Raw genomic sequence first — 72,089 nt, 5'->3', positions numbered from 1 at the left:
TATTTCTGTGTTAAAATTTAAGAGTTAAAAACCATTTAACAGACAAACAGAATTTGCAGTTCAGTTAGCAGTCACTGAATGTGAAAAGAGTTCTTAAAATGCTCCTCTTCACAGCCATTCTCGTTCCCATAGAAACCAATGTGAGATCCAGGAAAACAAGGTAAGTTCTAAAATAATCACCATTATAAATACCCATTATATAAATGTAAATACAGGCAATTGAAATGATTTAGATGATTTTGAAATTGCATATCATTTCCCAAACCATAATGATTCCTTCAGAGTGGTTCTTGTCTGTCATATAAATACAGCATTTACAAAATTTTAAAAATTCTTATGATTTACTTGTGAGACCATAATTGCCTTTTCAAACAAGTCTTGGGCATGCAAATATCAATTTTTTAACATGTATTTTGGTGCAGGACGGATCTTTTATTGGCTAGGCCTTTTTCTTTATGGTAGATTAAGTACTTATCATTACCAGCATTTGAATTTTACGTAACCATTTCTCTATTCATTATTAATTGCTCGACAATGAGATCTAGAGATTTTAGAGAGTTATTTTACAACTATGATTTTTCAAGTTTTTATTTGTCCAAGAATTTTGTCATGATAAAAGACTCAAGAAATCTTTCATTGGGATTGTAATTCTTCTCAAAGTCCAGAACCAATCCTTGAGTATAGAGTACTCATAATATTAATGAAGATGCGAATGTGAGCTGTTCACAGAGATATACCTCCCTCTAAGAAGAGCTAAGTCTCCTAGTGTTTAAGCAGCAAGAAAATTTCAGAGGGAAAGTCCCAACAATGAGAAGCAAACACTTGAATTTAGTGTGGCTGTTGAAGGAGTTCTGGACATAACACCGTAAAATATGCTGCTGCTTTGGTATATTGATTGTAAGCTTGAAGTCACATGAAAAATGACAAGACAATGGAGAAGCTTTCTTTGAACTTTACCTGCCTAAAGACAAATCCTCCAAAAGGAATTCAACTGTCATAAATCTTCTCCCTAGGATTGACTCTCATCACCTGGGAAGAGACTAGATGTCCAATTCAAATCCAGACAAATTGTCACAAACTATATCTCCCATCTATTCTTCAAAAGCCCATTTATCATTCTTAAAAATCATTTATTCTCTCCTTGGTTGCCTATGTCCCCCACTTTCCCCTATTATAATAAGACAGTATGCTGCTGCTGCTGCTGCTGCTAAGTCGCTTCAGTCGTGTGTGACCCCATAGACGGCAGCCCACCAGGCTCCCCCATACCTGGGATTCTCCAGGCAAGAACACTGGAGTGTAAGCTCTCAAATCTCAGTGCTTTTTGAGGTGTTCCTTTTTTTCCCTGTGATGCCCTGCTGTGTGTTATAATAAAAAATAATAAATTTGTTTATCTTTAATGCTATTAAGCTGCCTGTCATAAATTTATTTTATAGACCCAGCTATTGAACCTAGGAGAGTAAAGGGAAATTTTTTTCTCTCCTACGAAGTTAAAGACACCAAAACAAGTTATGGACTAGTCACATAGTATTGATAACTGGATCAATTTTCAGAAACTTAGATATTTTCCCTTACATTTCATTGAAACCCTTGATTCTTAAAGGTGGTTCCCAAACCACCAACACTGACATTGCCTGTGAGCTTGTTAAAAATGTAGAATCTCAGGCCATAGGCAGACAAGATTAACATAGCTAGTCCAAGTATTTGCTCCAGAAAAATTTAGTTTTATTCTAGTGGACTGATGGAAGCTACTGAACAGGATGTAAATCTAATAGGAGAAAGACCATGTCTGCAAGTGGCATCTGCACAGCATGTAGCTCAGAGCAGAATCCATAAACAAAATTAAATAAGTTTGATAAAAGAGAGTGGAAATTATCTCCTTAATTTTGAAACTGGCAAAACTCCTTAATTTTGAAAATTTCAAAAAAATTTTCAAGTTTTGTTTTTAAAAGAAAACATTCTCTTATTTTCACCCACTCCCCATAAGCCAAGCCATTAAAATATATTATGCATACAAATCAATTCAAAATGGATTAAAGATTTAAATGTAAGACCTGAAGCTATAAAAAAACTCCTAGAAGAAAACATAGGGAAGAGCATCATGACATTGGTCTAGACAGTTTCTTGGATATCACATCAAAAAACACAGCCAACAAAAGCAAAAATAGACGAGTGGTACTGCATTGAACTAAAAAATTCTGTACAGCAAAATAAAGAGTAGAGTGAAACCACAACCTACAGAATGGGAGAAAATATGTGCAAACTATATATAACTAACAAGGGCTGACTCTCCAAAGCATACAAGGAACTCCTACAACCCAACAGCAAAAAACCCCAAATAACCCAATTTAAAAATGGGCAAATGACTTGAGCAGACATTTCTCCAAAGAAGACATACAAAAGAGTGACAGGTATGTGAAAAGGTACTCAACATAATAAATTATAAAGTAAATTCAAATCAAAACCACAACGAAATATTCTCTCATATCTGTCAAGATGGCTCTTATTTAAAAACCCTCAAAAAGTAACTTGTATTGACAAAGGTGTGAAGAAATTGTAACCCTTATATAATACTGATGGGAATGTAAAAGCTGCATCCACTCGGAAAAACAGAATGGACATTTCTTTAAAAAATTACAAATAGAACTACTATATGATCCAGCAATCCCACCTGTGGACATTTATCTGAAAGAATAAAAAATCAGGATCTGGAAAAGATAGCTGCACTTCCACGTTTACTGCATTAACCACAATAGCCAAGATATGGAAATAACCTAGACGTCTATTGATGAATGCAAGAATAAAGAAAGGGTAGTATATATGCACAATGGAGTATTATTCAGCCTTAAAAAAGAAATTCTGCCATATTTGACAACATGGATGAATCAGGAAGATATTCATGCTAAGTGAAATAAACTAGTCTTAGAAGGACAAACACTGAATGATTCCACTTATATGAGGTACCTAAAATAGTCACACTCATAAAAACAGAGAATAGGTGGTTGCCAGGAGCTGGGAGGAGACGGAAATGAGGAATTGCTTTTCAATCACAAAATTTCAGTTATACAAAATCAGTAAGTTCTAGAGGTCTGCTGAATAACACTGTGGCAATATTTAACAATACTGTATTGTGCATTTAAAATTGTGTTAAGTTAAACAAAAACACCCAACATAGATCACAGCAGGGTTCAGAGCTAGCTGCAAGTGTCCAGTGTTGTAACCCAGAGATATCCTCATCTTTATTTTCTAATACCCCATCTTCCCCTGCTTTATTTCCATGGCTGCAAGTGGTTTGGTTTGACCCACCTCCTTTTATATTTTCGTTTTCTCATAGAGTTACATTTGCATTTATTACCAATGTATGTAAAATTTCATATATTATGAATTTGGTGGAGAGAGGAGGGTCCTGAAGGTGTGCTTCATGGATTTAATCTCATCTAGAACCTGCCTTTTGAAGACAGGGAGAAGCTGCAGCAAACGGCTGTGTTCTGGTGGTTAGAAAAGGCAGGTAAAAAGATAGCTACAAAGCAAAAGTTCATTACTGAACTTTGATGTCAAACATGGATGCTGTTTGAAATAAACTTTTCTTCTAACCTTGAGGAGTTTTATGCATTGATATAAGATGGGAATCAGCATTATTCTCCTTTCTACTTCAAACTATTACTATTTATTGTCTATATACCATATGCCAGGCACTCTTCTGAGTGTTCTGTATGAAACAGATCATTTAATCCTTACCACAACCTTATGGGGAAGGTAATATATTACTCCCACTTCCAAGATGGGTAAACTGAGACTCAAGAAGGAAAGTAATTTTCTAGGACCTCTCAACTGATAAGTAGCAGAGCTTGAGTTTGAACTAAGTTAGGGTGACCTTGGAGCCAAAGCTTTTTGCATACTTTGAACGGACGTCATAGACTTGAAGTATATGTTGGCCTCTTCAGTTCTTCATGGCTGGTCACTTAGCTGTTATTTCCTAAAATCAAAAGGAAAGTGCCTTTGAAATTGGTCCTTCCTTTAAATATTAGCCATTTGATGATCCCTCACCTGGAAGGAAATACAAAAGGACAATCTTGATGATCCATTCTGCCCCTTTACTGGTCAACTCCACAGCAAACTTAAGCATTCAGGTATTTGTGATTTAACTTTTATAATGTGCATCCCATTCGCTTCTCCAGTGGACCACATTTGTTAGAACTCTCCACCATAACCTGTCCATCTTTTGGTGAGACACAGTGAAAACCACAATCACAGAAAACTAACCAATCTTATCACATGGACCACAGCCTTGTCTAACTCAATGAAACTATGAGTCTCATCTCATTCTCCCCAAATTTCCTAAATTGTTGGTCATGTGCTGAATACGTTAGCTTCTTCTGATATTAGTCAATTTCTAGTTCCAAGTGATTTAATCACTGTCTAAGGATCAGTAGGTGTTCCAGTCATACAATGTCATGGTGGAAAGACTATCATTTAAGCCAACTCACACTTATTATGAAATTCCTAAAGACAACATATCCAAGAAGATGAAACATATTATTTTGTACTCATTTCTCAGCACTCACTTCTTTTGAAAGATTTCCTTGGCCTTGTTGAGGTCCCCAGAACAAGCCACCAAGCTGTGTTGCCCTGTCTACCCAACTCGGCCCCATCTCATCCAAACACTGAAGTTTCTCTGGGCATCATCTTCTAACAGCTGAATCAGATTAATACTCGCTGTTGAACTGGAGATAAGTCTGATCTGGCATGACATCATAGACACCATTTCCTTCACAGTATACATGGGCCTTTCCCACACTGGCTGTGCACTCTGGGTCCACCAGAGCTTTGCCCTTTAACAGCAAGCTCTTCAAAGACTCTTGCTTGTCTTCAGTCCTGTCATTACTTGCCTTTCCTTCAGCCACAGGCTCCTTTTTAACTCTGTGACATTTCCGAATTTTCTTTGCAGGAGGGTCTTCTGTAACTGTTTTGCCGTTATTAACACTTTCAGCTTGCGATCTGCCGCCAGCAGTCCCCCTCAGCTGAGCTGCCATGGATTATACAGTGGAAGTAAGAAATAGATTCAAGGGATTAGATCTGATAGACAGAATGCCTGAAGAAGTATGGACAGAGGTTCGTGACATTGTACAGGAGACAGGGATTAAGATCATCCCCAAGAAAAAGAAATACAAAAAAGCAAAATGTCTGTCTGAAGAGGCCTTATAAATAGCTGTGAAAAGAAGAGAAGTGAAAAGCAAAGGAAAAGGAAAGATATACCCATTTGAATGCAGAGTTCCAAAGAATAGCAAGGAGATATAAGAAAGCCTTCCTCAGTGACCAGTGCAAAGAAATAGAGGAAAACAATGGAATGGGAAGGACTAGATATCTCTTCAAGAAAATTAAAGATACCAAGGGAACATTTCGTGCAAAGATGGGCTCAATAAAGGACAGAAATGGTGTGGACCTAACAGAAGCAGAAAATATTAAGAAGAGGTGGCAAGAATACATGGAAGAACTATACAAAAAAGATCTTCATGATCCAGATAATCATGATGGTGTGATCACTCACCTAGAGCCAGACATCTTGGAATGTGAAGTCAAGTGGGCCTTAGAAAGCATCACTATGAACAAAGCTAGTGGAGGTGATGGAATTCCAGTTGAGCTACTTCAAATCCTGAAAGATGATGCTGTGAAAGTGCTGCACTCAATATGCCAGCAAATTTGGAAAACTCAGCAGTGGCCACAGGGTGGGAAAAGGTCAGTTTTCATTCCAATCCCAAAGAAAGGCAATGCCAAAGAATGCTCAAACTACCGCACAATTGCACTCATCTCACACATTGCTGCTGCTGCTAAGTTGCGTCAGTCATGTCCTGACTCTGTGCGACCAGCAGCCCAAAAGATTCCGCCATCCCTGGGATTCTCCAGGCAAGAACACTGGAGTGGGTTGCCATTTCCTTCTCCAGTGCATGAAAGTGAAAAGGGAAAGTGAAGTCACTCAGTCGTGTCTGACCCTCAGCGACCCCATGGACTGCAGCCTTCCAGGTTCCTCCGTCCATAGGATTTTCCAGGCAAGAGTACTGGAGTAGGGTGCCATTGCCTTCTCACACACTAGTAATGCTCAAAATTCTCCAAGCCAGGGCTCAACAGTACGTGAACCGTGAACTTCCAGATGTTCAAGCTAGTTTTAGAAAAGGCAGAAAAACCAAAGATCAAATTGCCAACATCCGCTGGATCATGGAAAAAGCAAGAAAGTTCCGGAAAAACATCTATTTCTGCTTTATTGACTATGCCAAAGCATAGTGTGTGATCCACTGTGTGGAAACTGTGGAAAACTCTTAACGAGATGCGAATACCAGATTACCTGATCTGCCTCTTGAGAAATCTGTATGCAGGTCAGGAAGCAACAATTAGAACTGGACATGGAACAACAGACTGGTTCCACATAGGGAAAAGAGTATGTCAAGGCTGTATGTTGTAGCCCTGCTTATTTAACATATACAGAGCACATCATGAGAAAGGCTGGGCTGGAAGAAGCACAAGCTGGAATCAAGATTGCCAGGAGAAATATCAATAACCTCAGATATGCAGACAACACCACCCTTATGGCAGAAAGAAAAGAAGACCTAAAGAGCCTCTGATGAAAGTGAAAGAGGAAAGTGAAAAAGTTGGCTTAAAGCTCAATATTCAGAAAACTAAGATCATGGCATCTGGTCGCGTCACTTCATGGCAAATAGATGGGGAAACAGTGGAAACAGTGAAAGACTTTGTTTGGGGGGCTCCAAAATCACTACAGATGGTGATCGCAGCCATGAAATTAAAAGACACTTACTCCTTGGAAGGAAAGTTATGACCAACCTAGATGGCATATTAAAAAGCAGAGACATTACTTTACCAACAAAAGTCCATCTAGTCTAGGCTATGATTTTTCTGGTAGTCATGTATGGATGTGAGAGTTGGACTATAAAGTAAGCTGAGGGCTGAATAACTGATGCTTTTGAACTGTGGTGTTGGAGAAGACTCTTGAGAGTCTCTTGGACTGAAAGGAGATCCAACCAGTTCATCCTAAAGGGAATCAGTTGAATATTCATTGGAAGGACTGATGTTGAAGTTGAAACTCCAATACTTTGCCCACCTGATGCGAAGAACTGACTCATTTGAAAAGATCCTGATACTGGGAAAGATTGAGGGGGGGAGGAGAAGGGGACGACAGAGGATGAGATGGTTGGATGGCATCACCGATGCGATGGACGTGAGTCTGAGTAGGCTCTGGGAGGTGGTGATGGACAGGGAGGCCTGGCATGGTGCAGTCCATGCAGAGTAAGACATGACTGAGCAACTGAACTGAACTAACTGAACTGAATGTGCATCCCAAAAGGAACTTTAGGTTTCATTTGCTTGAGATAAATGGAATTATCCACTGTAAAAATCTGCTTCTGACTTGACTTTCTGTGAAGCTTACCAAAATACAAGTCCGTGTGCTTGACACACAGTGAGGCCAAACAATACCTTTAATACTATTAATGGTCTTGCAGTAACATTTGCCTGGCAAGAGCATAGGCAATAACAGCCCACAGTAATGGCCACGTGGAACAGAGAAAGGTGTACTGAAGGCCCTGCAAGGAGATGGGTGGCTCATGCCTTAAAATCCCCAAACTCTCAGAAAGTTCTCAGCAAAGCAGTTTCCTAGGAAAGGTTAGGGAGGGTGTGAGGTTAGGGAGGGAGGTGAGGGAGGTTAGGTGAGTTGCTGCAAACTTCCTGGTGTCAGAACCTGCGTACTTGAGGTCAGGTAATGGTCAGGTAATTTGCATGTTTGCTCAGCTGCTTGGTCATGTCTGAGTCTTTGTGACCCCATGAACTGTAACCCATTAGGCTCCTCTGTCCATGGGATTTCCCAGGAAAGAATACTGGACTGGGTTGCCATTTACTTCTGTAGCAGATGTTCCCAACCCAAGGATCGAACCAGCATCTGGTCAGGTAATATGTTCCTGCCAATCTCCACCAAACAAATGTTATTTTCTGTTCTGACAACAAAGGGCCAGGTCCCCAGACACAACGTTCATCCTCCAAAGTCCATGCCTGGCTGAGAGGAGGCAGATCTCAGCTGGCAGCTCCCTCAGGGCCAAGTCCCCAGGCCCCACCCAGCCATTATTGCTGAGGGAGCCAGGTACCCAGGACCCAACTGGCTCTCGGCCTCCTCAGACTGCCCAGAGGGCAGGGGCTGGGCCCACAAACCAGGTGCCTGGCAGACAGCTCCCTCCATTCGGTTGCAGAGGCGGGGACAGGGAAGAGGTTCACCACTGCCTCAAGGCCTGGGCCTGGCCAGTGGGTGGCCTTGGTGAGGGCTCTGGAGACCTGCAGGACACAGCTTCAGTCTATTCCCTGGGCCCCCCAGGTCAGCTGCCAGCCATAAGCCATGTGAGCTGGGGAGTCCCTGGGAGAAGGCCAGAAGCCACCTCTTACCTCACACTTCCAATCCACCACTCCACCAGCCAAGTGGAACGGCCCCAGTAACGGTTGCGCAGTGACAGTGCTCGTTTGGGGGAGGCACCCACTGTGGTGCCTGACCAATGGCTGAGTGACTGCTATCAGTCTTGTGGGTAACTGTTGCCAGGTAACTGTGAAAGTTGAGAGTGAAAAAGTTGGCTTAAAGCTCAATATTCAGAAAACTAAGATCATGGCATCTGGTCCCATCACTTCATGGCAAATAGATGGGGAAACAGTGGAAACAGTGTCAGACTTTATTTTGGGGGGCTCCAAAATCACTGCAGATGGTGACTGCAGCCATGAAATTAAAAGATGCTTACTCCTTGGAAGAAAAGTTATGACCAACCTAGACAGCATATTGTAAAGCAAGAACATTACTTTGCCAAAAAAGGTCCATTTAATCAAGGCTATGGTTTTTCCAGTGGTCATGTATGGATGTGAGAGTTGGACTGTGAAGAAGGCTGAGCGCCGAAGAATTGATGCTTTAGAACTGTGGTGTTGGAGAAGACTCTTGAGAGTCCCTTGGACTGCAAGGACATCTAACCAGTCCATTCTGAAGGAGATCAGTCCTGGGATTTCTTTGGAAGGAATGATGCTAAAACTGAAACTCCAGTACTTTGGCCACCTCATGCGAAGAGTTGACTCATTGGAAAAGACCCTGATGCTGGGAGGGATTGGGGGCAGGAGGAGAAGGGGACGACAGACGATGAGATGGCTGGATGGCATCACTGACTCAATGGATGTGAGTCTGAGTGAACTCCGGGAGTTGGTGATGGACAGGGAGGCCTGGTGTGCTGCGATTCATGGGGTTGCAAAGAGTCGGACACGACTGAGCGACTGAACTGAACTGTGGCAGACACAGCAACAGCCTGCGCTCACGGCGGCACCTGGCCTTCCTCTATGATAACATCTTCTGATGTGTAGGTAAAGGCATAGTTTTAACTGTTAATACGATGCTTCTCATTAGAGGTGTGAAGGGTTTCCCCTCCAGAGAGCTGAGTCAATGCTGAGGCTTGTTTTCTTCTTCACTCTACTGCTTGCCCTCTGCAAGTCTACTTATATTTTATGTTTCTGCCATTTTCCTACACGTGTCTATGCTTAGTAGCGGTAGAAAGAAATGATTCCAGGGGTTCTTGTATCAACTGTTGACCTCTTCACACATTGAGATAGTCTGTTTCCTATCCTTATGAAAACCCTTTAGCACTTCACCACTTCTTAGCACTGTGAGTTTGGCCACATCACAACCTCTCTGTGCCTCAATTCTTATAAGCATAAAAGGGATTTTTTTCTACTTACTTCATAGGGCAGTTGTGAGGACAATTCAGTAAGTAAATACACAGATAAAGACTTTGCACAGTACTTGATACTTGTTGAAATCTGAAAGTGTCAGTCGCTTAGTCTTGTCTAACTCTTTACAACCCTATGGACTATAGCCCACCAGGCCCCTCTGTCCATGGCATTTCTCAGGCAAGAACACTGGAGTGGGTTGCCATTTCTTTCACCAGGGGATCTTCCTGACCCAGGAATCGAACCCAGGTCTCCCACACTGCAGGCAGATTCTTAACCGTCTGAGCCCACAGGGAATACTTGTTAGCTATTATTATTTTATTACTATCATTATAATTGACTTTTGGAGGACCTGACTTACTTGCAAAATATCACCAAAATATCTAAGAAACAAAACCCACATTCTGAGACTTTTAAGGTTGGTATGGAGAACCTGAGATATTTAAAATGTTCCCTTGTGGCTCAGCTGGTAAAGAATCTGCCTGCAATGCAGGAGGCCTGGGTTTGATTCCTGGGTAGGGAAGATCCCCTGCAGAAGGGAAAGGCTCCCCACTCCAGTATTCTGGCCTGGAGAATTCCATCGATGGTATAGTCCATGGGGTCGCAAAGAGTTGGACACGACTGAGTGACTTTCACTTTCAAAGAAACTAAGTGATTTGACTAAACTCCTGTTTAGTAGGAACTGGTCCATCAAATACATATTCTTATGTGTTCAATTTAACTAAGTAATAATGGTGCTTATACTTTATTAATAGCTACCATTTTCCAAAGTTTTTCCATATGCCATGACCATTAAAATAAGAAGTTGTTCATTGTGCCACGTGCCATGATGACTAAAATGAAAAGTTATTTCAGTGGTTCCAGCATTCTGGATTTAACAAATCAGCAAAATTTTTTAAATTGGAGATTTAACATAGGGTTGTCTTTTAAAAATTAATTCCTTTAAATTGAATATATTCTATTTTAGGAGAGAATCATCATATGTCACTGATTATTTTTTCTCTGGTTCAAAACTGATATAAATGTCGTGATATATCAGATTAAATAATAGGTCCAGGAACTAGAAACTCTTGACTTCTTGGTCAAAAATTTTATAGCACTTCAAAAACAGAGATAGATATACATCCTATAACACAAAATTCACCATTTTAAAGTATACAGTTCAGTACACTTCAGTGGATTTTAGTATATTCACTATACTGCAACCATCATTACTATACAGTGTAGACTTCTATCATTCCACAAAGAAACCTTCCACCTATCAGCAATTAGTCCCAAATCTCCCTTATCCATCTCTTAGTGGTCATTAATGTTTCTATCTCTTCAGATATGTCCTTTGGAATATCTTTTATCTATGCACAAAATGACTGTCTCAGATATGTGATCTGGTTTTCATTCTTTTCTGCCTAAATGAAACCACCTGCCCAAAACTTCACCTTGCTGTGTGGGTTGCCAGGGGCATATGTAATATGTATAACCGAGGGTACAATAGAGAGTATGAAACTCTAAGAGACCTCACTGTCTACATTTACTTCCAATTTTAAATTTTCCTCATCTTTTCTCTCATTAATTTGGTACTTAGTTATATAACATGCCAAATTACATACACTTTCAACTTAATTTGAAGACAACTAATGTTTTCAGTAATCAGTACAAATAAAAACAGTATTATAAGAACCGATTAAAAAAAAATTTACATCTAAGTTCCCAAATTCTGGTCCAAATATGTGCTCTTACTTCATTCCATTGTCTGTATGTGCACACATTCTGTTCATTTCTCAGACAATTTTACTTTAAAATAAAGATTCAAATGTATTACATTTCACTATGATTTACCTGTTTACATGTCTCTGAATGGAATATGAACTCCTTGAAAGAAGGCCTTTGTCTTTGTTTGATTTTCAGCACACTGCCTGGTACATGGTAGAAAATAATGTTGAATGAAGGAATGTGATTTAAATACATTAACAATGTATCAAAACCTACAATAATACCCAATTATTAATTGGGTATTACAAAACAAGTCCTCTATACTACTACCGGTGTCAGTTGCTTAGTTACATCCACTCTTTGCAACCCCATGGACTGTAGCCCACCAGGCTCCCCTGTCCATGGAATTCTCCAGGCACGAATACTGCAGCGGGTAGTTATTCCCTTCTCCAGGGGATCTTCCCAACCCAGGGATAGAACCCAGGTCTCCTGCATTGCAGGCAGATTCTTTACCCTCTGAGCCACCAGGGAAGCCCAATATTGTATACTACATATACACATATCATCATGAAATTTTATGTAGTTCACAACTATATTTAAAATACTCAATATTTGAAAAATTTAAAATGACATATTTAGAACACCATAAAATGTCACATGTATAGAGTTTTACATAGTATTCTAATACCTTGTAAATTAGTTATTACATACACATATACACAGCACACTGTTTAGCAGGGTATTTACCATAGCTTTCGCACAAGACAAGAAAACTGAACAATGAAAAAGCTTGACGATTAAAGGCAGGCAAACAAACTTGCCTTTGGATTGTTTAGCACTACCTGAGTGACGCAGGCTATTCTTTCTGAATCTGAATTTTCTGTGATGTGGAGACATTTCATTTCATGGTTAGGGAACTGGTTTAAGGATGGAGTTAATCTAACTTAAGAACCTGCACTTGGCCGACCTTTGACAAACTTTAGCCGATACTTCATCCCTCAGCCTAAACCAAGTAACGGTGTTTATTTTTTCCACACATTATGAGTCTTTTCCAGTCAGGGAAACCTACCCTGTTTCTCAATTTGTCAAGTCAGAGAATCCTGGTAAAATGGTAAAGGCACAAAACAATCCATCTTTCTAACTCTGAATAAGTGCTAAACCCGCAGGAAGCGCTGGGCGGACCTCCAGTATCCCAGCATTCCTTGCGTTACCCGGTTGCTCTTCTCCGGTATCTCTATGGTAGAGTCAGCATAGAGGCGGCAACGGCGGAGGCGGCTGTGGTGAGGAAGAACGAGGGCTCGAACTTTCCTACTGGCCTGAGAGCTTTTGGGCTCCTGGGGTCACGATGTCAGAGAAAAAACAGCCGGTAGACTTGGGTCTCCTGGAGGAGGACGACGAGTTCGAGGAGTTCCCTGCGGAAGGTAGGCCGCGGCCCCTGGGCCTCGTGTTCCGTGACTCAGGCCTCCGAGTGGAGGCGGTGCGAGTAGAAGGGCCCGGCCGGGGGGCGCCGGTGGGAAGTGAGGACCGTGCCGTTGGGACTCGAGGCTCTCTGCTCGCTCGACCCTTCACGGCTGGCTTCGGGACGGAGTGTCACGGTGGGATTCACCTCAGCAGTGAGGCTAAATGTTCTGTTTCCTCACTGGGAGGAGCCCCAGTGGCTCCCCAGCCCAAATCCGGGGTGGTGTGTCCTATTACGCTTGAGCTCGGTTACCCGCCACCTCGTTGGTATCTACATAATCTCTTTTCCCTTTATTTATTGTTGTCGCTACTGTTATTATTTGTTTTAGCAGTCTTCCTTTGCCTTGAACCCTTCCCCAGTTAAATTGTTCCTAGTTAGACCAGTGCTGCTTGCTTTCAGGATTTCGCACATGAAGTCTGTTGAGTAGAATGGGGGGATCAGGTGTTGGTGCTTAATACCCGTTATTGCCTTTCTCTTGTTCCGCATTCATGTTTGATCACTTAAAAGTTTTAGGATTTATAAAATCCTAAGCCGTCTGCATTTTTGTTAGCTTCTTGGTTGCCAAGAGGAACTTTGGTTATCTCATTGTAGGTAATAGCAAACAGGTAGCAGTGATTGAGTGGTTGCTTGTCTTGAGTGTTTTGCTTGTATTAACAGTTCATTTTCACAAGTCTAGTAAGTAGTAACTGTTATTAACAGTTTTCAGATAAACGAACAGAAGCTTAGAAAAGTTAAGAAACTTGCCCAGTGTTGCATAACTGGCTCGAAAAAATGGACAGCTGGTTCAGTTGACACTAGCACTCTTGAACTCTTTAGCCCTATTGCTTCTGTTTGTTAGATCGTTGTTTCCAGTTAGATTTCCAAAATTAATTGGTTTTTATGGACTAATTGTTAGGCATAGGGTAAATATTTGTCTCCTAATGAAAGGAGTGGCTTTTCTGAAAGTGGTAGAGAATTGGGGTTGATGGTGAACAAATCTGTTACATTAAACAGTTATTGAGTCACCAAAATCTTCCTAAGTTGTACTCCTCCTGTGCATAAAACCACATAGCTGTAACATTTGTTATTTTTATTTATAGTGTGTTCTGTTTAGTGGAAGAAGACATTAGAGCATATACTACACAAACTCATAAACTAAAAAGTACATTTATTTTCAGTTCTGGGATTCAGTTTGTATTGTTTTTTGTTTTGGTAGTGGATTTATCTGTCCCGACATATTTTCTTGATCTCACTTTCAAGTTGGTTCATAATCCTTAACTGTTAGCTGCCTGGTAGAAAATTGGCTTATTGAGATTAGTATCTGCTTATAACTCAAACTTAATATTTGATATAGTTAGCGTTTATTCATTGTTTATCAGATACAAGATAGAATATTAGGCACTTTATCTACATTTTATACTCTTAATTTTCACAACTCTAAGGAAACTGAGGCTCAGAGATTGTAAAAGCATGTCATTAAGTGGTTGTCAGGATCTGAAAGGTCTTTGAGCCCCCAACCCAAGCAAAGTTCAGCCTAAATCTCTAACGTTTAGCAAAGTGCCTGGGACATGGTAGATGGTCACTAAATGCTTGTTGAATGAATGAACCTGTGTTTAAGATAACTACTTGAGAATTGACTGCTTAAAAAGTATGGTGGCTCAGATATTAAAGCATCTGCCTACAGTGCAGGAGACCTGGGTTTAATTCCTGGGTTGAGAAGGAAATGGCAACCCACTCCAGTACTCTTGCCTGGAAAATTCCATGGACAGAGAAGCCTGGTAGGCTGCAGTCCGTGGGGTTGTAGAGAGTCAGACAGGACTGAGTGATTTCACTTTCACTTTTTCAAAGATAATTGTGTACCTGATGATACATATGATGTTTCAGCAACTTTGATCAGTTTTTGCAGAATGTTATTCTTGTACTAAGTTTATGTTGTGAGCATCAATTTATCCAAAATATTGGTAGTTACATATGTTTAAAAAATCTTATTAAAGTTAAAAGGAAAAGCAAAAGAATTTTCCCTCTAAACGGACTGGTTTTCTCTCTCACAATAGACTGGTTTGCTAGCATTAGTAACTCATCATTTATTGGTCGCCTTACAGAAAATTTATCATCTTCAGGTTTGAATATGTAGAACTTAATTCATTCAGTAAACATTCTGTTGAGAATGAGAACATTTGAAATGCCTTTGCACGTTCAGATTTTTGTATGTTCTCCAGCTTATATTTCAAACAGGTAAAGTTAGAGAAGTACTGTTCAAAGCAGTACTTTGAAACTGGCCCGCTTTGAATCTTTCAGTATTTCAGTTTTCAGATCAGCTACTAGTGCCCTGAATTACTTTTCAAGTCTTTTTCTTTCTTTGGAGATTCTTTTCCTTGTGATTGTGTATATGCTAAATATGCCATTGATAAACTTGCTAGCAGATAATGCTTAAAATTGCATATAATCATCTGTGTGGTTTGGAGGAGGTCTTACTTTCAATAGCCTGTTGGGTTCTATGCACCAGAAAGTGGATGATGTCCATTATCTAGGGTAGCTTTCAGTTAAGAGCCTGTTTCATGAAAGCCATTACTGAAACTGTATCTTTGGTTTGACTAAAGGATTGTAGGTCTTTTGAGGGTGGTGGTGTTTCATCTCATTCTGGATAAGAATGTGTTTGGTAGGGTGTCAATTCAATTATAAGGAAAGGGAATTTCTGTTTTAGAAAGGAAACTAAAATAAGGTGTTTTCATGGAGACTTCTTTGTTTCTTCTGAATAGGTCGTCTTCAGGGTGAGATGTAACATGTAGGGTGATTTTCTGAAGGTGCAAGGGAACAGATGCTCCTTTTTATAATTTAGAATGAAAATAAAAATAATCCAATGAGATCTAATTAAACTGAAAAGCTTCTGCAGCAAAGGAAACCATAAACTAAACAAAAAGATTACAGATGAGGAGAAAATATCTATAAATGAAGGGACACACAAGGGATTACTCTCCAGACTATTTTAAACTTTAAAACTGTGGATCTGTATTACATTGTTAGTCCTCAGGATTCTAATTGGTGGATATGTAATCTGGTCATAAACAGGAACTGTTAAAAATCACGTTTAGGATTTTTGTGAGTTCTGCAGCTTCTTGACTATTTAAACTGCTTGAGTATAGGCTTTATTGGAGGACTTTCTACATTTTGAGAATGATCATAATAGTTTTGGAGGCTTGGAATGGTTAGAATTTCAGAACTGGAAAGCAACTTAAAGTCGAGAGAAGCTAGCACTTGTCAAGATCTTATATAGCTAGGTTAGTAGTAGCAGGGTGGCACCTAAAATTGAACTACTCTGTAATATATTTGAAATTCCAAACAATCTTGCAAATCAGACATAAAAGCTATTAAAATATTTTCATTAATCTCATTTCTCTAACAGTGAGAAGTGGGTGTGAATAAAAATGGGAAGAGCAAGTGGGCCTTTAAGTTCTTTTATTCACTTCCTCCTGTGCCAGAATTGAGAGGCTTTTTTCCCCCTTTTTTGAGGGAAAAGAATATTTAAAATGAACCTGATTTTGCCTTCAGAAGCAATGATGTTTACAAGAAAATACTGTTATGCTTAGTAGTCTGTACCTTTTCTGTAAATCAGTGGAACTGCTGTGCTAGCTGAAGCAGACTGTGTGCTAAGTCGATTCTGTCGTGTCCACCTCTCTGCGACCCTATGGACTGTAGCCCGCCAGGCTCCTCTGTCCATGGGATTTACCAGGCAAGACGACTGGAGTGGATTGCCATTTCCTCCTTCAGGGGATCTTCCCAACCCAGGGACTGAACATGCGTCTGGTGGTTCCCTAATACTAGTATTAGCATTGTGGAATAACTGAGGCACTTTGGCCTGTGCCTAACAAAATAGGATATCTTACAGTGTGGTTCTTAACCAGGGGAGTATTTCTGGATATCACATTCACTTGTCTAGTGAGAAAGTAAAATAACTGTTAGCATATAGTGGGTAAAGGTCAAGGATTTTAAACACCTGCTATGCATAGACCAGTCTTGCACAAGGAGGAGTTGTCCTATGAAAAATGTCACTGAGAAATACTTATGTGAACATTGGATACCAACTGAGCTAAATCCTCAACAAGAAGGTTCCTTAAAATCTTAAATGTTGCAAGTAGATACAGCTAGTACCATGCCAGTTACTATACTAGTCAGTTTACCTAGAACCAGAGGGGCTTTGGTATAGCGGACACATAAATTAAATCACATTTAAATTAATTGCATGGTAGTAGCAAGAAACATAGAATTATGTTACCTAAAATCTTCTGAGAAAAAAGATAAATAATAGTGAGGGACTTCCCTGGTGGCCTAGTGGCTAAGACTGAGCTCCCAGTGCAGGGGGTGTGGGTTCCATCACTGGTCAAGCAACTAGATCCCGCATGCCACAACCAAGAGTTCCCATGCTGCAACTAAAGATCCCTCATGCCGCAACCAAGATCCGGCACAGCCAAGGAAATAATAATAATAAAAAGAGTGGGCCATGCCTCAGTCTTATATATATATATATATATATATCTTTTTTTTAAAATATAATACATGCTAAAGTATGTACGTGATTTCTGTACATGGAAGTCATATGCAAGAAGAAAGTTTTTGAGCCCCACGATGGAATCTAGGATCAGACTTAGGTTCAGAATCCACCATTCATCAACTTTTAACTTGTCAACTTGTAGTAGTTACTTAAATTCTTTAAAATATTTTTTCAGCAGAATATATAGGATGATTGTATAAGTAGCTGTTTATTTAAAAGTTAAACCTATAGAAAGGTATAAATTTAAAAGTGAAAGCACTGTTTCTCCTGCTTTCCCCAAAAACAACTCCCATGCTTCAGTATAACCAGTTAAACAGTTCTTTTAATATCCTTCTAGAGCTTATATATGAGATATATGTGTGTGTTTGTGTATTTCCTCACAAAGGACAGAATTTTATAAACTGTTTCTCTACTTGCTTTTACATTATATATTTTGGACATGTGTCACATTAATATAAACATCTATCTCATGCTTTTTAATAGTTGTGTTCTACTAGTCCATTGTATGCACATTAAATCTATAAATATCTATTGATATCTAGTGGTTTTAGGTTTTTTGTATGCTTGTTTTTATGCTTTGTTTTTTTCTGTTACAGGATATATTGAGGTAAATATTCTTACGTCTTTGCTTTTGTTCTTATTTGTAAGATAAATTCTTAGAAGTTGTTAGATCAAATAAAAATTCATTTTTAATTTTGAAATATAATTTTTATTTTAAAAAATTACAAACTTATAGAATAATTGAATGTATAATACAAACAACTCCCCCCGCCCCAGCTACTTGAGAGTAAGTTGCCAACCTGATGTTCATCACCTCTACATATTTTAATGTGTATGTCCTACAAAGACATAACCTCAATACAATATACAAAATTGGAAATTAACACACAGCTGTATAACTATCATCTAATCCACAGGTATCTTTCAGGTTTCTCTAGTTGTTGTAGTAATATTTTGATTAAAATCATGGATTACATTCAGTTGTCTCTTCTTCTGCGTACCTCTTTTTCAGTCTACAGCAGGTGTCTCTTTTGACTTTTATGATTTTGATACTTTTGAAGGTTACAGGCAAGTTATAATATGTTTCTCAACTTAGATTGGGCTCATATTTCTATATGATTAGATTTAGGTTCTATACTGTGGTAGGAGTATCATAGTAGTGATGTTGTGTTTCCATTCCATCCTATCGGGTGGAAAATGATAGTTATTCCAACTAACGTGGAATAGTTGGAATAACTGTCCAACATGATAGTAATCAGTTCTGTTCTACTAGTTCATTGTATGCACATAAAATATTCTATGAGTATTTATTGATATCTAGGTGGTTTTAGATTTTTTGTTTGCTTGTTTTTATGCTTTGTTTTTTCTGTTACAGAATATATTGAGGTGAATATTCTTATATCTTTGCTTTTGTTCTTATTTGTAAGATAAATTCTTAGGATAGTTGGATAGTTATTCCAACTATCATTCCAACTATTAACAGTGGAATAAATTAACATTTATTCCATTGTTGATAATCTCTTTATTAAGTTAGTGTCTGTGATTCTTTTCCATTGTTAGATTACACATTTTTCCTTTGTAATTAATAGATATTTTACCGAGAGGGACTTTGAACCTATGTAAATACAGTTTTCCACTCATTATCAGACTTTCAGTTTATTTGTTTGTGTATTTGAATCAGAACAGATTCATGGATTCTCATTCAGTGGGTTATAATTTGTTGCTATTATTTATTTTGCTCTTTAGATTGTCCCAAATTTGAACATCAGAAATCCCATCAAGCTGTCTTCTGTGACCTTTTGATGTCACCATCATTCTTTGTGTATTTCATAACATTCTGATACAACAAAGTATTTCAAGCTAATCTTATCTTTTCCTGTTCCAGTCCTGGAATCAGCCATTCCTTTAAGCTGCATTCGTTTTGGTGGAGAATGATACTTGGATGGCAAAGTCTTACCTCCAGTTGTGCTAATGACTTTTGAGACACTCTCAATGGAAGGAGCTAGGAAATACACAAATGTGTGTGTGTGTGTGTGTGTGTGTGTATGTATACACACACTCTTTTACATCTATTTGTAAGTATGTGCTTGTATAAAACCAGGAGTTCAGATAGATATCTCTGGTTTACAATTCAACACCATAGAGCTCATTCTAGTTTATTCCCTTTCCACATTTGTAACTTTCTTCCCCAATAGTGAGAAACCTGGCTCCTGTTATCATAAATAATTGTCTATTGGGTGATTATCATTCCTAACCAATGTTTGTTGCCCTCTCCACCCCACAGATCCCCTTGTTATCTCACTTGGGCTTCAACATTTTATGCCAGGCCACTGTCACCTCTCCTTCCTCTAGTCTTAGATGGTTTCTTTTCTCTGTCTTGACTATGACACAGCAACCACACAACACTGCCCCTCCACGGGAATGCACTCCTGGCTCTGCTTGGGCTCTGACACCTTATTCAGAACCAGGTACCTTTTGAATTTTGACAGTCTCAAATTGCCATTTACGAGTGTTAGTTGCTCAGTCGTTTCAGACTCTTTGCAAACCCCCATGGACTGTAACCCACCAGGCTCCTCTGTCCATGGGATTCTCCAGGCAAGAAGACTAGAGTGGATTGCCATTTCCTTCTCCAGCTATAATTCACCTTTTCCCTCAGGTTACCTACACTCCATATTAAACATTTTAGTCTTTACAAAACTGAGGGATGGAAATGGAATTGCATCATTTTGATTTGGGTTTATTTCTTTGAGTGACATTAACCGTTGCATTTTTTCTTGAATTGTTACCTTCTTAGTCCTCAGTTCCTTCATGTAATTTGTGTATAATAATTAGAGTCATGTAAGGATTATATGATTGTATTAGTCTGTTTGAGCTGCCATGACAAAATACTGTAGGTTGAGTGACTTAAACAATAATAATTTATTTTCTTGCAGTTTGGATTGTGGGAAGTCCAAGATTAAGTTCCATACCTGGTCAACCTGGCAGGGGTTCTCCTCCTGGCTTGCAGATTGTTGCCTTCCCACCATATCCTTACAGGATAGAGAGAGAGAGCTCTCTGGGTTCTCTTCTAACAACACTAATTTCATTATGAGGACTCTACTCTCATGATTTCATACTACCCTCATTACCTTCTAAAGTCCCCATCTCCAAATACCATCACAGTGAGAGTGATTAGGGCTTCAACATATAAATTTCGGAGTTTGACACAAGCATTCAGTCCATAAGAATGATATATTTTCTGTACAGCATAGAGTTTGGCACAAAGTTGTTATTCAGTGAACATTAGTCCCCCCTTTTTTTCTCCCTCCTAATCTTAAGGATTTGGATTTTTGCATGTTTGGTATTTATTTAATTTGAACCATTTTTGACAAATATTTTGTAATTTTAGATGTATCCAAAATTAAGCTTGTTGAGTTTGTGGGTTATTTGATTATTTTTTAGTATTAAAAACTTACAAATTAAAAAACATTGTCAAAAGTTTTTCCAAAAGTACTTTAAAAATAGTTGGTTATTTACATAAAATATGAAGATATATACTGGCACACGTTGTTTTAAGAATGTGTACGGGAGATACAAAAAAATGCAGTGGAATGACAAAACCCCAAGTCAAGATATTAGTGCTTGCTAGAGCTTTGTGAGAGGTATGACTCAGGATATTAAACAGTAAAACTACTTGGAAAAACTATTTGCTTATTTATTTAACTTAGTGGAATGAAGAAGTATTAAGCAGTTGTGATTTAAATAGCGTTCAGTGTTACGTAGTAATGTTTTTAAGCATAATCCATTGAAAGATGTGAGGAACAGTGAAAACGAGAAAAAAATAGAAGTTTCAAAAACTATACTTATACTCTGCTGAAGTATTAAAAATTCACCAAATACTTTTTTTTTTTTCCAATTTTCTGTTCTATTATTGATGTAATGCTTGGTAGAAATAGTATTATCTTTATTCTGGACCCAGATTCTCTTTTTTACCTCCATCACCCCTTAAGTTTCCTTGCAATGGTTAGCATGTAATAAATAACTTACTAATTGGATATATGTTTGTAGAGTGCTTCGTATAAATCTGGCACTGAAAGGTGCAGAATGAGAATGATTCTAGCTGCCATTTATCAGTACAAAGTGCTTTAAATAGTCTTGTGTAATCCCTATAGCAGCCTAATGACAGTTTTATAATTGGGGTTCAGCAAAATAACTTAACCAAGGACAAAGTTAACTAGAAGCTGCACGGAGTCAAATTTGACTCTTTAGATAGATATTTGTCTTTGAATTCAGTGATATAAATATCAGTGGAGATACGGATCAGTAAGTTTTCATGCCGGGCTTGCGCTTTTTAGTATTTTGCAGGTGCTTATCCTGTGGGGAGGGCTCCAAGCCTTTCTCTCCCCACCCCCAATTAAACCAGAACACCTTTGCTTTTGACTGTGTTTATCTGTTGTATTTTTTTTTTTTGCTCCCTTTCCTTCCAGTGAAAGGGGAATTACTGGTGGTGTGGGGATTAAGCCATTGATAGTAAAGTGCAGCAGCAGGTTAAAAGAAGGGGAAATTATTTCCAGTTGTGTACACGTGAGGCAGCAGCATTTGAACAGAGCTTTCAAAATGTAGAAATGTAGGAAAGGGATTTCCAGAAAAAAAAAGAGGTGTAGATACTTGGAGGTAGAAAATCAGTGTGTACGTATGTTTTATTTGACTGTGAAGTAATTACACATGCAGGTAGTTTGGGGCCTAATCGTGGAAAGCTTTAAGCCACATGACCAGTGTGGACCTGATCCTTAGGTAGATGAGAAGGGGGGAGGATTGTTTGTTTGATATGTGTAAGCTTCCTTAGGCAATAGGCAGTTTAGGAAAAATTAACCCAGCAGAATGAATTTGAAAGGATAGAAAGAAAGAGTCAGGGAAGCTAATTAGCAAATTGTTCACATAGTTTAGTTAGGACTAAGGGCCTATAGTAGGTTGTTATTAGGAAAGAATGATGCAGAAATAGCAAGGAAGCTTTGGCAACTGGTTAGATACAGAGTGTGGGAATAGGAAAAATCAGGGATTGTGATTTTTCATTTCCATGACTAGTGGAAAGAGTGATAGTGGAAAAGATAAGACTAGTTAATGGCTTTGGGGAATTTTATAGAATTAAAGAGAAGTAAAGCACTAACCAACAAAGAGGACCAAAGTCAGTGTGTTTGTAGTGAACCTGATACACACACACACACACACACACACACACACACACACAACATAGATTGTTGTTGTTCAGTCGCTGTTATGTCTGACTCTGTGATCTCATGAACTGCAGCATGCCAGGCTTCTCTGTCCTTCACTGTCTCCCAGTGTTTGCTCAGACTCACGTCCATTGAGTTGGTGATGCCATCCAACCATCTCATCCTCTGTTGCCCGCTTCTCTTCCTGCCCTCAATCTTGCCCAGCATCAGGGTCTTTTCCAGTGAGTTGGCTCTTCGCATAAGGTGGCCAAAGTATTGGAGCTTCAGCATCAGTCCTTCCAATGAATATTCAGGGTTGATTTCTTTTAGGATTGACTGATTTGAACTCCTTGCTATCCAAGGGACCCTCAGGAGTCTTCTGCAGCTCCATAGTTCAAAAGCATCAGTTCTTCGGTACTTAGCCTTCTTTATGGTCTAACTCGCACATTCATACATGACTACTGGAAAAACCATAGCTTTGACTATACGTACCGTTGTTGGCAAAGTGATGTCCCTGCTTTTTAATATACTGTCTAGGTTTGTCATAGCTTTTCTTCCAAGGAGCCAGCGTCTTTTAATTTCATGACTGCAGTCACAGTCCACAGTCATTTTGGAGCCCAAGAAAATAGTCTGTCACTGTTTTCATTTTTTCCCCATGTATTTGCTATGAAGTGATGGGACTAGATGCCATGATCTTAGTTTTTTGAGTGTTGAGTTTTAAGCCAGATATGTTTAATTATTGATGAAAGGAATTATGTTTGAACTTCCTTTTTTAAAAAATGTAAGAAAAATTACAGATGATTATGTAAGTTATCTTGGGCCTCTGTTTCAGATTCTGAACCACAAACAGCTGAAAGTTCACCAGTAGTCTGGTAGCAACATCGTTTAAGACTTGCTTTTGGTTGTTTGCTCTGAAGTTCTCCACTGACATTTTTGATCCTTGTTGGAGAAAATTTAGGTATAGTACACTGGTACTATGCTGCTTTTGATTTCCTAGCTACTGGGTATGTAGATGTTTTTGTACCATGATAACCTACAGAACTGAAATTTTATTTTAAAAAGTTTGATACATTTTATGCAAGTTAAGCAGGAACATGTGTAAATTTATCTCAGAATGACTAGATATAGTGTGGCTTTATTATCATATTTATGACTGTAATGATGCCATTTGCAACTATTGGTGTCTCACCTGTGGTGGTGAATGTACAATTTAAAACTTTTTTGAACTTTCCTTTGTTTCTTTTATATTTTTCTTCTTGTAATGTTCTGTATATACATGCACATTTTTTATTTGAAGGAACTTTGTTGGAGATTAGTTTGTTTATATTCAGAGTAGTTTTACTGTTAAGGAATAAATGAGAGTTTGATGCTCCTGAAAAGTGCTGTAAAATAGAACATTTGCAACCCTCTTTGGTATAAATAGAATTTCCTCTTTACTTTTCTCCAAAGTGGTATACTTCATACTTTGAAGAAATTTCAGAATGTATGTTGGAGAGTGGGGAGAGTAAATACTTTTAAAAACATTGAGAGAAAAACTTTTTCATACTTAAATGTCAAGGTGATACTTAGATGAAGTATTGGGATCTTTGATAACTATGATTTTTGAAATCTAAAGCTAGTCAAATATATAATTCTCACTGGCAACTGTGAACAAAGCCAAATTTGGGGCAAAGTCTCAAATAATTTAGGATTGCTAGAAACTTAAGTATTAGGCATCTGTTATTGGTTATTTCCAATTCTGACTTCTTAAAATATGGTAATTTTTTACCAGTACACATCTGGAGGTCTGCACACTGAAGTAAACACAGCTGAGGTTATTTAAATGATTAATCACAACCTTGGCAGTGCATTTAGTGTTGAAGATACAGTGTGTACTTTATAGTCATCTGCATATTGAAGGAGGGCATTAGATATAAATCAGGTATCCTCGTTTGATTTTTATTATTTTGCCCTTAAAAAAAAAGTATTTCTGAGTTTAATGCTTTAAAAGTAGTTAAGATTGCTTGGTTATCAATGCAGTGTTATAATGGAAAAGTAAACACAGTTCAGAGATGTTTTGCAAGAGAAGTCTGCCAAATTCAGAGGTTAATCAATCACGTTTTTATGTTGCATACTCATTTAGTTGCATTGACATATATTGTAGTTTATATATATTGTAACATGTATAGTATGGAGGACTTATAAGAGTTGGAAATAAATTTGGGGATATTATACTCTATTTAAACTTTTTATGTAATATAGTTCATTCAGTACATTCCTAGATAATAAAGAAAATCTTTATTTACAGTTTTTGTTTAAAATAGGTTATAGATTCTGGTTTGTCTTTGTATGCTCCCTAGTGTCATAATTATGAAGTACTATATAATAATACCTAAGAAATATAGAGCTATTGTCATGAGTCTTTGTGTGTGTGTGTGTGTGTTCTACCTAAAATCTTGCTGGCAATACTGTTTTTTCTCCATTCGTGAGCCAGTTTCTTTTTCTTGGGCCTTTATTTCTACTTTCTTTCTTTTCCTTTTCTTGCCATTAAAGTTACATGAAAGGGTTGTAACAGAGAAAGAGATGTGTGACTCTTATGCTAAATGATGATCAGACTTCAACTTGATAAAGTGAAATTGTGCTAGTCTTAAAATTTTTTAAAAGACACTGTTCAGGGACTTCCTGGCAGTCCAGGATTTTAGACTCCATGCTTCCACTGCAGAGAGTGTTGGTTTGATCCCTGGTCAGGAAACTAAGATTCCTGCGTGCTGCAGTGACGCTCTCCCCCCAGGAAAGATAGTGTTCAAACTAGTATTTCCCATATTATTAATATGTGAAAGAGTTAAGAATTGGACCTCCTACAAAATAAGTTATCAAATCTTTTATGTTTCTTATTCTAGATTGCTTCTTATCTGAAGCAATAAAGTACAAATTAACAGTATTTTTTTAGTCGCTTAAGGTTAAAAGAATTAAAGCCAACTTGAAGATGTTTTAATGACACAAGTAATAAGAATATTAAAATCAGTGTTTCATTTCTTTTTTTTTTTTTTGGTCACACCTCACAGCTTGTGGAATCCTAGTTCCCCAACCAGGGATTGAACCCAGGCCTTTGGCAATGAAGCATGAAGTCCTAACCACTGGACTTTCAGGGAAATCCCTGAAATCAACATTTTAAATCAACTCATAATTAGATTAAAAGTTCCTGTGGGCCCTGTATTTTAATTGTTCTCGAAAGGGTAAACTTACAAGAGGTTTGGTGTCTTAGAACCTTAAAGATCAGTTGTGACTTGAGCCTATGTCTCTTTTACTCAAGATCATGTATTGTATTCTAATTAATGTATTTATGTATCAAATTAATCAAATCATAATATACTCAAATTAATTTTTGGAATATTAAACTATTAGATATCTTTATAAAGATTCTTTAAAATATTAGTAAAATAGAGGCTTCTTTTGACAATTCCCATTTCTATGCTTAACTCAAATATGTTTAAAATCTGGAATTTGAGGTCATGAAATAATGTTAGAAAAAAAATCAATAAACATTTTCTTGTAAAATAGTCTTCTCTTTCTCTCTCTCTCTCTCTCTCTCTCTTTTTTTTTTGGTAGAGGTAATGGTGGTGGTTTCCAAAGAGGCGTATACTATATAGTGATCTCTAAGGCTTTCTCTGTTTCCAAAATTCTGAAATTTTAAATAATCTTCAGTTATTTTATAAAAACTTCAGGTATAAAGCCAAACTTTGCTATTATGATTTAATGAAATGATTTTGTATGAATTTTTTTATACTGGACGGTGTTAGTGTAATTAAATCAAGAAACAAAAAATCCTAAGCCGTCCATTAGTACTATTAGATAGCTCAGGGCTATAGGTTATAGGAAGACTGGAGGGGATGAGGATGAATAACATTTTATAGTCATTATTCACTTGCTATAAAAAGGATTTTGGTGTTTTTTAGTTGCCAAGTCATGTACAACTGTTCATGACCCCATGGACTGCAGCATGCCAGGCTTCCCTGTCCATCACCAACTCCTGAAAGTGGCTCAACCTGATGTCTATCGAGTCAGTGAAGCCATCCAACCATCTCATCCTCTGTCATCCCCTTCTCCTTCTGTCTTTAATCTTTCCCAGCATCAGGGTCTTTTCCAGTGAGTCAGTTCTTCACATCAGGTGGGCAAATTATTGGAGCTTCAGCATCAGTCCTTCCAATGAATATTCAGGGTTGATTTCTTTAGGAGTGACCGGTTTGAACTCCTTGCAGTCCAAGGGACTCTTAAGAATCTTCTCTAGCACCACAGTTCAAAAGCATCAATACTTTGGCAGTCTGCCTTCTTTATAGTCCAGCTCTCACATTCATACATGCCTCCTGGAAAGACGATAGCCTTGACTAGATGGACCTTTGTTGGCAAAGTGATGTCTTTGCTTTTTAACACACTTGTCTAGGTTTGTCATAAAAGAGATAATGGATTGCATTTTTCCATTATAAGTTCAACATTCAAGAATTTGAATTTCTGTGATTTGAAGTGGCTTATTGAATTTTAATTAAAAGATAAAATCATGAGGTTGACTTTTGGTGATTTAGTATTAGAGAAATATATCTACTCTTGAGCTCCTTTTTAATTTAAAATTTGATCTCAGCCTGCAACCCATACCATCTTAATGTTCCTGTTGTATACTTAATGCTGCAATTTCTGTCCCCTTTATTTTTGCCTTAAAACAGCTCCCTTCTTTCTGAGATTTCTTTGCTCTTAGAAGAACAAAAAGAAAATTTGTATATAACAATTTAGAGAGTAAACAGTTTATTATTGATTGCAATGATAATATGAGAATAACAGTACTCTTTTATCCCTATACCTAACGATTAACTCTTAACTAAGTCAGTTTGCTTGTTTATAAATGTTCAGAAATGTTATTATTTAATCTTTAACCCTGGAAATAGATCATGTTTTGTGTTTTTTTTTTTTTTTTTGGCCAAACTGTGTGGCTCCCAGGACTTTGTCCTCTGGCAAAGCATGGAATCTGTGCCCTCTACAGTGGAAGCACAGGGTCGTAACCACTGGACCTCCCGGGAAGTCCCTCGATACACTTTTTTTTTTTTTCAAATTTGGTTGCATTAGCTTTCTGAGCGCTCTTCCCATAGACTGAAGGAAATCCTGAATGTGATTTTCTTTTCTCTAACTTCTTAATCTGTACTCACTATGAACTATAGGTGGATCCATAAACAGAATAAAAAATTTCAATTTGAAAGGTACTTCTGTAAGAAAGGAGAACATGTAAGGGTATCTCAAGCCCAGTCAACTTAATTTTGAGATGTAGTTAATATTTAGTATTGTTAAATATTACTGTTGTTAAGGACCTCAGAGAATAGTAATAGGATTTGAATTTAGATCATTAAAAATATTTCCTCCTTGAGAATAATAATTATTACTGGAATATACAAAAATATTTATGCAGATAAAAATCAGTATTTTCCATTATTGAAAGTTTACTAATGAATGCCTTATTCACTACCCTATACAGATGATTGAAACACAAGTGAGCACACACATTGCCATTGCCAATACATTTGCCTAAGCTTCCTAGGAACCTGAAATAAATTGCCTGAGAGAAACTTCCATCTTTTCAGGCACTGATATCGTAAAGAAATTTCCCACATGATCTCTCTTCAGGGAGCACTCAGAGATGATCATGTATTCTTACAGTAAATACGGTTGAGAATTTTACATGACACATTCGCAATACATGATATTATTGATCTCTTCTGTGTTGAAATTTATACTCTTGATTCTACTGGAACCACCCGCTGCCCTGAGGTTGACCACTCAAAGGAAGAGAACTTGAGAAACGTAGTTCTACTTACCCAACATTTTTTTGAGTGCCTACTCTGAGTTTTCCTGGTGGCTCAGATGATAAAGAATCTGTCTGCAATGCAGGAAACTCGGGTTCAATCCCTGGGTCAGGAAGGTCCCCTGGAGAAGGGATTGGCAACCCACTCTAGTATTCTTGCCTGCGAAATCGCATGAGCCAGAGGAGCGTGGCGGGCTAGAGCCCATGGGGTCACAAAGAGTCCAACATGACTGAGCGGCTAACACACTATGTGCCCAGTACTCAGCTCTAGATATTAGAGTTCCAAATTTAATAAAATATGCTCCTACCTGAATGTTTTGAGTAGTTGCTTATGGAAATAGTGGTAGTCATTTTGGGCATCAGTGGAAGATAAGTATAGAGTAGGAAGGACAGAAAAAGACCACTAATAATTCATGATAGTAGTTACTTATTAGAAACATAGCTAAGAACATTTTAATCTTAAAAAAAAAATCAGTAAGAAAAGGAATGAGTTAGGCTTTTCTTATAAAGCACATACAGATTTTAAGCTATTCAGCAATGGTTCATATTGGTATTTATTTATCATATTATGTACCTAACAAAATATTTTAAATGCCATTTGTCAACATCATGAAAATCCTTTCATGATGAACAGAATACTTACATTTACCTGGTTTTCCAAACCAGAAACTTGGGAGGCATCTTAGCTATCCCTTCTCCTTCAACTCTCAAAATTATTCATTAAGTCCTTTTCATTTCAACTCAAAAATCTAGTTATTCTCCCCCTCCCTGTTATTACTGCCATTATGTTAAAAGAGATTATTCCCTTCATGAACTATTGAAAAGTGTTACTATGCTGTGTCCAACTCTCTGTGGCCCCATGGACTGTAGCCCACCAGGCTCCTCTGTCCCTGGGATTTCCCAGGCAAGAATACTGGCGTGGGTTGCCATTTCCTTCTCCAGATGTTCCTAACCAGAGATTGAACCCAGGTCTCCCACATGCAGGCAGATTCTTTACCATCTGAGTCACCAAGGAATCCCTACTAGGACATATTTAAGCATGTGACACATGCTTACTGTTTTTGGAGGGGATGGGATCAAACAAAAATATGCAAGATCTGATTTAGTTCTTTTGAATCTTTCACAACCACTTTGCATATGCACAACAGGTATTGTGTAGCTTAAGAGTGTAGAGATAAATAAGTTTTTACTCTTAAGGAGCTTTAGATACTCGGAAAGGATATAGACATATAAACTGAGAATTACGATTGTACAGTATATAGGTGTTGTGATAGAGATATACATGTAAGAGGGGACCTTATATCTGAAGGAAGAGAAGAGAGGGAATTAGGAAGGCTTCCAGAGGTGATATCCAGACTGGTTTTTTTAAAAGCTGTTTTTCTCAGATTTTGAAACTTTTAACCCTGTAGAAGTTTTTGAGGGCACAAAAAGGGGTTGTATAATGGGTGAAGGGATCAAAAGGTACACACTTGCAGTTATTTAAGTCATGAGAGTGTCATGTATAGCATGCTTACTGTAGTTACTAACACTCTGTGGCATGTTTGAAAGTTGCTAGGAGAGTAGATCTTAAAAGTCCTCATCACAAGAAAAAAAGTTATGTATGCTGGTGATGGATTTTAATTCGACTCATTGTGGTGATCATTTCTCAGTGTATACAAATATCAAATAATGTATGCTAACACCTACTGTTATATGTCAATTACAATGTTATATGTCAGTTATACTTCAAAAAAAGGGCAGCAAACACCCACATTTCATCAGCTAACATTTTGTCATATTTACTTTGTTTCTATCAAAGCATGATACAATATATATATGTAGATATATATATTTGAGAAGCATTTGCAAGTAAACACAACAAAATGACACTTGGTTCTTAAATATTTCAGCATGCATGTCTTAAAGAATAAGGACATTCTCTAAGACAATTTTACAACCATATTTAAGAAAATATTCTGCTTTTTACTATTTGTGTATGAGTTATCTTTTAAAAACATAATTTTATTTATTTATTTTTGGCTTTGCTAGTTCTTCAGTACGCATGCCCTTTCCTCTATCTGTGGTGAACAGGCTCCTCATAGCAGTGGATTTTCTTTTGTGGAACATGCTAGGGTGTGCAGGTTTCAGTAGATGCAGCTCCTGGGCTTCAGAACACGGGCTGAATAGTTGGGGCACACTGGTTTAGCTGCTCTGTGGTATATGGGATCTTCCCAGACCAGGGGTTAAACTTATGTCGCCTTCACTGGCACTGGCTCACCACTGAGCCACCAGGGAAGCCCTGAGTTATCTCTTTTTTTTTTTTTAGCAGTTTTGAATTCCAGGCTGCTATCTTCCTGCTGCTCAACTTACTTTAGTGTTACTGGTGCTGTGTTTTGAACGACTGTGTAATAGGCCTTATAAAAATAAGCCAAAGGGAAAATCAACAGTAAAATATCCTCCTGAAGTTATGATAAATTTTCATGGCAAATAGAATGTTTTGTATAAACTACTATTTTAGATTATCTGCAAATTCAAAAATTGAGAAGACAAGATAGCATTAATTGAGATGTAAAGAGGAAGATTAGATGTTTTGAATTGAGAGATTCTTAAGTAGCAAGTTTTCTGAAGCTTTGTCTTTATGGAAATAATGTATAAGAAATACTTAGCCTCTGTTTCTGTTTTTTAGACTGGGCTGGTTTAGATGAAGATGAAGATGCACATGTCTGGGAGGATAATTGGGATGATGACAACGTAGAGGATGACTTCTCCAATCAGTTAAGGTAAGTTTAAGTCAAAATTTATATAGCTTAGTATTGTAAGTACGGAATTTGTAAAATATATGACAATTGACCTTTGAAATATTTTTGAATTATGGAAAATAAGATACATTGCCTTCATCTCTTGTGTTTCTAAACATGAATTCTTTGGGTAATTGCAGAGAACTTTTGTTCTTTCTGGTCTCTTTATAAAGGTAGTTAAATTGAAGCATATTTGTCTTTTTCATCCTTGTGGGTTAAATTCTGTCACTGTTAATTTTCTACCAATATTGAACAACTCAGCAGAAATTAGAATCGTGAATTACTCAGACTCAATGTATTAGTGATTCTCAAACGGGGATGGAGATTGAGGTGTTGGGAATGTACTTTTTCATATTCATGTACAGTTCAATTCAGTTGCTCAGTCGTGTCTGACTCTTTGCAACCCCATGAACGGCAGCACGCCAGGCCTCCCTGTCCATCACCAACTGCCTGAGACTACCCAAACTCATGTCCATTGAGTCGGTGATACCACCCAACAATCTCATCCTCTGTCGTCCCCTTCTCCTCCTGCCCTCAATCTTTCCCAGCATCAGGGTCTTTTCAAGTGAGTCAGCTCTTCACATCAGGTGGCCAAAGTATTGGAGTTTCAGCTTCAACATCAGTCCTTCCAATGAACACCCAGGACTGATCTCCTTTAGGACGGACTGGTTGGATCTCCTTGCAGTCCAAGGGACTCTCAAGAGTCAAGTCTTCTCCAACACCACAGTTCAAAAGCATCAATTCTTCTGCACTCAGCTTTCTTTATAGTCCAACTGTCACATCCATACATGACCACTGGAAAAACTATAGCTTTGACTAGACGGACCTTTGTTGGCGAAGCAATGTCTCTGCTTTTTAATATGCTATCTGCTGCTGCTGCTGCTGCTAAGTCGCTTCAGCCGTGTCCGACTCTGTGCGACCCCGGAGAATGCAGCCCACCAGGCTCCCCCGTCCCTGGGATTTTCCAGGCAAGAACTGGAGTGGGTTGCCATTTCCTTCTCCAGTGCATGAAAGGGAAAAGTGAAAGTAAAGTCGCTCAGTCGTGTCGGACTTCTAGCGACTCCATATACTGCAGCCTACCAGGCTCCTCCGTCCATGGGATTCGTCAGGCAAGAGTACTGGAGTGGGTTGGTCATAACTTTGCTTCCAAGGAGCAAGCGTCTTAATTTCATGGCTGCAGTCACTATCTGCTGTGATTATGGAGCCCCCCAAAATAAAGTCTGACACTGTTTCCAGTGTTTCCCCATCTATTTGCCATGAAGTGCTGGGACCAGAGGCCATGATCTTAGTTTTCTGAATGTTGAGCTTTAAGCCAACTTTTTCACTCTCCTCTTTCACTTTCATCAAGAGACTCTTTAGTTCTTCTTCACTTTCTGTCATAAGGGTAGTGTCATCTGCATATCTGAGGTTATTGATATTTCTCCCAGCAGTCTTGATTCCAGCTTGTGCTTCCTCCAGCCCAGCATTTCTCATGATGTACTCTGCATATAAGTTAAAGCAGGGTGACAGTATACAGCCTTGATGTACTCCTTTCCCTGTTTAGAACCAGTCTGTTGTTCCATGTCCAGTTCTAACCGTTGCTTCCTGACCTGCATACAGAATTCTCAAGAGACAGGTCAGGTGGTCTGGTATTCCCATCTCTCTCAGAATTTTCCACAGTTTCTTATGATCCACATAGTCAAAGGCTTGGCATAGTCAGTAAAGGAGAAATAGATGTTTTTCTGGAACTCTCTTGCTTTTTCGATGATCCAGCAGATGTTGGCAATTTGATCTCTGGTTTTTCTGCCTTTTCTAAAACCCACCTGAACGTCTGGAAGTTTAGAGTTCACATATTGCTGAAACCTGGCTTGGAGAATTTTGAGCATTACTTTACTAGCATGTGAGATGAGTGCAATTGTGTGGTAGTTTGAGCATTCTTCGGCATTGCCTTTCTTTGGGATTGGAATGAAAACTGACCTTTTCCAGTTCTGTGGCTACTGCTGAGTTTTTCAAATTTGCTGACATATTGACTGCAGCGCTTTCACAGCATCATCTTTTAGGATTTGAAGTAGCTCAACTGGAATTCCGTCACCTCCATTAGCTCTGTTTGTAGTGATGCTTCCTAAGGCCCACTTGACTTCACATTCCAGGATGTCTGGCTCTAGGTGAGTGATCTCACCATCGTGATTATCTGGGTCGTGAAGCTCTGTTTTTGTACAGTTCTTCTGTGTATTCTTGCCACCTCTTCTTAATATCTTCTGCTTCTGTCAGGTCCATACCATTTCTGTCCTTTATTGAGCCCATCTTTGCATGAAATGTTCCCTTGGTATCTCTAATTTTCTTGAGATCTCTAGTCCTTCGCATTCCATTGTTTTCCTCTATTTCTTTGCACTGATCGCTGAGGAAGGCTTTCTTATCTCTCTTTGCTATTCTTTGGAACTCTACATTCAAATGGGTATATCTTTCCTTTTCCCCTTTGCTTCCCTTCATTTCACAGCTATTTGTAAGGCCTTCTCAGACAGCCATTTTGCTTTTTTGCATTTCTTTTTCTTGCTGCTGCTGCTGCTAACTTGCCTCAGTTGTGTCCGACTCTGTGCGACCCCACAGATGGCAGCCCACCGGGCTCCCCCATCCCTGGGATTCTCCAGGCAAGAACACTGGAGTGGTTTGCCATTTCCTTCTCCAATGCATGGAAGTGAAAAGTGAAAGTGAAGTCACTTAGTCATGCCTGACTCTTAGTGATCCCAGGGACTCCAGCCTACCAGGCTCCTTTGTCCATGGGATTTTCCAGGCAAGAGTACTGGAGTGGGTTGCCATTGTTTTAATCCCTGTCTCCTGTACAGTGTCACAAACCTCCGTCCATAGTTCATCAGGCATTCTTTCTATCAGATCTAGCACCTTAAATCTATTTCTCATTTCCACTGTATAATCATAAGGGATTTGATTTAGGTCATACCTGAATGGTTTAGTGGTTTTCCCCAGTTTCTTCAATTTAAGTTTGAATTTGGCAATAAGGAGTGCATGATCTGAGCCACAGTTAACTCCCAGTCTTGTTTTTGCTGACTGTATAAAACTTCTCCATCTTTGGCTGCAAAGAGTATAATCAATCTGGTTTCGGTGTTGGCTGTCTGGTGTTGTCCATGTGTAGAGAGTTCATAATTGGTCTCCACCTCCTGTCACGAAGGAAGAGAGACACACAAAGCTGAATGAATTTGGTGACTTACTACCTAAATCTTAGATTGAATCTTGGGTGTTTTTTTTCTTGTCGTTGTAAAATAAGGGAGAATGAATAATCTACATTGATTTTGTTTAAAGGCAGTGGAAGTTACTGTTTAAGATATTACATCCATTTTAAATAGGAAACATGTGAAGGACAGGTATTACAATCTTCAGTTTCCTGGAATGGGGGAAAATGGAAACATTTTAGTTAAATTTAGGGAAGGAAGGGATAGAATCAGAAATTTGTGCTGATCTCTTGACTCCTAATCCAGTGTTTTAGCACCAGCCCATACCATCCTCTACACCTGAGCAGAAGACAAAGATGATTCATATGAATAAGCTCTAGCGTTAATATTATTCATGGACTTTAGGTCAGTATTTATATTATAAATACCTAAAAATTTTTAAGAAGTGAAAGAGTTTGGGGAAATGAATAACATATATCATTCCTACCATGTATTATTTTTTTCTAGTATGTAATTTTTGCATTGCATTTACATTAGATTGTGTGATAGTGTCTAAGCTAAATTATGCTTGAGAACTAATGTCTTTTTATCTTAGATATAATGATATAGTTGTGCACATTAATCATACTTAACATTTATACAGTGTTATAAATTGGCCCTCACATAATTTTGTTGTGAACTTTTATAAAATCTAAATTGCAGCAGATCATTTCCTGGTGATACTTGGAATGGTAGTTTAAATAACTGAAATTGATTATACGACTAAAAACCTTTTTATGCAAATGTTTATATAGTGCAGATCAGCAGGACTGAAATTTCAGGCTGGAAAAATTACTTACAATTGTAAAAAGTATCTTTTAAAAGTGTTTATACCAGTACACGTTTTTGAAATTTTTATCCATATTTAAAGTTAGGAAAGGGAAGGGAGATGGTGGGACAAATGGAGTGAGTACCATGGAAGCATATACCATATGTAAAATAGATAGCCAGTGGAAAAATGCTGTATGACTTGGGCAGTGCAGACCAGGCTCTGTGACATCCTAGAAGGGTGGGAGATGGGAGGGAGGTTCAAGAGGAGGGGGACATATATATACCTGTGGTCGATTTATATTGATGTATGGCAGAAACTAACACAATATTGTAAAGCAGTTATCCTTCAGTTAATAATAAGTTAAAAATGAAGTCTTATTTAATATTTTGTATTACTGTATTTATTTTGCTTACATATAATTAATACAGAATAATTCTCACACACCCTTAAATTTGATTAATAACTTTTGGTTAGGGTGATACATATGTCAGTGTGAAAAGTAATCTGTTTATTCTTTATGTATAAATAACAGTACGATTATAAAAATACCTGAAAGTTTGGTAGCAGTGTCTCGTGTTCTTAGCCATATGGTTAATGATACTCAAAGTTTATGCTTTATATTTATTATGAACAGAATAATTACATAGTATTTGGAAAATATCACTAATTCCCTCACATTTCTTCGATAGATAGATTTATCAGAAAAATAAGGAATAAAAAACATAGGTTTATTAATGGGAAAGCAAAGTTTTATTGTCATTATGTTGATACACATCCAGTTTCCTTCTTAAGGACTAAAGTAAAACTATTTGATAGTATTTTAAATTGATGTTCAGGCTGTTAGCTCATTTATTTATTAATTGTGTTATTTTTAAAAATTATCTTGTTTCTTTATCATGAAGAATGCCTAGTGATGTTGTTCTTTTGTCTTTCTTATAGAGCTGAACTAGAGAAACATGGTTATAAGATGGAGACTTCATAGCATCCAGAAGAAGTGTTGAAGCAACCTAAACCTGAACTGTTGACTAAATTCTAGAACAGAGAACCCAGGATGGGATACTTAAAAATGTTAATTTCATTACCTGCTTTGATTTATTTTTGTTTTTGTAACGCAAAAAAATAAATGTTTTGATCTAATTTTGGTTTGGTTCAGAAGTCTTCATCTTTTGACTGTAATTATTAATTTTCTCATTGTGCTTTTTTCAGAACTTTATTATAAACAGCAAAATTTTCTTGTAATGAATTTTTTTTTTAATGTTAACTGAGGCTCTAAGAGGTTAAGTGATTTCGAGGCTAGAATTCATCTGGTTGCCAATTCAGTACTTCTCTTAAACCACATAGATTAAATGTTGGTCTTATTTATAAGGTACTTCTTTTAAGTTACATTTAACCTTAATTTCATCTTTATTTTGAAACCTTAGGCATTTACTGACATTTCTAAGGTGACCCTTCATAACCTGTGTTTTTAAAATATTAGTCATTTTAAATTGCTGTAATTAGTTTCTGAGCCATTAATATTAATAGTTGATAAAATATTATTAGTACTTAACATGCAGAGTGGTTTGACCACAGTTCTAAGAATGATGTCTCTGTCAAAACTGAGGAAGTGGACTTAAGATATTTTGTGAACATATATACATTCTTATATACTACCTAATAGATTCAGTTAGTACAATTAAATTTCTGCACGGGGTTACTATTGCCACATCAACTTTTGTGAGTGGGGAGATTTAATTTGGTAAAGGATTCTTATAACATTCAGAATGGAGCTAATATATATAGCTTTTATTAGGAATATTTTCAAATTTTAATGTGTTATTTGTTTACAAGTAGAATCATTGGTACTCTTGAGTAGTTTAAAATCTAAAATTTATGTGTCATGAGATAGTATTGACATGAAAAAGAGGGTTGGACACTTGAAATATCATTTGAGGTGTGCCTTGAAATTATTTTGGACGTAGATAATTTTATTCTTCTAAGACAAGCATGCCTCTGCTTTGTCTACTAGATGGAACTACTAGATGAACAGATGGAATAAAGAATAAGAAAGAACTTTGGAAACTATTTTTCAAAATGATATTTTTAATCATATAATGAGGCACAGGCAGCCATACTAATGTAGCCTGTGAAGAAATATGATGTACGTGTTCTCAGTATTATGATCAGTGATTACAAGGGCATCATTAGACTCCATGTCACCCTGACAGTGTCAGATTAGTACACAGAGGGATGGCCATCTCCTATGCCTTGCATTTAAATTGGTGAGGTACAGTTTTGAAATTTCATAGGATTTGGGCAGAGATTTTAAATGGGTTGCCTCTAGTTTCTCAATGTTTTATTCTTAATAAGTTTTCAAAATTCAGTTTAGGTGGCTTTCTCTGAGTACCTGATAATTGGTATTTGGCATCCGGATGATGAAGCACATCAGTGGTAGAAGATTAGACCAGCCAGACAGCTGAAGAAAGTTCTGTTTATGGATTTTATGGTTAGTTGATATTCTTTAACTTTGGATCTTCACAATGAGTCTGTGAAGCAAGCAAGAAGGGCCTGTTTATTGTAAACATTTTATCAAATAGAAAACTGGATCTCACAGAAAAATAAGAGGTGAAAGGGTCCAAGGTTGCTTTTGAATTGTCAGATATAGGCTCGAACCCAGGTTTTTAACCTTACAATTTTTCATAATCACTTAATTCTAGTTGAATCATTTTAAATTAAAATTGTAGGTATAATAGTGGTCAGGTTTTTTGTTTGTTTTTTGAAAAGAGTTTTACTCTTCCATTTTTTCTGAATTTTATCTGTCTTTTGGCCACACTGCAGATCCCTGCTCCCTATAGTGGAAGTGTTGGAATCTTAACCACTAGGCCACCAGTGAAATCCCTGATGGTCAGTAATTTTCATCAGGCCTTGGATTAGCCATACTACTCCCACTGAGTATTTAACTTAGAGGACTATGATAATGAGCTCTCTTTTTTTAAAAATAGTGTGTTAATAATGCTTTTTTTGTTTCAAGATCTGCCTCATTTTTTAAAGGTACTTGTATCTTATCTCTCCCATGCTTAACCTTAAGTTAAATGATGGAACATTATTCACCCATTGGCAGTGAGCTGACAGTTTGCACTACTTATCGTCTACCCCAGTGGCTCAGCAGTAAAGAATCCGCTTGCCGCTGCAGGAGATGCAGGAGACTCAGGTTTGATCCTTGGGTCAGGAACATTCCCCTGGAAGAGGAAATGGCAGTTTACTCCAGTAATCTTGCTGGGAGGAGAAATGCCATGAACAGAGGAGCCTGGCAGGCTACAGTCCATAGGGTTGCTAAAAGTCAGGACTGAATACGCATGCAATCCACTCACATATATGACAGTAAGGAGTTGGGCTAGAGTTCTAGAGTTCTCTAGCTGCCTTAGTGGCTTCTGTTGTACTCCACTTTTAAATCTTGGTATGGGTCCAGACCCTGCCCTAGGTCCGCTTCTTGCTTTATCCATAAATTAATAATCTCATCCTGTCTCAGGTGCTTAAAACAACAACAAAAATCGCTCGATGATTTGATTCGCTATTCTCAGTCTTGGCCTCTCCCTGAAGCCCCAAGCTCATATATTCAGCTGACATATATTCAAACCCAAACTCATATATTCAGCTGACAGCTGCATCACCTCTCCAGTGTCTAATGGGTATCTTAAAGATAACTTGGTGAAGAGAGAAGCCTTGATAATCTTTCTCAAACCTAATCTTTCCTCTAGTCTTCTGCATCTCAGTGGCCCCTTAGTCCCCATGCTGAAGCCAGCACTGTTAGAACTTTTCTTGAATCCTTTTTTCTCCCAGTATTCAGTCCATTGAAAAAAACTTGTCACTGTCTCCACAGAATATCCTGTGTAGTTGTTACCATTGCTTGCCTACTAGCAGCATCCATTTCCCTCTTCCTCTTCTAACAGATACGCATTTCCCCCTCTCAGATATCCATCCTTCATTCACAGAGACCATGTGACTCAAGGCAAGCCAACCCCAACCCCAGTTCATCTTCTGTATGAATGAATGAATGAGGGATGGACTGACTTTCCAAGTGTGAGCTAGTGAAACAATGGACCAGAGTCAAAGTTGCAAAGAGGAATTCTGGCTCTTGAAATAGCACATAAAGGGAGGCTCTTCCTCTGCATATGAGTAAAGTGAAGTCGCTCAGTCGTGTCCGACTCTTTGTGACCCCGTGGACTGGAACCTACCAGGCTCCTCCTTCCATGGGATTTTCCAGGCAAGAATACTGGAGTGGGTTGCCATTTCCTTCTCCAGGGGATCTTCCCGACCCAGGGATTGAACCCGGGTCTCCCGCCTTGCAGGCAAAGAAAGGCTTTACCCTCTGAGCCACCAGGGAAGGGAGCATCTAATCTCAGTCGGAAGTGGCAGTCATCTAGCAACCATACCAGTTTGAGGGTTAAAATGATTAGAAAGCCTGGAGAAAATGGTTCTTTGATGTCATTGAACCTGCTCTAGCACTAGGCTTCCTGTAAAAGAAGCCTACAAATTACCTGAACATTTAAGACATCTTAGGTTGGAGATTTGGTTTCTAACGTTATGTCCAGAATCTTATCTGCTTCCACTTACTAGTCTAATCTACCACCATTGTTCACCAGGACTTCCTGCAGTGATCACCTAACTGGTCTCTGCTTCTGCTTTCTCTGCCCGACAGTCTTGTGGGGAAAACATCGTGGTCTTGTTAAAATTTAGATCATGCTACACCTTAAATACCATCAGGGGCTTCTTAAAACAGCATAAAATCTAAAGCTTATAAAGCCAACATAATTTGGCTTCTCCTTATCTCAACTTACATCACTTAATTTTCAGTAATGTCATATTTTGGTCACTTAATGAAGAATTTTAAAAAAGCTCACCTAAGCGGAAAATGATTATACTACACGTACTTGGCTTGAACATGGGAGGGGCCTACGAGCTGTCACCTGGAATGCTTGCCTTCATCATCCATACAAGTCAGGCCTTTCCTAGCCACTAAGTCTAAAGTTAGTTCCGTCACTCAGTAGTATCCACTCTGCAGCTCCGTAGACTGCAGCAGGCCAGGCTTCCCTGTCTATTACCAACTCCCAGAGCTTGCTCAAATTCATGTCCATTGAGTCAGTGATGCCATCCAACCATCTCATCCTCTATCATCCCCTTCTCTTGCTGTCTTCAATCTTTCCAGCATCAGGGTCTTTTCTAATGAGTCAGTTCTTCGCATTAGGTGGCCAAAGTATTGGAGCTTCAGCATCAGTCCTTCTAATGAATAATCAGGACTCATTTCCTTTAGGATGGACTGGTTGGATCTCCTTGCTGTCCCAGGGAATCTCAAGAATCTTGTCCAACGCCACAGTTCAAAAGCATCAGTTCTTCAGTGCTCAGCTTTCTTTATGGTCCAACTCACATGCATACATGTCTACTGGAAAAACCATAGCTTTGACTATATGGACTTTGTTGGCAAAGTAATGCCTCTGTTTTTTAATACGCTGTCTAGGTTGTCATAGCTTTTCTTCCAAGGAACAAGTGTCTTAATTTCATGACTGCATTCACCATCTGCAGTGATTTTGGAGCCCAAGAAAAAGTCTGTCACTGTTTGCATTGTTTCCCCATCTATTTGCCATGAATGATAGGACATGATGCCATAATCTTCATTTTTTTGAATGTTGGGTTTTAAGCCAGTTTTTTCAGTTTCCTCTTTCACTTTCATCAAGAGGCTCTTTAGTTCTGCTATAAGGGTGATGTCATCTGCATATCTGAGGTTATTGATATTTCTCTGTATATCCCAGCAATCTTGATTCCAGCTGTGTTTCATCCAGCCTGGCATTTCACATAATGTACTCTGCATATAAGTTAAATAAGCAAGGTGACAACAATATACAGCCTTGATGTACTCCTTTCCCAATTAGGAACCAGTCCGTTGGTCCATGTCTGGTTCCAATTGTTGCTTCTTGATCTGCATACAGATTTCTCAGGAGGCAGGTCAGGTGGTCTGGTATTCCCATCTCTTTAAGAATTTTCTATAGTTTGTTGTGACCCACACAGTCAAAAGCTTTAGCATAGTCAGTGAAGCAGTAGATGTTTTTCTGAATTCTCTTGCTTTTTTTGTGATCCAACTGATGTTGGCAATTTGATCTCTGGTTCCTCTGCCTTTTCTGGTTCAGTTCAGTTCAGTTGCTCAGTTGAGTCCAACTTTGCGACCCTGTGAAGCACAGCACACCAGGCCTCCCTGTCTATCACCAACTCCTGGAGTTTACCCAAACTCATGTCCATTGAGTTGGTGATGCCATCCAACCATCTCATCCTCCGTCGTCCCCTTCTTCTCCTGCCCCCAATCTTTCCTAGCATCAGGGTCTTTTCAAATGAGTCAGCTCTTCGCATCAGGTGGCCAAAGTATTGGAGTTTCAGCTTCAACATCAGTCCTTCCAATGAACACCCAGGACTGATCTCCTTTAGGATGGACTGGTTGGATCTCCTTGCAGTCCAAGGGACTCTCAAGAGTCTTCTCCAACACCACAGTTCAAAAGCACCAATTCTTCTGTGCTCAGCTTTCTTCATGGTCCAGCTCTCACATCCATACATGACCACTGGAAAAACCATAGCCTTGACTAGAAGGACCTCCAGTCTAAATCCAGTCTAAAGTAGTTGATCCATAAGAGGTTACCTGCTTTTTAAAAAAAAAAAAATGCTCTTCAATAATGATTTTCCATTAATGTTGCAATGAAAATGATTAGAAATGTATGTTTTCAGAAAGTAATGGTGAACAATGACCAGAATATTGATTTGGCTTTGCTCTCTTATGTAGTTGCCTTGGGTGGGATTTCATTTTATAGTATCTATAGTTTGAATCCACTTGTCAGGTGGAATCACTGTATTATTACTCTTTTTGTTCCACAGATGTCATGGAATTAAATGAAGTCAATATTTCTGCCCTCTTTGTTATCCTTCAACTACTGTTTATTATTCAGGAAGTATTAGAACAGTATCAGTGATGGCAATAAGGTAGGATGACATCTTAGAGTAAGATGACTATTAGAGATAGTCTTGTGATTTTCCCCCCCGCCCATGGAGATTATAGTTCTGGTAGGACCATGAGCTAATATTGCAGTGGTACATGGGAAATTGAAAACTAAATTGATATCTTCACCTGGGCCAGCACACCTTTATTTATAATGTAATATTGTGTATTTTTCCTCTTGTTGGTTTTGTCCTTTGTTTATTTTTGATCTCCTATTTCAGGTTGTGAATTCTTTAAAGATAGAACCCCTTTTGTATTCATCTTATACTTCCTTGTCTTAGATTGGGTTCTCTCAGAAGCAGACCTAGAGATAAGGATTTGAATGTGAGTAGTTTATTACAGAAGTCATGAAAAACTGGGGGAGTAAGGAAAGAAATGGAGGGCAGCTCATAAAGAGTATATATCAAGCAAATTACCTCAGTGACCAAATAGACGTTAATTCTACCTGGGAATTTTGGGAGGCTGTTTACAACATACCTCAGTTACTTGAACCTAGAGGCTACAGGCCGGCTATTTATCTACCAGCTCCAGTCCATCATTGGTTGAGGGTTAGTTGTTAATTTCCCAGTAAATCATGGTTTAGCCCATGTGCATGTTTAGATTTCTGGCTGCCAGGGAAAGATTTCAGGCAGAATCATAGCTGCTGACAGTTAGAAATGGGGCTGTCATCCCTGGAAATGGTAAGTGATGAAGGAATAAGGGTGGGACTTGACAACAGCTGCACATCCCTCGGCTGTACCTAATGTGTCTTAAAAGGTTTACTAAAAATCTTGAAACCATTGATTCTGATATCAGAAGAAGGATCGGCAGAATCAACATAGACCAGGAAGTAGAGTAGAGATACTGTATCTTTTAACAATAAGAGATAACTTTTGCCAGCCTTCTGGTTATCAGACACAAATCTTTATAATAAGTAAATAGACATTTAATTGCTACCTTCAGGAAAATACGTTGCAGAAAAATTTTCATAACATTTTACTTTGACTAAAATATGGCATCATTGAAACCCAGTAAGATTCAATAGATTGAACTGTGTTTATATTTTCAAGATTAATCTCTTGTTTAAGGTAAAATGATATGCTTTTTTCTACATTAATGTTAATAAGTAAATAAAGATTTTACTTAGAATGTTTGAATTTTATGGTTGGCATTTTATGTGTAGAAACGTGTGGTCCAAGGTAATTGAAAGTATCTTCATGATTTTGATATTTCTAAGTAGAGGAATGGACAGAACACTGATTTTATGAGAAGAGCAATTTTTCTTTGCTAAGGTCACTATCACTAACTACAAAGATGATAATTAGTTTATGTCATCTACTATTTGTCAGTAATTTCCCCTTTGGTAATTAAAAAATGGATAGATGCTAAATTACTTTATCTTTGGAGACATATTTATCTTTCCTCTGAAGCAATTCTATAGAAAAAATTATACAGGAGAAGAATGTCTTGCTGAAATTTATCAATTATAAGCAAAATGTTAAATGCTATTGATTTATATATTGGAGAGTTTTCTTCATATTTTGCAATTTAGCTTGTTAAAATAGTAAAATGTTTTGGAAGCTAAATTTCCACTCTTTGACCCTGTAGTCTTTGTCTATATATAGTTACTAGTTGTCAATGGTGTAAGGGATTGATTTCTGTTTGATTTTATTGTTTTTCAAATTAAAATTGATTATTGATAGACTAATAAATAATCCAAGTATTTTTAAAGTCACTAGAAGAGAGCATATATGCTTTTCCTTGGGAAATTTTTTTTCCTAATTTTTCCTGTTTGAATGAAATTAGTAGTCTTGTTTTTAGAACTGTCACAGGGTACAGGTCCTGGGAGCCTGCGTGGTGTGAGGATGGAGATCCGCACATCCCTCTTCGTTTCAATCACAAGTTTTTTTTACCTTTTTTGCTTTAGCCATTGGGATTCAATGTAAGATTTTACTTGGCAAAATTGATTCTGCTGCCTTTCTTCTAACGTTTGATAACAGTGATCTAGATTTTCTACAATATTGGCAGTTTCTCCTAAATACTACCAACTAAGTTAGATTTTACTTTCTGTCCAGATTCAGGGTAGAGCCACTTCATACTGTGAAAATTATGAACATTTTTTCTAAGTTTGCTGAGTCTCTGTTATCTATATATTTGTGACTATGATTTTAGGTCTGTAGAATTGGACAGATTCTTAAAGAGCACCTACCTCTACAATAGATGAAGATATAAACCCTAAGCAATTGTGACCTGTCCCCAAGGTCACGTTGAACAGAAGCAAGAAAAGATTCTGTTCCAATATTCTTTCCACTGCATTGAATTTTCTCTTTTAGTGGTTCTATTTCATCAAGACTTCCCCCCCCCCCCCCCCCAATATATGTATTTTCTTGGTCATACCACAGGGCATGTGGAATCTTAGTTCCCTGATCAGGGATGGAAACCGTGCCCCTTGCATTGGAAGTGCAGAGTCTTAACCATTGGACTGCCAGTGAATTCCTGTGTGTGTGTGTCTGTGTGTTGTTTAGTTGCTAAGTTGTGTCTGACTTTTGTAATCCCATGGGTGGTAGCCCGCCAGACTCCTCTGTCCATGGGACTTTCTAGGCAAGAATGCTGGAGTGGGTTGCCATGTCCTTCTCCAGGGGATCTTCCCAACCCAGGGATCAAACCCATGTCTCCTGCATTGGCAGGCTGATACTTTACCACTGAGCCACCTGATAAGCCCCTTGTTAAATATTAGGAAATATTAATGGCATACAGGGAAGGATGAGAGCAAATAATATTGCAGAATAAATTTATCCATTCAAAAAATATTGAAGAGCTACTATGCATCAGGTTCAGTTCAGTTGCTCAGTAGTGTCCAACTCTTTGGGACCCCATGGATTGCAGCACACCAGGCCTCCCTGTCCATCACCAACTCCCTAAATTTACTTAAACTTATGTCCATTAAGTCGGTGATGCCATCCAACCATCTCATCCTCTGTCGTCCCCTTCTCCCACCTTCAATCTTTCCCAGCATCAGGGTTTTTCCAGTGAGTCAGTTCTTCACATCAGGTGGCCAAAGTATTGGAGTTTCAGGTGCAGCATCAGTTCTTCCAATGAATATTCAGGACTGATTTCCTTTAGGATGGACTGATTGGATCTCCTTTCAGTCCAAGAGACTCTCAAGAGTCTTCTCCAACACCACAGTTCAAAAGCATCAGTGCTTTGGTGCTCAGCTTTCTTTATAGTCCAACTCTCACATCCATATATGACTACTGGAAAAACCATAACCTCGACTAGACGGACCTTTGTTGACAAAGTAATATCTCTGCTTTTTAATATGCTGTGTAGGTTGGTCTTAACTTTCCTTCCAAGGAGTAAGCGTCTTTTACTTTCATGGCTGCAGTCACCATCTGCAGTGATTTTTGGAGCCCCCAAAAATAAAGTCTGACACTGTTTCCACTGTTTCCCCATCTGTTTGCCGTGAAGTGATGGGACCAGATGCCATGATCTTAGTTTTCCAAATGTTGAGCTTTAAGCCAACTTTCTCACTCTCCTTTTTCATTTCATCAAGAGGCTCTTTAGTTCTGCTTCACTTTCTGCCATAAGGGTGGTGTCATCCGCATATCTGAGGTTATTGATATTTCTACCGGCAACCTTGATTCCAGCTTGTGCTTCCTCCAGCCCAGCGTTTCTCATGATGTACTCTGCATCTAAGTTAAATAAGCAGGGTGACAATATACAGCCTTGACATACTCCTTTTCCTATTTGGAACCAGTCTGTTGTTCCATGTCCAGTTCTAACTGTTGCTTCCTGACCTGCATACAGATTTCTCAAGAGGCATCAGGTAGCATGTTACTTATTGAAATGAGGCTGTTAACTTACATATGAAAACTCTACATATGCTCTCTGCGGTGTGTAGTGTTCATGTAAGTTAAGTAGATGACTCCTGGCCTTGAGGGTTAAAATAATTTCTGTGTTCACTGTACTGCACATTGATTTCATCTTGACACCTAGGATACCTTGCTCTTTGTATTGATAGCATCCAGATTTTTTATAGGTAATTAACACCACCACCTCCTTACTCCATCTCTCCTCCCAACTCCTCCACCTTCAGAGGGCTAAAAATCAAATTCATCCGTCCAGTCCTAAGCAAATGGGTGAAAACATGCGGCCTGTTCTAGGCCAGTTAAACTCTTTATCCTAGGACCTTCTATCTCAGAGAGAGACAAAGATGTCAGAATTCATTCTCTCCTGACCACAGAATAGTTCCTGTTTCTGAGATCCTTTTCTTGACGGAGCATCCAGATTCTATCCTTCTGAAGCCTGGCATTTCAGGTTTATCTTTGATTCTCATAACTTTAATGTCCTTTCACTAAATTCCTTTGCATGCTAAGTCACTTCAGTTGTGTCAGATTCTTTGCGACCCCATGGACTGTAGCCCACCCCAGGCTCCTCTGCCCATGGGGTTCTCTGGGCAAGAATACTGGAGTGGGTTGCCATTTCCTGCCCCAGGGGATCGTCCCGACCCAGGGATCGAATCTGTGTCTACTGTGGCTCCTGCGTTGCAGGTAGACTCTTTACCACTGAGCCACCAGGGAAGCCAAACCTATGTTAATTAACCTATGTTAGTAAAGTTGGTTTCTAGTGCTTATAATTGTTTAACCCCAACTGATATCTTTGGACATGACAACGCAAATAGCTAGAGAAGAACAGGAGCTACGGATAGTTAAGTTCTTTGTCTCAAAGTCCAAAACCTGAGTCATTGTAGGAAGAAGTGACAATTCTAACTGCCTGAATGAACCATTTAGCTCTTTGTTACATTAACAAGCTTGATATCAGAAGAACTGTTATACAATAAAGATTATTCCCTTCTCTCACTCATCTCCCTTCTCATTTAAAGGCTGCTTCCTAAGGAGTGGCACTGGGCCTCTTAGGCCTGTGAAGCACTGTCATCCTTTTCTTCATTTTGATCTGTTAAAGTACCATCTCACCGGCCCTCTGCTGAGGGCTGTTGACTTTGTTCGCTGATTGCTTTTAGTGATTCCCTTCAATGATTGATGAGATGACTGGATAGTAATGAAAACAGAGCTGATTCACTTTATCTTCACAGGATTAAAGCCTGGAAACAAATCTAATTTTCTTTTATGGGGAGGGGAAATAGGAACAAAGATTTTGGTCAGCGTCTTAAAGTAACATGAAAGGAAGACTGGTGGACTTCACATGGTAAAAGGAAACTTTGTAGAGGAAAGGGAACATGACTGTTAGGTTCCTAATGGAAGGAGTGGTGGTGGTCTAGTTTCCTTTTCAACAGTAAATGCCATTCACATGCTAGGCATGGTGTGTCTACTAGCTCACAAACCCTCCAGATATATTTGTGATCCAAATTGGGAGAAAAAAGACATGTGGGAGACATAAAACAATGATGGAAAAATCGAAGAGATTAGAATGGAGCTTTTGTCAGCATAATTTGATCTTTCCCTCTCCATGATCTCTGTAAAACTGGGGAAATTAGCTTGTAGGAAATTGAGATATGTATAAAGTTCTCAAGCTCTCCTAGTCTTTCCCACCCCCCTCCCAGTGGTGATGAATATGAAGGGTTAAGTATTAAAAACTACATCGTAGCACTGAATGTTAGATATATGTACATATTCTTAAAATTAAAATTCTGATCCTTTAATACTTAGAGGCAAGTTACAGGTACCCATGACTGTGTTAGGCCCTGTCATAGAAAGATGGACCATTACAAGAACATTCCTCATTTCAAATTTTGCAGCAGTAAATAGGTAGTTCAATCTATAGATAGAGAAAAGGGCAGCAGAATAGGCCAGTGCAATATCATTGCATTATTGTAATCACAGTTTACACGTCAATGACTTAGTCTCTAGGCCTCTTTTATAACTGAAGTAAGTTTGGATGTATCAGGTGCAAGGCCACTACCTGTCTCTACAATACCTCAGTGGAAATTGGAAAATGCTACCCTTTCCTACAGTAGAATGCAGCCCCCTGGCAAGTGGAACACAGGCTGGATTTCAGCTTTCCTGGTTTCTTTTGCTAGGTTCTTTTATACAAAGTTACAGCCTATATAGCTATATATAACAGCCCTGATTTGAATTTTTGGTGGTGTGCAACAGAGATTAACCCTAAATATCTTAAGCCAGAGGGGAATTTACTGGGCAGGATACCAGGGGCAGCAGGAATCTGAGAAAGTGACAAGAGTTAGGGCTTCTCTGGCATCAGGAGTTAAGGCTTCAACTCAGTAGCTTCCTGGTCCTTGGGTCCCAAGTGCTGCAATGAATTTGACCTTGGCCTGTGCGCTCTTCTTTTCTATCGCTCTCTCGGGATTTACACCCCAGGAGTGGCATGTGATTGCCTGGACCCTGGGTATACCAGGGAGCTGGTGGAGGAAGGAGCAAGCTCCCCACTTCCTGAAATGGGAATTGGCAATGAGAGGTGGCACTTAGTGACCTCCCACTGATACTACATACCATTCAAACTATCCCCAAGGGGAGGCCTGGAGGCTATTAGGAAGGTGTGTTATATATGGAGAGAGCTGGGTGCTGGATAACTACAAAATAATATCTGGTGTAGGGCTTAGGTGATAGTATCTGCTTTTTTTGTTACCTAATAAAGTACTATCTAGACCAAGCAGTTACAAAACCGCTATAAGGACGTCCACATAAAAAGTGTGCTAACTAAAGGCACATAGGTAACTAGTTTTCCTGACCCAGTGTTGTCGTGCATGTCCTTTTCTCTGTGTATAGACGTGATGGCAGAAATGGATGACCCAGAAGAGAAGAATCTCAGGTGAAAATGCGTAGTGAAATACTCGAGAAGTAATCTTGTGAATTCATGATTCCTCTTGGGTCTTTGTTGTCTGCCTCAGAGGCCAGAAGACAATTATCTTCAAGAAAGATCCAGAATTTCTATTATCTCCTCTCTTATAGGTAGAAATGCTTTTTTTTCTACCTTTCTTTCTGTTTTTTTCCTTTCCTTTCTCCATCCCTCCCTCCCTGCTTACTTTCTCCTTTTCTTCATGTTCTTTCTCTCTTCTTCCCTTTTTACCTTTTCTTTCTTCTTTCTGCCATACCCATGAATAGCAAAGAAGTGCTTCTTATAATCAACAAAGTGATCTGCTGGGAGTGGGGTGAGACCATGTGTCCCTAGGCTTCTGGAAGATTCAGAGCCTTCTATGTGACCCTTCTCTGCTCCTTCCTGCTGTAGAGGATGGCTGCTGCTTTTAGACGAGGTTACCAGAATGGGAGAGAGACTGACAGTGATTCTGTTTTTCAGTTGTTACCTGTGACTCTCTGCTGATTTTTCTTTTAAACTGAATTTTTAATGCCCTTGAGTTTCTTGTGTGTACAAAGCCTTTTTGTAGTCAAGTCTCTGTACAAATTCCTGGCCTGGCACATAATCCAGTGGTTTTGTCTTTCTTCCGGTAATACCATTGTCCGTATTATGAAACAACAAAATTCCTGCTGCTTTGTATATACTTCTTTTGATGGGTTGATGTTCATTTATTTAGAAAGAATAAAACACTGTCCGAAGACCTAGTGGTGTTCTAAGCCTTAGTTTACTTTACTGTTTTAGTGGAAAGTAAAACTTATATATTCTTATAGATTCCTTGCATATCTTACAGTCTAGTGGTGGAGACCAGGAAAAAACAAGTAGACAACTGTGTAAATATGTAATTCCAAATTATGAGGGAAATAATTTTAAAGAAAAATGGGGCTCAATAATGAAAATAGTAACAGTTTTTGTTGTTCAGTTGCTAAGCCATATCCGACTCTTTAACACAATGGACTACAGCACACCAGGTTCCTCTGTCCTCCACTATCTCCTGCAATTTGCTCAAATTCACACCCATTGAGTAAGTGATGCTGGGGCCTGCTTAAAAAACGATGAGTTTGAGGAAGGTAAATCATGATCTGAAAATTGACAAGGAACCTTTATACAGGTGGATGGGGAGGTAGGAGTCAAGGGTGGGGGAAGTAAGGTTGGTGTGGGGGTGGGATGTAAGTGGTATATATTATTCAAGACGGGCCAGGCTTAAGCTGTAGTGACAAGTAGCCCCCAAATCATCATAGCTGAACACTTAAGAGTTTATCGTTTGCTTGCATAAAGTATGTTGTGTGAGATAGCTGTATTCTTGGTGAGTCAGGTCCATCACATGGAATCCCATCTCCACACACAGCTGCCACATTCTCCACTGAAAGGGGGGGAAGGTTATATGGTACTTTTCTCCACTGTTAACAGACCATTGACCGGGTCTGAGTTGACAGCCTTCCCTAAGCACACAGAGCTGGAATGCTCAGGAGGGAGTAGAGAGCTGTATATTGTTGAGCATGAATCACTTCCGTCTCAGAGTCTGTGGGAGTGAGACAGGAGCTAGAACACTCTAGGCCGAGAGGGCAGCCTGGGGAGAAGTTTTGAGGTAAGATTTCGGTCAGTATACTGCAGAGCTGTTGGGTTGTAGGAGACCATGCCACTTCCTGTAGTTATGCAGAAGACGCACAGTTGAGGTGTAACACCGTCTACTGTTTCAGTTACCGGAGTTAATGCAAAATTATGTCTTTCATATAACAATATGGCTTCAAAACCTTAGAGTCCTAGATGGGAAAGAGATAACTGCTAATGATTACTAATATTACACTGTTAGTGATAAATATGTGCTCAGTTGTGTCCGACTCTTTGCAACTCCATGGGAGGCAATCTTATAGGCTCCTCTGTCCATGGGATTCTCCAGGCAAGAACACTGGATTGGGTTGCCATTTCCTCCTCCAGGGGATCTTCCCGACCCAGAGATTGAACATGGGTCTCCTGCATCTCCTGTGTCTCCTGCATTGGCAGATGGATTCCGAACCCCTGAGCCACCTCATCTGTAGAATGGGAATAATAGTACTTAGAATAAACTGAGAACATGTATATGTTATATTTATAAATATATAAACATATACATTTATATAAAGTATATATAAATATATATATTTATACTGTCCAACTTGTGTTTTCTGTATCGTATTTTCCACCAAGCTGTCAGAATGAAACTTATAACACATAGGTCAAATTAAAATATAAATATATATATAGAGAGAGAGACAGTACAGCATCATCTTTTAGAATTTGAAATAGCTCAACTGGGATTCCATCACCTCCACTAGCTGTGTTCATAGTGATGCTTCCTGAGGCCCACTTGACTTCACATTCCAGGATATCTGGCTCTAGGTGAGTGAGCACACCACTGCGGTTATTTGGGTCATGAAGATCTTTTTTGTATAGTTCTTCTATGTATTTTTGCCACATCTTCGTAATATCTCCTGCTTCTGTTAGGTCCAGACCGTTTCTGTCCTTTATTGTGCCCATTTTTGTTTGAAATGTTTCCTTGGCATTTCTGATTTTCTTGATGAGATCTCTAGTCTTTCCCAATCTCTTGTTTTCCTCTATTTCTTTGCACTGATCACTGAGGAAGGCTTTCTTATCTCTCCTTGTTATTCTTTGGAACTCTGTGTTCCAATGAGTATATCTTTTCTTTCCTCCTTTGCTTTTTGCTTCTCTTCTTCTCTCAGCTATTTATAAGGCCTCAGACAACCATTTTGCCTTTTTACACTTCTTTTTCTTGGGGATGGTCTTGATCCCTGTCTCCTGTACAATGTCACAAACCTCTGTCCATAGTTCTTCAGGCACTCTGTCTATCACATCTAATCCCTTAAATCTATTTGTCACTTCCATACTAGACAGCATATTAAAAAGCAGAGACATTACTTTGCTGACAAAGGTCCATCTAATCAAAGCTATGGTTTTTCCAGTAGTCATGTATGGATGTGAGAGTTGGACTATAAAGAAAGCTGAGCACCGAAGAATTGATGCTTTTGAACTGTGGTGTTGGAAAAGACTCTTGAGAGTCTCTTGAACTGAAAGGAGATCCAACCAGTCCATCCTAAAGGAAATCAGTCCTGAATATTCATTGGAAGGACTGATGTTGAAGCGAAACTCCAATACTTTGGCCACCTGATGTGAAGAGCTGACTCACTGGAAAAAGACCATGGTGCTGGGAAAGATTGAAGGCAGGAGGAGAAGGGGACAACAGAGGATGAGATGGTTGGATGGCATCACTGATTCTATGGACATGAGCTTGAGTAAGACCTGGGAGCTGGTGATGGACAGGGAAGCCTGGTGTGCTGCAGTCCATGGGGCTGCAGAGTTGGACACGACTGAGCGAATTGAACTAAATATATAGTACATACATGTTCTCAGTTTAAGTACTATTATTCCCATTCTACAGATGAAACAGCTACAAAAAGGCCAAGAGATTTACGTAAGGTCACACAGCAGGTAAGTGATGCAGCTGGTATTCAAACTCAGGCAGTCTGACTCAGGGCCCATTTCACCACTGACTCTAATGCGGACTGAAAATGTTTTCTTGGTCTTGGCCAGAAAGGGCCTTGGGGACCAGGTGTCTGACCCTGTAGAAGAGGAAGTGTTATTGCACCTAGACGCACAAGATGGAGGACAGGAGGAAGGAATGAGTGTAAGGTGCTAATGGAGTTGTATGGCCTTTGGGGGTTAGTGTTTATCCTGAGAATTCAGTTTGGGATAGTGAGAAGTCATTACCTTGTTAGCTTAACTAGATATTGCCCTGCTGTTCTTGTTGTTGGTCTTTCATATTGAGTTGGAGAACAAAAGGTACCCTGTACTGCTCTAGCGCCCAAGTCATAGAGCACCATCCAGGGACCTCTATTAAAGCACAGAAACCAGAGGGATGAAAATTCAATGGGGATGAAGCTGGAGGTTCTTGAACAATTGCCTTTCCCCACCTACTGTGTTTCCCTTCAATACTAAAACCTAGGTGGGTCTGCAGCTCTCCCCTCCAAACTTTTGTGTAGTTGTCTGCTGAATTCAATAACTTGGCACCCAGTCGTGACCTTGGGGCAGAGAGGGTATCATTCTTGGTTTTCTGCCCACCTTTTTTTTTTCCCACATAGTAAGTGACTGTGGGATAGAAGTGCAAAGTAACTACCTAGAAGCCCTGGGAAGAAATGCTGGGTGTGCAGGATATTCAGTAAATAACTCTCAGGGAATTATACTTGAGAGACCGTTGAGTTTCTATTTGTCTTACCTGGAGTCAAAGCAAGTTTCACTTGATGAGGGCACTGACCTGAGAACCAACATGAGTTATATAACTGACCAGGAGACAGGGAGTGTTTTGGTTTTCTAAAAATAAATCCATTTTTAAAAAAGATAGCTCTAGGACCAAATTCTCCCTCCTGATCTGGGCATCATATAATAGCAGTAGGTTTCTCAGCTTCAGTGTACACTGTGAATTTAAAGCTTTTTAACAGTATTATCCAGATAGTTAATTTTTTTCCATTTAGCACTAGTCATGGATTATAGTTTTCAGATTAGTTCTGCTGTCTATCCCCAGAGCATGTTTTCCCAGCATATTCCTGCCTCCTGGTTTTGCTCAGGCAGTTTCCAAAGCTGGGATGCCTCCTGGTTTTTCTCATGCAGTTTTCCAAGCTGGGATGCCCTTTCCTCATTTCTTCAATTGGTGAAATCGTTATTACTCTTTATAATTCATTTTAGGGCACTATCCCCTATTGGAAGCCTTCTTTTTGGACTCCCAGGTTGGGCTTGGTGCTTCCTGCTGCACTCAGTACCTTTATCTTATTTTTTAGCTTCATTGAATTGAAATTATCTGCTTTGAGGGGTTTCCCTCCCTTCATTAAATTAAGTCCTCATGGGTGGGGCCTGTCTTTGTTCAGCCTTTTCACCTCTCAGTTCAGTTCAGTTGCTCAGTTGTGTCCGACTCTTTGCGACCCCATGAATCGCAGCATGCCAGGCTTCCCTGTTTGTCACCATCTCCCGGAGTTCACTCAGACTCATGTCCATCGAGTCCATGATGCCATCCAGCCATCTCATCCTCTGTCATCCCCTTCTCCTCTTGCCCCCAATCCCTCCCAGCATCAGAGTTTTTTCCAATGAGTCAACTCTTCTCATGAAGTGGCCAAAGTACTGGAGCTTCAGCTTTAGCATTATTCCTTCCAAAGAAATCCCAGGGCTGATCTCCTTCAGAATGGACTGGTTGGATCTCCTTGCAGTCCAAGGGACTCTCAAGAGTCTTCTCCAACACCACAGTTCAAAAGCATCAATTCTTCGGAGCTCAGCCTTCTTCACAGTCCAACTCTCACATCTGTACATGACCACAGGAAAAACCATAGCCTTGACTAGATGGACCTTAGTCAGCAAAGTAATGTCTCTGCTTTCAAACATGCTATCTAGGTTGGTCATAACTTTTCTTCCAAGGAGTAAGCGTCTTTTAATTTCATGGCTGCAGTTACCATCTGCAGTGATTTAGATCTAGTAAAGTCCTTAATGATGTCCTTAATTCTCCAGGCCAGAATACTGGAGTGGGTAGCTATTCCCTTCTCCGGGGGATCTTCCCAACCCAGGGATCAAACCCAGGTCTCCGGCATTGCAGGCTGATTCTTTACCAGCTGAACCACCAGGGAAGTCCTTAATGATATCAGTTAGAGCCTAATTATGATGGGTATATGCTGGTGATAAGATGTAGGGAGAGTTCCACAATTCTTTTGGAGCTTTGGAAGTGAGAACTGATTCTATAAAGCCATCATTGAAACAATGGAATCAAAATTAAGCTCCACAATCCAGTGATTCCAGAGAAGGTAAATAGAAAATACTGAAGCTAGATTTCAAACATATTGCTGACTTCTAACTTGTTTTGAAGCAAGATGTTTATTCCATGTGTCTTAATTTGCACAGCTGCAAAATGACTGTGTTGCATTGATTGAAATTTGTGGGGCCTAGAATTCTTATTGAACCATTGGATATCAACAATTATGAATGCAGCTCATTATGCCAGAAACACCACTGCCAGTTAACTGATGCAGAAGTGAAGACCAAGAGTCCTGGAGCAGTATGTACTGATTTGATGTTTTCCTGGAATCGACAGGAGATATGTTTCCATGTGGCAAGCTGCTGAATCCCCCTTCCCCAACCTCCCTGCTTTTCAAGTTATAAACACTTTCCTCATCAACATTTATTAGAAAGTAACACAAAGCATATTGTTGGGTTAGTATTCTGTGGATGTTTCACATTGGGCATATTGTAAGCTCTCTGTTTGCCAGGCATGATGGCATTCTTGGAGGTTAAGCTTTTAAATCCTGTTCTTTCATTTTAATAATTTCATTGACTTAACCTTTATATAGATGAACTGTGTAATTTCCTCAAAGAATACTTTGGTGCTCCCTGCTTGCCGAAAGAATGCTTTAGATTAGAGATTCAGTCAGGTGATGATACAAAAGGTTTAACTTAAACACAAACACTAGGTCACAGAGGGACAGGATCCAGATGGTTTTGTATTTGGTTACACCATCCTACCTCTCTCTGTCATCTCTACCCTTTCTTCTCTTTTCTGCCATCTGTCAATATACTTGAATGAGGAACTTAATCACATGTGCTATCAACAGGTTTTTTTTTTTTCCCCACCTTCTCTTTTATGAGGTAGTAATACAAGAGTATATCCTATGGGAGGAGTGTTTGGGGGAGAATGGATACATATATATGCATGGCTGAGTTCCTTTGTTGTCCACCTGAAGCTATTAATATCACAGCATTGTTAACTGGCCATGCTATGCTTAGTGGCTCAGTTGTGTCCAACTCTTTGCAACCCCGTGGACTGTGTAGCCCATGAGGTTCCTCTCTCCATGGCGATTCTCCAGGCAAAAAAACTAGAGTGGGTTGCCATGCCCTCCTCCTGAGTGGATCTTCCCAAACTAGGGATCAAACCCAGGTCTCCCACATTGCCAGCGTTCTTTACCATCTGAACCATAAAAAGTTTTTGAAAGGGAGTATATCATAAGACAGCATCTGGTTTTACACTGTACTCAGTCTTTACTCCAGAGCTAAATAGTTTAAGACTGCTGCTACTAAGTCGCTTCAGTCGTGTCCGACTCTGTGTGACCCCATAGACGGCAGCCCATCAGACTCCCCTGTCCCTGGGATTCTCCAGGCAAGAACACTGGACTGGGTTGCCGTTTCCTTCTCCAATGCATGAAAGTGAAAAGTGAAAGTGAAGTTGCTCAGTCGTGTCCGACTCTTCGAGACCCCATGGACTGCAGCCTTCCAGGCTCCTCCATCCATGGGATTTTCCAGGCAAGAGTGCTGGAGTGGGGTGCCATTGCCTTCTCCAAGTTTAAGACTGAGCCATTAGTAATTCCAGTATTTGAGGCAAAGGGATAAAATGTTATATTTGATCCAACTTAAGGAGTGAAGTATAATTTTCTTCCATTATTTTGATCTTCTTTCTATCCTATCCATTCTTGCCATGCTATGCTGAATTATACATTTGATTATCAATGTTTTTTATTCATTTTGAATAAATGTTCATTTTACTTTGAACACCACAGTTCAAAAGCATCAGTTCTTTGGTGCTCAGCTTTCTTCACAGTCCAACTCTCACATCCATACATTACCACTGGAAAAACCATAGCTTTGACTAGACAGACCTTTGTTGGCAAAATAATGTCTCTGCTTTTCAATATGCTGTCTAGGTTGGTCATAACTTTCTTCCAAGGAGTAAGCGTCTTTTAATTTCATGACTGCACTCACCATCTGCAGTGATTTTGGAGCCCAAAAATATAGTCTGACACTGTTTCCACTGTTTCTCCATCTATTTGCCATGAAGTGATGGGACCAGATGCCATGATCTTAGTTTTCTGAATGTTGAGCTTTAAGCCAACTTTTTCACTCTCCACTTTCACTTTCATCAAGAGGCTTTTTAGTTCCTCTTCACTTTCTGCCGTAAGGGTAGTATCATCTGCATATCTGAGGTTATTGATATTTCTCCCAGCAATCTTGATTCCAGCCTGTGTTTCTTCCAGCCTGGTGTTTCTCATGATGTACTCTGCATAGAAGTTAAATAAGCAGGGTGACAATATACAGCCTTGACATACTCCTTTTCCTATTTGGAACCAGTCTGTTGTTCCATGTCCAGTTCTAACTGTTGCTTCCTGACCTGCATATAGGTTTCTCAAGAGACAGGTCAGGTGGTCTGGTATTCCCATCTCTTTCAGAATTTTCCACAGTTTATTGTGATCCACACAGTCAAAGGCTTTGGCATAGTGAATAAAGCAGAAATAGATGTTTTTCTGGAACTCTCTTGCTTTTTCCATGATCCAGAGGATGTTGGCAATTTGATCTCTGGTTCCTCTGCCTTTTCTAAAACCAGCTTGAACATCTGGAAGTTCACAGTTCACATATTGCTGAAGCCTGGCTTGGAGAATTTTGAGCATTACTTTACTAGCATGTGAGATGAGTGCAATTGTCTGGTAGTTTGAGCATTCCTTGGCATTGCCTTTCTTGGGATTGGAATGAAAACTGACCTTTTCCAGTCCTGTGGCCACTGCTGAGTTTTCCAAATTTGCTGGCATATTGAGTGTAGCACTTTCACAGTATCATCTTTCAGGATTTGAAATAGCTCAACTGGAATTCCATCACCTCCACTAGCTTTGTTTGTAGTGATGCTTTCTAAGGCCCACTTCACTTCACATTCCAGGATGTCTGGCTCTAGGTGAGTGATCACACCATCGCAATTATCTTGGTCATGAAGATCTTTTTTGTAGAGTTCTTCTGTGTATTCTTGCCACCTCTTCTTAATACCTTCTGCTTCTGTTAGGTCCGTACCATTTCTGTCCTTTATTGAGTCTATCTTTGCATGAAATGTTCCCTTGGTATCTCTAATTTTCTTGGAAGAGATCTCTAGTCTTTCGCATTCTGTTGTTTTCCTCTATTTCTTTGCATTGATCGCTGAGGACTATGTAAATTGAGGAGTTATTGTAGGGTTAGTGAGGTAAGTCTTTACAGCATTTAGCAGAGAACCTGACACTCTGTAAGTACTCCATAAGTGATAAGAGTTTTCATTTTCAATGTTTATTCTGTTAAACTAATTTTGACCACTAAAGAGATGAAGTAATGAAATGGAGTTTTTTAAAAAACCTCCTACTCTATTTTTAAATGTGATTCTCTGGTGGTTTTTAAAAACTATTTTTATTATATGTAGAGAGATATAGCTTCATGAATACAGTTATCATCTGCAGAAAATCATGCACTGCTTGACTCACATATCTTGGGTGAAAGACTGTATGTTGCTTTTCTCTCATGCTTTCTACCAAGTTCATTGTACTAATATAAACAGCTTGAAACAGAACTCAGCAAACTGCAGCCTGCAGACCAAGTCCAGCCCCTTGTCTGTTTTTGTGTGGTCTGAGAGCTAAGAATGGTTTGTTTATTTTTAAGTGGAAAGTAAATTTTTTAAAAGAATAATATTTTATGACATAGGAAACTTATATGAAATTCAAATTTCAGTGACCATAAATAAAATTTTATTGGAACACAGCCACTCACATGTATTTACATATTGTCTGAGACAGGTTTTGATCATCAGAGTTGAGTGCGTGTGAGAGAGACTGCATGACCCGCAAGGTCTAAAATACTATCTAGCCCTTCACAGAAAGGCCCTTTACTTCTGACTTCGAATAAAAAAAATATATTTATGGATAAGGCTTTCAGAAGTGAGTCTTCATTTAAAGACTGTACTTTTGTTTGCTAAGGCTGCTGTGACAAAGTATCACAAACGTGAAACTTTGGGTGGCTCAAACAACCAAAATGTATTGTCTCACAGTTCTAGAGACTAGAAGTGTCAAATCAAGATGTGGGCAGGCCATGCTGTCTCTGAAACCTATAGAGGAATCTTTCTTGCCTCTTTTTAGCTTCTAATGGTTTGCTCACAGTCTTGTGTCCCTTGGCTTACAACTGCATAAATGAGTCTGCCTTTGTTGTCGCATGGCGTTCACCCCGTGTCTGGCTTCATTGACTGTGTTCTTATAAGGACATACCTTACTCCAGTGTGACCTGGTCTTAACATTTGTAAGGACCTTATTTCCAAATAAGTTCACATTCTGAGGTACTGTGGGTTAGGATTTCAACATATCTTTTTTAAAAAAAAAATTAATTTATTTTTAAAATTTTTTAATGGGGGGATAATTTCTTCACAATGTTGTATTGGTTTCTGCTGTACAACATATCTTTTTATTTTGCAGGGTAGGTTGGTTGGGGAAACACAATTCAACCCATAACTATCAGGAAACTAGATTCCAAAAATATGAAGGGATTTACTTAAAGTCACAAGGAGAGTTAGTAGCAGAACCAAGACGAAACTTTGAAGTCATAAGACTAAAATTTTAATTAATGAATAAACTTTCCACTACACTATATGTTCAATGTGAATTAATCACCCACATCTAATGCATATGCAATATAGAAAATTTCTGAGTCCTATTAGTCTCTCTCTATATATATACAAATATATATAAACATTATTAATGAAACATACTATTTAAAGTTCTGGATGCTTATTTATTTACACCTAAAAGAGAATAAGTGTGATGAATGTTTTCTGTTTCATTTGTCAGCTAACCATTCCAGAAAACAGAATAAAGTATTTATAATCTGTATTATGTACTGACACTTTAATATTCTGCTAAACTGTCAAAGTTTACTTTCTTATTCAGAAGTGACATGCATACAAAACAGTATTAAAGAGGAAAAATCAGTAATATAAATAGTAATTTGTTTAAAGTTCTTTTAAAAATAACATATCTGCTAACTATATATTTTTTTCTTTTCCAATGGCTATCACTTTTATCAACCATAAAAACTCAAGCCTAAAATTATTCCTCTTTCAAAACACTCTAAAAGTACTATTTGTAGATAGATTCTCACCTCCAAAGGTTAGTTAATGGTTGTATGCAAGGAGCTAATAGAATTTCTCAGTGTTAAAATATCATTAAAATATGGTGTATGGGGGGGGAGAAAAGGATTCCTTTAGAACTGAAAAATAATAGAAATATGGAAAATAAATATACTGGTGTTACACAAGGGCAGGAAACAGAGCTGGGAACATTTTCACCAGCCTTTGTTTACCTGTGAGTACCAACTGTTCTTCAGAATATTTTTCATGTAGTATCAGATACTTATGTTATGGGGAAGCCAGGGCATTTGAGATTAAAGAAATCAACCTGTGTGATTTAGCACTGCTATTCCCTTGAGCTGAATTCAGGCTTTTGGTTTAATGTTTTGGAAGATGCTTCTGCCTCTGTCGGCCAGCACTAAGGCAATTGGGTACATGGCTCAGTAATCCTAGATATGAATACCCTAAATTAACTTTCAGGTGTAACTTTTGGACACTTACAACCTATAGTATCTTATGATTAAATTACTGAACATTGAAGGAAAAAGCTGACAATAGCTTTGTTGCTGCACAGAAGGTTCCAGATTTAGTAGGCCATGGAGTAATTAATTGCCACAGTGTGTGCCTTTGAAGTAGTTGGAAGAAAGGAAAAATTACCCCATTTAACTGATAGAAAAACTGAGATGAGGGCAGCTAACTAGCTTGTGGTTACCCAGGGAATAGTTGGCTGAGACTCCAGGATTCCTGACTCCGAATTCATTGCTGTAACCACCAGACTAAAACCAGCTGCCAAAGGCTGTAATTTGGTCTTGAAGCCGTGGCCATAGTTTAGAACCACAATAGTGAGGGAAACGCACTTAAAGGAGGATCTTGAAAATCTTTCAAGGGAATTATGCCTCTTTATCTATGTTGATTATGCAATGATTGGAATAAATGTGGGTTTTGGCCCCACCACATTTGTGGTATGGGTTAGGCTAGGGTCCCTTTTAGGAAACTGGGAAGTTTGCCTCACTCTTGGACCAAAGTTTTTAAACCAATTGTGTTGAGTTCATGATGCACAAATCAATGTGTTAACATTATGCTTTTTATTTGGCAGAAGTCATAACATCGGTTGCCATGGATATAACAAGATGGGCCAGAGAGGAGAGGATTGGAGACTTGGAAACTGAGAGAGCACACTTCCTGGGGCCACACGGTGATCTGGAATGGCCCTGAGGTGGGTGATCTGCAGGGAGCTGAATGGGCATAGACTTTTCACTGAGAAAGCCTTCAGTGTCTCCAGAAGCAGTGACAGAAGTGGGTTCTGACCTTGGGTGCCAGGCTGAAGCTCTATAAGACAACCCTCAGACATCATGGAGGTTGGGATTTTCATCTTTGGGGTTGAGGCTCAAAGAGTCGGATTCAATGTCAACATCCAGGTTATTTTTGTAAGAGTAAAGAAACACACTTACAACATTGGAATGGTGTACCAGGTAATAATAACCATTACATTAACATCAATAATAATGATATAATATCTACTCTTTATTGAACTTCTATGGGATGGATGTTATGCTAGCTTTTTACATTTGTTATCTTGTTCATTCTTAACTGTAGCCCTGCAGTATAGGTTTTATTTTTCATATTCTGTAAATGTAAATGTGTTATTGAGACTCAGAGGGGTTAACTGATTTGCCTAAAGTCACAGGGATACAGTAAGAGAGAGAAGGGATTTGAACTTAAGACTCCAGTACCACTGGCCCATGCTTTATGTTCATCCTCACTGAAGGAGAGGGACGTATCACTCCATAGGTATAAGATGAGAGCCTAGTTATGAAATCTTAGGGGCAAGGCTGTTGGATGCAATGTGAAAACTCTTAATGTGTTTTTTAAGAACAAGATTGATTCTAGAGATTGAGCCTTGGCTGAGTTTTCAAGTAGGCATGAAATGGCTGTATAGCAGGAGACTGAGGTTACTAAGCAGGTCCTTATCTATATGCAAGTGCCCTTCCTCATAGTGACAGCTTTTCCTCACTTACTGGTTATGGGTACAGACTTTGAAGTCATACAGAGGCAATTTCAAATATTGTTTCAGACCCTTATTAGCTGTGTGGTTAGGGGTAGCACACAGGATTACTAAACCTCTCTGAGCCCTGCTTTCTTCATCTGCAGAGCCAGCAACTCACAGGATTGTTGGGAAGAGTCAATGAAGTCTTATATATATGTTCAGCCTGTGACACGTGGTCAATGGTCTTCAACATTACAATAATTACATTAATTACTTTAGAATCACCTGGAAGCCTATGAAACCCCCAATGGCTGGGCACATTCCAGATCACTTAAATCAGAATCTCTAGGTATGGGATCTGGACATCAATCCAGATCCAGGTTTTCAAAACTCCCTATGTGATTACATTGTAGGCCAAGGTTGAGCACCAACATGTAAATGCTGAATAATACTTTCTCTCATTTAGGTGAAAGGTAGTTTTCTTCCTTAGTCTAGCAAAGAATTAGAGAAATCCCTGAGTGCAAGTTATGGCTAAGTTAAATATTATACATAAAAAGTATTTTCCTATTTATAAATACAGAACTAGCTTTTCATATTTACTCTCTCAGGAGTTCAAAGTTACTGTTCCCTTTATTTTATTAGGTCTCCAATTTTATCTATTAATTTGAACAATGAACAAGAATGAGAAACCAGGGGCAAGTTTTTAAGGATGGGTATATACCTCCACAGCAGATTGTCATACATCACTCCCCTGCCTGGAAACCCCACCTACACACATATATTTTCCCCTTGGGGAGCTCCCTGTGTTGTGGATTTGTCTGAAACCCATCTCTGGGGTTTGGCAAGCCAGGGGTCAGTACAACCTGAGGCCTGGGTCTGGAACTGGCTCTCAGCGGGAAGCTAATGTAGAGCTGCCTTTTTGGAGTGGGGGATCATGGAGATGGCCAGTGGGAAGTTTGGAGGCCAGTGCCTGCAGGGACATTGAGAGTTTCAGAAGTGAGAGCCCAGATGCAAATGCTGAGTCCACTGAGCAGGTGCGGGATTGTGAATGGGGGAGAGCTGAATGGAAACTGGATTGAATCAGGATCAGAGAAGAGGCTGCTGAATGATTATCTCAAACAACACTGTGTATCCACTGCCCAAACTGTGAGTGTTGAGCTGATTTATTTGGTCAAGGCGGGCTTGTCATAAACAGATATATGTCACGATCCTCAAGTCACTCTATGACTAATACTTTTTTTGAAAGTATCAGTTGGGCTAGAAAGAGTTGGCATAGCTGATAAAACAGACTAGTTGTTGAAAGAACAAAGACTAGAGTGAAAATAGGGTGTCCATCCTTGTTTGACAGGTATAACTTAATTATAAATAGGGCTCCCTTTCATTCTCAAAGCTGCCCTTGATTTGGCCAAAAAAATAAAAATAAAAATTATACAGCTTCCCTGTAAAAGAGTGTTGGAGTTTCATATTCTTCTAAATTGGAACTGGTCACACTAACTATATGAATAGACTTAGGTTAGAATTTCAAAAAATAGTGAGGATATATCCACCTATGAGGATAAAAGTAAAAATTATTTACCAAATTCATTTGTTACTTTGAGGGAACAGTTGTCCCACAGGTGGAAAGCTCTTTATAGCCAGGTAATCACTTCATGGGAAATAGATGGGGAAACGGTGTCAGACTTAATTTTTTTGGGCTCCAAAATCACTGCAGATGGTGATTGCAGCCATGAAATTAAAAGACGCTTACTCCTTGGAAGAAAAGTTATGAGCAACCTAGATAGCATATTGAAAAGCAGACATTACTTTGCCAACTAAGGTCCATCTAGTCAAGGCTATGGTTTTTCCTGTGGTCATGTATGGATGTGAGAGTTGGACTGTGAAGAAGGCTGAGCACTGAAGAACTGATGCTTTTGAACTGTGGTGTTGGAGAAGACTCTTGAGAGTCCCTTGGACTACAAGGAGGTCCAACCAGTCTATTCTGAAGGAGATCAGCCCTGGGATTTCTTTGGAAGGAATGATGCTAAAGCTGAAACTCTAGCACTTTGGCCACCTCATGCGAAGAGTTGACTCATTGGAAAAGACTGTGATGCTGGGAGGGATTTGGGGCAGGAGGCGAAGGGGACGACCAAGGATGAGATGGCTGGATGGCATCACTGACTCGATGGACGTGAGTCTGAGTGAACTCCGGGAGTTGGTGATGGACAGGGAGGCCTGGCGTGCTGCGATTCATGGGGTCGCAAAGAGTCGGACACGACTGAGCGACTAAACTGAACTGAAGCAAGGTTTAGCAGAAACTAAGTTCACCACTTTGGTCAAATGTGTCTATTTCTGGGACTTCCCTGGTGGTTCCAAATTTGCCTTGCAATGCAGGGGATGCAGGTTTGATTCCTGGTCAGGGAACTAAGATCCCACATGCTACTGGGCAACTAAACCTGTATGCTTTAAAGGCTGGGTGCCACAACTATAGTCAGGGGGCCGCAACCAGAGATCTGCATGACAAAACTGAGGCTTGCCACAGCCAAATAAAGTAATTAATTACAAAATTTATCTATTTCTATGCCAGCCCCACCACAACCTAATTAATAAAGTCTTTATATCTTATAGAGCAAATCATCTCAACTTTTCTTCTTTTGCAGTAAGGTGCTGACATTATTGACCATTTGTTCTTTTCACATGAATTTTAGCATCACTTTGCTGAATTTCTTGAAGCAAGTTGTTGAGATTTTTACTGCAATTACATTGAATTTAGGGAACAATTTCAAGGGGGAATTGATATCTTAATGATTTGGGAGGTCTTTCTCATCAGAAATGTGGTATGTTCTTTGACTATTAGGTCTGAATGGCTTTCAATAGAGTTTTGTGGATTTACCCAGGAAGACCTTTCATGTCTTTTGAGAAGTAGTAAAGAATAGAGCCGTAGCATTTGGAATCTGGTACCAGACTCCCTGGATTTGAACTCTGTCATTATTCACCTATTAAATGTAAACTTACATAACCTCCCTGTGCCTTAGTTGCTTCATCTTTAAAGTAGGGATATAATTATGCTTACTTCAAAAGGCTGTTTGGGCCTTCTTGGTGGCTCAGTGGTAAAGAAAGGGCTATTGTAAATAGTAAATGAATTAGTATGTAAAACATATAGTAACAGGTCTGGGAAATAATAAGAAACATAAGTATTTACTGCTAATATTCCTAGGTTCCTTTTTTTTATAATTACATTTTTCTACATGGACATGTAATTGACTTTAATATTGATTTTAAACTTAATTATGTTGTGGTCAGATAACCATTGGTTAGAAATTTCTTGAGGATTGCTTTATGGTTTACATTCAGTTTTCCTAAATATTCCATGAGTTCTTCAGAAGAATATATATTCTTAAGTTATTGGGTACAGATTTCTCTGTGTGATAATTAACTTGAGTTGATGAATTGTGTTGTTCAAATCTTCTACATTAATACATTTAAAGTGTTTTCAGTTTATCTAGATTTGTGAATGAAATTGAGTTAGTAATATGGGAGAGTTCTAAGCAATTTTATTTATTTAAAAAACATGTATTTATTTATTTGGCTGTCCGGGTTTTAGTTGTGACACACGAGATCTTCAGATGCGGCTACAGGATCTTTAGCTGTGGCATGTGAACTCTTGGTTGCGACATGTGGGATCTAGTTCCCTGATCAGGGATTGAACCTGAGCCCCCTTCACTGGAAGCACGGAGTCTTAGCCACTGGACCACCAGGGAAGTTCCTCTAAATAATTTAAAATTTTCACAACACCTACTGAAAATCATACATACAATAGCCACGAGGCTTCTTGGCTTAAATAAAGCAGAAGGTTTCTTTGCTTTTTACCTGAATTAGATTGAGTCCTTATGTTCAGTCTTTGCATTTCTTCTTTCCGTCTTTCTTTATGTTCAGAGTAGCAGTTATTTATATTTCTGATTTCTAAAGATGAAATCATTGCACAACAAAATGCCACTATATTTCTACTAGTTTTTTTTTCTTGTTGTTGTTCTCTTAATCTCTCTGACCGATCCAGAATTGAGAGTGGTGTGTTGAAATCTCCCACTATGAGAAAGGACTTGTCCATTTCTCTCTATGGTTGTATCAACTTTTGATTTATAGCATCTGAAGCTATTTTATTAGTTATATGCAATTTTAGAACTGTTATATATCTTCCTGGGGAGGTGAAACTTCTGTTGTTATATTGGGATATTCTCTATCCATAAAAATGGTGTTTTTTTTTTGTCTCAAAGTCTGTCACTACTGTATTATTATAGCTATCCCAACTCTATTTTGATTAATATTTGCATGGCTAGTTTTTCCTGTCTCTTTTATTTTCCACTGTTTCAAATCCTTAGGTATTTTTTGGTGTGCCACTTATAAACAATAAATAGTTGGATTTTACTTTTCATCCAGTCTGGCAAATTTAATACAATTACACTTACTGTGATTATTGACGTATTTGGGCTTTTTAAAAAACCATCGTACTTTGTTCTTTCTATTTGATTCACATTTTCCTTGCCTCTTCCAATTATCTTCCTGCATTTTGGAGGTTGATGGAATATGGTTTTTTTCATTCCATTTTCTTCTGTTTATCTGAAAGTTTATCATTGTACTTCTTTTGTTTTAGTGATCAGCCTTGAAATTTGGAAATAAGTTTAAAGGAGTCAATAATCAGTGTGTTAATCTCTCTCTTTGGAAGCATACACAGATCATTAATATGTTGTAATTCTAGTCACTCTCTCACCCACCTTTAGTGTTTCTGTCTTTAAGCCATCAAATTTGAATTCTTACTATTTTATACAAATAATTTCACTTTTCTTCCTGTGTCTCTCATATTTGTGTCTTTCTTGGGATAATCCCTCTTCTTGATAAATCACCTTTGGAAATTCCTTTGTTGTTGTTGTTCAATCGCTCAGTCATATCTGACCCTTTGTGACCCCATGGACTACAGCACGCCAGGCTTCCCTGTCCTTCACCATCTCCTGGCGTTTGCTCAAATTCATGTGCATTGAGTTGTTGAAGCCATTCAACCATCTCATCCTCTGTCATCCCCTTTTCCTCCTATCTTCATCTTTTCCAGTATCAGGGTCTTTTCCAAATGAGTTGGCTCTTCACATCAGGTGGCCAAAATTGGAGCTTCAGCTTCAGCATCAGTCCTTCCAATGAATATTCAGGATTGATTTCCATTAGATAGACTGGTTTGATCTTGCTGTCCAAGGGACTCTCAAGAGTCTTCTCCAACACCACAGTTCAAAAGCATCAATTCTTTGGCACTCAGCCTTCTTTATGATCCAAATCTAGTAAAAGTCTTTTAGTGATGATTTCAACTTTTGTTTGCAAAAAAAAAAATTTTTTTTTTGCCTTTGTGCTTGGAAGACAATTGTTCTGAGGATATCAGTTGATAGTTTATTTCCTATCAATGCTTTGAAAATATTATTTCGGTTTTCTGGCTTCCCTCATTGCACTGGAGACTATACCTGTAGTTTGTAGATCATTTTTTCCCATTGCTTTTATGATTTTTCCTTTGTCTTTGGTGTTCTGTAGTTTCAATAAAATGTATTCAGATAGGGATTTCTTGTTTATTTTTATTTTATTCTTATTGTATTTGTTTTTTCTTGGTGTGTGTCATATTTCCTCATTTCTGAAAAATTCTGAGACTTTATTTTATATATTTAACTTTTCTTGCCTCTTCCTGGTGTTTGTGTAGTCTGCAGGTACGGACAGGTACCAAGGCTTTCAATGAAGCTGCTGTGTTCCTAGAAGTAGTTTAGGGACAGCCACAATAATGCAACTAAGCACATCTGTAGGCTCTCAGTTGAGTGAGTTATAGCCTTTGTGCAAATTAGGAAAAAGTGCTCCCTTCAGCAGATCAGGGAGAAGGCAATGGCAACCCGCTCCAGTGTTCTTGCCTGGAGAATCCAAGAGACGGGGGAGCCCCGTGGGCTGCCGTCCCTGGGGTTGCACAGAGTCGGACACGACTGAAGTGACTTAGCAGTAGCAGTCAGCGGATCAGGGCAGTAGATTTAGTGAGCAGAGAGCATGGTCTGGGGAGCAGGGCTCAGGGTGGGTTCCTTTAACCAATTGCAGCACCCTTGAAATGGTAAGACCTGTGGTAACTGGGTGCAGGGTCAAGATCAGAGGCATAGGAAGGAAGCCCCAAAGGGCTACAGGACAACAGGGAAATCTTTATGTTGTGCAAAGGGAAAGATGGCTTGATGACAGGAAATAACATTTGCACACAGACCCTGCCACCTTTTATGGCTCACTTTGTCAAATGGGAACTATTCATTGGCCCTGTATCCTAGGAATTACGTTGTTTCTGTGTATGGATTTAACCTTTGTTTCTTTTTACCTACATTCTTTCTTGGGGGTGGGGGTTATTCATATAAAAACAGATTATTTGGATGTTTCTTACTAATGAAAAAGAGCTATGTGATTTAACCATTTAATTAGTAAAGCAATGAAAAGACTGTACATTACAAATGTTTAGCCATTTTCATTATAGGAAATATATACACTAAGTGTTTCTGATCACCCAAACGGGTGCTTAGATACTAAGTAAACCCAGTGAAAAGAGAGGCATTGAGATTTATACTCAGCCACTTTTTACTGGGCACTAACTCTGTGTGTAGGACTGGACAGGTCCCAAGCACTGTACAACAAGAGTACAAGGGAAATATTAGCAAAATACTAACATGGTAACCCTTGGGCCTTGAAGCTGGAAAAGATGCAAGCCATCAAATCATACAACCCATCCTCTGATTTCACTTGGGATTCATCAGCCTAAATAACCTAATCGAGTGTCATAATTGATTTGGGAGACTCATTTCCTTCCCTGCAAATCATTAAAGGTGGCCACGGCTTGCTGGAAGCAGCACTTTCTCTAATGGCATCCCCTGGACTCCTTCACGAGGAAGAAAGGCCCTGTCAGCAGGTGGCTGCTCAGCCCTGCTGGCCCAAGGCCTGCTCAGACCTGCCCTCTGCACAAAGGCGGCCAGTGGCTCCTCAGGCCGCCCCACTGGGCGCCTTTCAGAGTGAACAAAAAGGGCGCATTGCCATTCCTAATGGAGGCAGCCACCCTGGGCAAAGGGCAGGCCCTAGAGTCCTCTTGGCCACCACCCCAATTAGCAAGGCATGCTCCTTGCCAGTCAAGAATTTTCAGCAGGAAACTCTTTTGTGAATGATTAAACTTCTCCCCTGTGTGAAATACTTAGAGATTGTGACTTCTTTTTCGAAGCCAATGCTAAATTCCTAATTAAATTCTTACCTTTGAGGTTTTCCAGCCAACTGAGAAAAACCCACTAGAGGTGGCCCTAAAGAATGTGCAATTCCTTCTGTTTGATTTCACTAGTGAGAGGTGAAGCTGGGAGCAGCCACCCAGCTCAGAATACCTTTGGAGTCACAAGAGGTGGTTCTCCTTTCCCAAGGTTTTAATCCTCTTCTATTCAGGGTGGAAATGGCCTAAACTAAAATCTGAACGACTGGCATCAAGTCCTGATAAAGATGCTGAGTTTTAAGGTCACAAATTGAAAGATGTCCGAGATAGTTTTAGGATGTTCATTCATCTCTATAGGTACCCTATTCTTAAGCATGCCTCTCCATCCACAGTGGAAATTTCCATTAGAAATACACCCGCTACAAGTATAAGACATACCCAGTTTAGAATCACCTCCAGAGTGCTGAGCTAACCTCAAGTCTATAAATGGCATTTCTAAAATCAACTAAGAAAAAAAATGCCCATGTCATTGGTGAGATAGAAAGGGTACCCTAACTTGCTCCTTGATTTAACCATTATTACTGTTCTTCCATGTTCTCCATGATCCAACTTAAATTTTCTTGCTGCTGTTTAAACTTCTTGTCTCTGTGGAGATGAATAACAGATGTTTCATATTTTTCAGGGCTTAAAAACAATATTTCTATGGGGTATGTAATCAAAATTTAATATTGTAGATTGCATATTTTATAGTAGCAGATACTGCCCATAAATTGGCTCAAGCTGTAAATAAGCCAAACTTATATACTATATATATATATTTAAATTTCCTTTTATATTTTATATGTTTTTAACATGCACTCTTAGCTATTGAAGAGCACATGTTAAAAGTACTGGAGTGTGGCATTCTTATTCATCCCTTTCTTACAGATTTTATGGGACTCAGAGGTTATTTTTCCCACTTGATCTTGCATCACTAGATAAATAAATATAGATTATTTTTGATGTATAAAGATAGATTTGTAAACACTGATCCTGCATTTAGATGAAAGAATTCTACTTATATTTTACTAGGTCTAAACTGACTCTTGAGGACTAAAGAAAAAATGTATAATTTATCAAGGAAGTGCTTAAGTGCAAAATGAATTAGACCAGAGGAGGTTGGACAAGGGGATTAAAATGTCATGCTGGGATTTGGATGGTTGGTGACAGATCAGATGGGCCAGGGAGGCCATGTTGGGGTGGGGATTCATGCGTTCGGTGTATCAGAGATTACAAGAAAGAATTCAGCTGAAGTAATGATGATCAGACAAGAGAGTCAGACTTGTGAAGATGAGTCAAGCTGAGAGGGAAGAATGCTCAGGAATGAGGGGCTCAGACTGCTAAGACCAAAGGAATGGGGGAGAGACTGGGGATGGCTAAGAGACTGGGGATGAGTGGGTTTGGGCAACCAAAGGCCAGGAACTGAGACCAGGAACTGAGACCAGAGAAATTAGGCTCCTTCTTGCATTTCCTTCCCTGGAGAAAGAAGTGGCCACCCACTCCAGCATTCTTGCCTGGAGAATCCCATGGACAGAAGGGCCGGGTGGGCTACAGTCCACAGGTTTGCAAACAGCTGGACATGACTTAGTGACTAAACAACTTGTATGTGTAGCAGATGCTAGCACCACCAGCAACAGTGGAATTTGATTTTGAGCTGTTAGAGTGGAGGGAGCATTTATTAGCTTCTATCCAAGGGAGAGCTTGTCTCTGAGAGAAGTCTAGTCTGAGCCTAAGGAAGCAAGGAGACTTGAGGAGCAAAAGGACAGGGGGCTGGAGGTACCCTCCAGAGCAAGTTTCCCTACTGAATGAGTCCATTAAAGACTGTGTAGAAGCAGCTGTGGGACTCTGGCCTGAAGTTTCTGTCATCAAGATTAATTGCTGGTTAATAGGTAGCCGGTGTGGCTCAGATGGTAAAGCGTCTGCCTACAATGCAGGAGACCTGGGTTCAATCCCTGGGTCAGGAAGATCTCCTAGAGAAGGAAATGGCAACCCACTCCAGTATTCTTGCCTGGAAAATCCCATGGACAGAGGAGCCTGGAGGGCTACAGTCCATGGGGTCACAAAGAGTCAGATACGACTGAGCACGCACACACACACTAGAAGTAGAATTGCTGAATCAGGTGGAAAGTCTGTGTTCTTTTTTTTGTGGGGGATGGGGACTGCTGTGCTATTTTCCTCAATAACGGTCCACAGGATTTTAATTTATCCATGTTTTCACCAACACTTTTTAAACTTTCTGTTAAAATATGATAGTCAACCCAATGACTGTGAAGTGATATCTCACTGTGGTTTTGATTTGCACTTCCCTAATTTATATGCAGAGTACATCATGAGAAACGCTGGACTGGATGAAGCACAAGCTGGAATCAAGATTGCCGGGAGAAATATCAGTCACCTCAGATATGCAGATGACACCACCCTTATGGCAGAAAGTGAAGAGGAACTAAAAAGCCTCTTGATGAAAGTGAAAGTGGAGAGTGAAAAATTTGGCCTAAAGCTCAACATTCAGAAAACGAAGATTATGGCATCTGGTCCCATCACTTCATAGCAAATAGATGGGGAAACAGTGGAAACAGTGTCAGACTTTATTTTGGGGGGCTCCAAAATCACTGCAGATGGTGATTGTAGCCATGAAATTAAAAGACGCTTACTCCTTGGAAGAAAAATGATGACCAACCTAGATAGTATATTCAAAAGCAGAGACATTACTTTGCTAGTCAAGGCTATGGTTTTTCCTGTGGTCATGTATGGATGTGAGAGTTGGACTGTGAAGAAGGCTGAGCGCTGAAGAATTGATGCTTTTGAACTGTGGTGTTGGAGAAGACTCTTGAGAGTCCCTTGGACTGCAAGGAGATCCAACCAGTCCATTCTGAAGGAGGTCAGCCCTGGATT

At 39.0% G+C, this 72,089-nt stretch overlaps 1 long non-coding RNA gene across 1 annotated transcript; it reads left to right on the top strand.

Annotated features, from left to right (window-relative positions):
• Window positions 1–12,695: 12,695 nt before the first annotated feature.
• Window positions 12,696–36,349, top strand: LOC128046887 (uncharacterized). The gene is made up of 3 exons (XR_008199276.1): window positions 12,696–12,878; window positions 31,126–31,219; window positions 36,152–36,349. It is a non-coding gene; the product is annotated as an uncharacterized LOC128046887 (long non-coding RNA).
• Window positions 36,350–72,089: the final 35,740 nt, after the last annotated feature.

Source organism: Budorcas taxicolor, chromosome 4 (assembly GCF_023091745.1).
Source record: "Budorcas taxicolor isolate Tak-1 chromosome 4, Takin1.1, whole genome shotgun sequence".
Classification (NCBI taxonomy): domain Eukaryota; kingdom Metazoa; phylum Chordata; class Mammalia; order Artiodactyla; family Bovidae; genus Budorcas; species Budorcas taxicolor.
The sequence above is the reverse complement of the archived record's forward strand: the minus strand, read 5'-3'. Positions and strand labels throughout refer to the sequence as shown.